We start from the raw sequence: 72,089 nt of genomic DNA, 5'->3' as shown, positions 1-72,089 counted from the left end.
ATTTCTGAGAGCTGTGACCTAGCCAGCCTGATGTGTGAACTAAAGCATTGCAATCATTTACTTCCTCCAAAAAATAAAATGATCTTATCAAAAGTTTCTTAAATTGAAAGTTTGCAATTTTACTCATTCATCATTTCCTAATCTCTGGTGTATTTTGCTCATTGGTTGGGTTTTCTACTGTCCAAAAATTACTGGTGCATGTCTCCAAATGTTTTTGAGCACAGATTTTTATCTTAACAGTTTAGTGTCATTGTCCTTAAAATTGGGGTCAAGATTTAATTTTTTACTATTCATCCAATATCTTCTATTAACATTCAGAGGAAATTCAGTATTCAGCAATAACTTATAAGCTGCTCAGAAGCCACAATTTAATGACTGCATTCTTTCTAGGGTCACTAGCTAGAGGTCTATGCTTTCTATTACAGGTTCAGGGCATTCTTGCCACATCCAGTTTTGATCTCAATTCCATTCTAAGTCCAAAACAGTTTAACAGGCCATTTTTTTAACTTTGTCTCTCCTTGATAGTCCTAAGAGAAATTTCTTAATTCCATTCTAAGTCCAAAACAGTTTAACAGGCCATTTTTTTTAACTTTGTCTCTCCTTGATAGTCCTAAGAGAAATTTTTAATTTTATCTTGTTGAAACCATTGTGATTTACAAAGTCCTTCATAGCTGGGTTTCAGATATGCAATAAATCAGGGTCAATCCCACCACCAGTGCTCCCCTCCCGCCAAAATGTTCCCCAAGTGCATCCCATACCACCCTCATTCCATGCCTTCCACCCGGCCAGTATTATAGGCCCATTTTAAGTTTAGATGATTAAAGTTTGGGTCTCTTGATTCCATTGTTGTTTCTTTGGCTTGGATATTTAGTACTGTTCATTTTTTAACACAATAAATTTACCTGAGACTGCTTGGCCCCTGGCCCCCATATTCTTTCATATTTGTGTTTTTCCTCTTCTACTCAGTTTCCTTCTCCTTGCTATATACTCTGGGGCCAAGGGTGTTACTCCCTTTTAAAACATTGTGTTTCTTCATGCAGTTATTCTAAATTCTACATATAAGTGATATTATTCTATATTTATCCTTCTTCTTATGGCTATTTCATTTAACATAATATCTTCTGGTTTTATCTATTCAGTTGTAAATTGACATTTTTATCTTAATCTCATTTCCCTCTTCCTCTCTGGGATATTGCTTCAGTTTCTACTGTGCCTCCAGGAATACCATTCTTTCTTAGCCTAGCCCAGTCCCACCCATTGCTCTGGGTATAGGTCAAATTCCTTTTCCTTGATCAGGCATCCAAGTCTCTATTACTCTCTTGCCTGTTTTATCTTTACCTCTTACTATGGGAAGCAGAGCAAAACTAATTTAGTTGTACTTCTATAATTTCATCTAAACTTATCTGAAGTTGTCTTCCCAAAGCACATGAAAATGAAGAAACACTTCTTCTTCAGTCTCACCTTTACCTGAGGAAGTAGAATAAAAATTCTGATATGGAGAACTGACTTGTAACCATTTTCAAAAGAATGGATAAAATAAGACATTTTGTGATCTTGGTTCACTTAAAGATTGTTTCTGTGGTTTTTGAGCTTTGTGCTTATAATTTCTTTCTTTTATTTACTTATTTTTTTAATTTTTGAGTCATATCTTGCAGTGCTCAGGGGTTACTACTGGCTTTTTGCTCAGGAATCACTCTTGGCAGGCTAAGAGGACCATATGGGATGCCAGGGATCAAATCTGGATCAGCCATGTGCAAGGCAAATGACCTTCCCTCTGTGCTATCACTCCAGTGTCTGTGCTGACAATTTCTATTGTAAATCAATGTATATGACTTGTGATCATGTCCCATTTTGAATTACTGCCATTTTAATAATACTATTAACACAAAATCTTTTAAGCATTTTCTTCCCACTTAAATTTAATTTTTTTTCATCTGAAATAGTTTACTAAGCTGAACAGGCTCTTTGTATTTTTGGATACACCCCAACCAGAGCTATTTATGAATAATGCCTTAGGGATCATTTTGAGATTAAGAGACTCAATTTTTTTTTGCTCCACAAGGCAAATAAGTAAAACCATAAATTAAAGTTCATAATGAAACCACCCATATGATTGAAACATTGCTAAATCATGTTCTGTGTTTTATTATATGTTTACCTCCCTGCCTTGCTTCTGCAATATTATTTTTAAGATTCTGTATAACAACCCTTTAGCCATTTATCCTTTCTAAGGGGTTCGCAAATTTTAGAAACTTCATCACAGTGCTTATCATCTTCTCTGGGGCTGGGATTGTGATCTAGTACACCAACACTGCGTTCATGCTGCAGTATGTCAAACAACATATAAATGTCAAGTATTTTTAGTCTCTGCATCATAGTTCTTACAGGATTCTAGATTCCCAGTGTGTATTTTATCCCCAGAGTACAAAAATCACAGTGAGTCATTTCATGAGGGAATGCAAGAGCTTTCCATCTGAATGATGGCTGAGTTTTCAAACTTGGTTAAACTAATGAGGCATTTATAGTTGCTATACAGTTTCCAGTTTAGGTGTATGTATTTTATTGCTAAGAACTTTCTATAAATGTACATTCAGACATTTAAAACTGTTCAATATACAAATATACTGGTTTTAAAGTTTTTGAAATGTTTAAATTTCTTTTTTAGTAGTTTTTTAAATTTATTTAAATATCTTGATTACAAATATGATTGTGATTACGTTTCAGTCATGAAAAAAACACTCCCATCACCAGTGCAACATTCCCACCACCAATGTTCCAAATCTCCCTCCTACCCACCCCACCCCCACCTGTACTCTAGACAGCCTTTCCAGTTCCCTCATTCATTCACATGATGATGGTAGTTCTCTGTGTGGTTATTTCTATAACTGCACTCACCACTCTATGTGGTGAGCTTCATGAAGTGAGCTGGAAGTTTCAGCCCTCCTCTCATTGTCTCTGAGGATTGTTAAAAAGATGACTTTTATTTTTCTTAAAACCCATAGATGAGTGAGACTATTCTGCGTCTCTCTCTCTCCCTCTGACTTATTTTACTCAGCATAATAGACACCATGTACATCCATGTATAGGAAAATTTCATGACTTCATCTCCTGACGGCTGCATAATGTTCCATTGTGTATATGTACCACAGTTTGTTAAGCCATTTGTCTGGTGAAGGGCATCTTGGTTGTTTCCAGAGCCTGGCTATTGTGAATAGTGCTGCAATAAACATAGGTGTGAGGAAGGGGTTTTTGTATTGTATTCTTGGTTTCCTAGGGTATATTCCTAGGAGTGGTATTGCTGGATCGTATGGGAGCTCAATTTCTAGTTTTTGGAGGAATCTCCATATTGCTTTCCATAGAGGTTGGACTAGACAGCATTACCACCAGCAGTGGATAAGAGTTGTTTTCTCTCCACATCCCCACCAGCACCAATTGTTCTCATTCTTTGTGATGTGTGCCAATCTCTGTGATGTGAGACGATATCTCATAGTTGTTTTGATTTGCATCTCCCTGATGATCAGTGATGAGGAACATTTTTTCATGTGCTTTTTGGCCATTTGTATTTCTTTTTTATCAAAGTGTCTGTTCATTTCTTCTCCCCATTTTTTGATGGAATTAGATTTTTTTTCTTTTAAAGTTCTGTCAGTGCCCTGTATATTTTGGATATTAGCCCTTTATCTGATGGGTATTGCGTGAATAGTTTCTCCCACATGGTGGGTGGCTCTTGTATCCTGGGCACTATTTCCTTTGAGGTGCAGAAGCTTCTCAGCTTAATGTATTCTCATCTGTTGATCTCTGCTTCCACTTGTTTGGAAAGTGCAGTTTCCTCCTTGAAGATGCCTGTAGTCTCAATGTCCTGGAGTGTTTTACCTACGTGTTGTTCTATATACCTTATGGTATCAGGTCTGATATCAGGGTCTTTAATCCATTTGTATTTTACCTTCACACATGATGTTAACTGGGGTCTATGTTCGCTCTTTTGCAAGTGGCTAACCAGTTCTGCCAGCACCACTTGTTGAAGAGGTTTTCCCTGCTCCACTTAGGATTTCTTGCTTACTTGTCAAAAATTAGGTGATTGTATATATGGGAACATTGTCTGAGAACTCAAGCCTATTCCACTGATCTGAGGGTCTGTCTTTATTCCAATACCATGCTGTTTTGATAAGTATTGCTTTGTAGTACAGTTTAAAGTTGGGGAAAGTAATGCCTCCCATACTCCTTTTCCCTAGGAGTGTTTTAGCTATTTGAGGGTGTTTATTGTTCCAGATGAACTTCTTAAGTGTTTGATTCACTTCTTTGAAAAATGTCATGGGTATCATAAGAAGGATCGCATTAAATCTGTATAATAATTTGGGGAGTATTGTCATTTTAATGATGTTAATCCTGCCAATCCATGAGCACGGTATGTGTTTCCATTTCCGTGTGTCCTCTCTTATTTCTTGGAGCAGGGCATTATAGTTTTCTTTTGTATAGGTTCTTCACGTCTTTGGTCAAGTTGACTCCAAGATATTTGAGTTTGTGTGGCACTAATGTGAATGGGATTGCCTTCTTGATGTCCATCTCTTCTGCATCATTATTGGTGTATAAAAAGGCCATTGATATCTGTGTGTTAATTTTGTAGCCTGCCACCTTGCTATATGAGTCTATTAATCCTAGAAGCTTTTTGGTAGAGTGTTTAGGGTTTTCTAAGTAGCGTATGATGTCATATGCAAACAGTCATAACTTGACTTCTTCCTTTCCTCTCTGGATTCCCTTGATATCTTTTTCTTGCCTGATCACTATAGCAAGAACTTCCAGTACTATTTTGAAGAGGAGTGGTGAGAGTGGACAGCATTATCTTGTACCAGAATTTAGAGGAAAGGCTTTTAGTATTTCTCAATTGAGGATAATATTTGCCATTGGCGTGTGGTAGATGATTTAAGTAGATTGAGAAAGGTTCCTTCCATTCCCATCTTGCTGAGAGTTTTGATCAAGAATGGGTGTTGGACCTTATCAAATGCTTTCTCTGCGTCTATTGATGTGATCATGTGATTTTTATTTTTCTTGTTGTTGATGTTGTGTATGATATTGATAGATTTACAGATGTTAAACCACTCTTACATTCCTGGGATGAATCCTACTTGGTCGTAGTGTATGATCTACTTATGATGAATTGGATGCTATTTGCCAGGATTTTGTTGAAGAACTTTACATTTGCATTCATCAGGGATATTGGTCTGTAATTTTCGTTTTCGGCTGCATCTGTCTGGTTTTGGTATCAAGGTGATGTTGCCTTCATAAAAGCTGTTTGGGAGTATTCCTGTTTTTTCAATTTCATGGAAGAGCCTGGCTAGGATTGGTAGTAGCTCCTCTTGAAAGATTTGAAAAAATTCATTAGTAAATCCATCTAGGCCATGGCTCTTCTTTTTAAGCAGATATTTGATTACAGTTTCAATTTCCTCGGTAGTGATGGGGTGTTAAGATATGTTATTTCTTCCTTATTTAATTGTGGAAGGTTATAAGTGTCCAAGAATTTATCCATTCTTCTAGGTTCTGATGTTTAGTATCATAAAGTTTGTCAGAGTAGTCTCTGATTACCCTTTGAAATCTTTGCAGTATCTGTCATGATCTCCCCCTTCTCATTTCTAATACGGATTATCAGGTTTCTCTCTTCTCTCTTTCTCTCTCCCTCTCTCTCCTTCTCCCTCCGTCTCTCTCTCTTTCTCTCTCTCTCTCTCTCTCTCTCTCTCTCTCTCTCTCTCTCTCTCTCTCTCCCTCCCTCTCTGTGAGTTTTGCCAATGGTCTCTCAATCTTTTTTATTTTTTCAAGGAACCAACTTCTGCTTTTGTTGATCTTTCAGATTGATTTTTGGTTTTCCACTTCATTGATTTCTGCTTTCAGTTTTATTTCCTTCTGTCTCCCTATTTTTGGTTCCTTTTGTTGGTCATTTTCTAATTTTATGAGCTGCGTCATCAAGTTATTCAGGTATGTCCCTTCTTCCTTCCTGATGTGTGCTTGCAAAGCTATAAATTTTCCTCTCAGGACCGCTTTTGCTGTGTCCCATAGATTCTGGCAGTTTGTGTCTTCATTATCATTTGTTTCCAGGAAAGTTTTTATTTCCTCTTTGATTTCATCACAGACCCACTGGTTGTTCAGTAGCAGGGTGTTTAATTTCCAATTGTTAAAGTTTTTCTTCTGTGTGGCTTCGCAGTTCACATCTAATTTCAGATCTTTGTGGTCAATAAAGGTAGCCTGCAAGATTTCTATCCTCTTAATTTTATGAAGGTATGTTTTATGTGTCAGCATGTGGTCTATCCTGGAGAATGACCCATGTGCATTGGAGAAGAATGTGTATCCAGGTTTTTTGGATGGAGTGTCCTGTATATATTTATATATATACTAGTCCTCTTTCTTCCATTACTCTTTTCAGGGCTAGTATGTTTTTGTTGGGTTTCAGTCTGGTTGACCTATCAAGTGTTGACATGGCTGTGTTGAGGTCTCTCACAATTATTGTGTTGTTATTGATGTCTTCTTTCAGATTTGTCAGTAATTGTGTTAGATAATTTTCTGTTCTCTCATTGGGTGCATATATGTTTAATAGTCTGATTTCTTCCTGTTGAACCTATCCATTGATTAGTACATAGTGTCCATCTTTGTCCCTTACCACTTTTCTGAGTATGAAGTTGGTGTCATCAGATATTAATATGGCCACCCAGCTTTTTTGAGGGTGTTGTTTGCTTGGATGATTTTCCTCCAGCCTTTGATTTTGAGTCTATGTTTTTTCTGACTATTCAGGTGTGTTTCTCGTAGGCAGCAGAAGGTTGGATTTATCTTTTTGACCCATTTTGCCACTCTGTGTCTTTTAATTGGTGAATTTAGTCCATTGACATTGACGGAGGTGATTGTCATAGGATTTAATGTCATATTTGTAGTTAAGTTTGCTGTGTTTGTTGGTCTTTCTTTTCTTAAAGTAGACCTTTCAGTTTTTCCATTAAGGCTGGTTTTTCAACTGTGAAGTTTCTGAGCTGTTGTTTATCCGTGAATTTATGTATCCTTTCTTCAAACCTGAACTTGAGTCGGGCAGGGTGCAGTATTCTCGGTGAGGCATCCATTTCATTCAATCTTGTCACAATATCCCACCACTGTCTTCTGGCCTTGAGAGTTTCTTGTGACATGTCTGCTGTAAATCTTAGGGATGCTCCTTTGAATGTAATTTCCCTTTTTGAACTTGCTGCTTTCAGTGTTCTATCTCTATCTGTGGGATTTGTCATTGTAACGAGGATGTGTCTTGGGATGTTTTTCTTTGGGTCTCTTTTAGCTGGTACTCTTTGGGCATGCAGGATTTGATTGCATGTAGTCTTTAACTCTGGGAGTGTCTCTTTGATAATGTCTTTGACAGTTGATTCTTCCTGGAGATCTCCTACCTGGGTCTTTGGGACTCCAATGATTCTTATTTTGTTTCTGTTGAGTTTATCAAAGACTTCTATTTTTATCTGTTCACATTCCTTGTGTACTTTTTCCATTGCCTGATCATTTGTCTTAAGGTTCTTTTCCAATTTCTTTTGCTGTGTTGAGTTTTTCTGCATCTCATCTTTCAGCATGTCAATTCTGTCCTCAGCTGCTTTTATCCTGCTGGTGAGGCCATCCAATGAGTTTTTCAGTTCAGCTACCTCGTTTTTCAGATCTGTTATTTCAGTTTGTAGTTTTCTGATTTTTGTCTTTGTGTTTTGTTCAGATCCATCTATGCTTTCTTTGAGTTCTACAAACATCTTCCATATTGCTATTCTAAACTTTTTGTCTGAGAGATTAATTGAATGGTCGAAGTTTTTTAGGTCATCCAAGCTATTGTCTTCATTCTCTGTGCATGTTGATTGCCTGCGAGGTTTCCCCATTACCCACTTGTAATGTGATTTTTTTTCTGCATGTTGTGGTCGGTTCATTTGGGAGAAAGAGTGCTGGGAGTGCTATTTTTCTGCCCCTTTTCAGCCCACTCCCAAGAGGTTTCAGAGACAGGACAGTGGAAAAACACACACAGGCAACACTCACAGTCAGAAATCACTGGGTGGCCTAGATTTTCCCAGCCTGATGCCACAAACAGGCGACCTTCCTTTCTGCAGAATAATGCGGATAGACGGTTTTCATGGTCAGACACAGTTCTTTGGCACTCCAGCCCTTGGGTGAGCCTCTAGGAGTGCTATTTTTCTGGGCCCTTTTCGGCCCACTCCGACGAGGTTTTGGAGACAGGACAGTGGAAAAACACACACAGGCAACACTCACAGTTGGGAATCACTGGGAGGGCCGAAATGTTAAAATTTCTTATAGGACAATGTATCATGAAGCTAAAACAGGCAAACGTCATTGAAACAATCCTCATTCATGCCACTAGAGGTCTCTCTGTTTATTTTAATTTAGTTTTTCCCAGAGAAAGCTAAGATGCTGTTATGAATAATTTTGAGCAAAAAATCTTGTTAAAAGTGAATAGACATCTTAGAAATAACTGTATTTTTGAGAACTTTTAATATTTGGGGGGGCACCTGAACATGGCCTAGATTCAGTACCTGTGATTGAACAGAAGTCAAATGCATGCAAAGCTAGTGGTTCTTTAACTTTTGCACTCTCTCCAGCCCATGAAGTTTTTCTAAAAATAAGTCCTATTTCATTTATCTTTATGAATTGTCCTGTCTATTTGCTTTTAAAATAATATTCTGGATGAATGATATCTAATCACCTGAGGTCTAAGTTGATTCCACATGACATATTTTCAAGGTAGGATATATCCCTGTATTGTAAACAATTATGAGTTCTTATCTCTATTAGATAAGAGCTCTTTTTTATATGTAAGATTTTCCCTTTTTTAGTGTGCCTTTGCAGGGAGAAATGGTGCTACATTATATTGTCGGTGCATTTGGGGTTGGACAGAGGGGATAAGAGAAACAGGTCACATACCCAAGAACGATAAAAAGAAAAAAAAAAGGGAATAAAAAAATGTATGTGCTCACATGTGTATATGTAGGACAGACATTTAAAAAAATAAAAATAAAAAAAAGAAATAAAATGAGTTAGTGAAGTTTTTAAAGGACCAAAGTAATGCAAAAGTCTACCTTACATTTGGGGGAAAGCAGGTAAAGAGGTGGTGTATTACAGGTCTTATGCTTATGTTGGAAGTACAGGTTTTCCCATTGTCTTTTGGGTTTTTTTTGTGGTGTGTGGGTTCCCAGGCATCTTTCTATCACACCCCCTGACCTTCTTCAGATTGGTAAAAAATTGCGGCAGGGAGGTCTTGGAAGAGTTCTTGCATTGGGGATACTTTTGGACCTAGGTCTGGTTTCAAGAAACAGTCCACGTTAGGGTTATTGAAATTGTTGTCCCCAGTTATACTTATTTTTTTCTTTTCCTTTCTTTTCTTTCTTTATGTGCTATGACATATTTCTTATTTCAAGACCATGGCGTGTTTTTTTTTTGTTTTGTTTTGTTTTTGTTTGTTTTTCGTTATTTTTATTTATTTATTTATTTTTTGTTTTTGGGCCACACCCGGTGACGCTTAGGGGTTACTCCTGGCTATGTGCTCAGAAGTCGCTTCTGGCTTGGGGGACCATATGGGATGCCAGGGTATCGAACCCTGATCCGTCCAAGACTAGCGCAGGTAAGGCAGGCACCTTACCTCTAGCGCCACCGCCCGGCCCCGTTTTTCTTTATTTTTTTTGTTTGTTTTTTGTGGTGCTTATCGATATAGCTGGAGTCCTCACTGGATATTTGACACTTCTTTTGGTACTGGTGGAGTGTTTCACCTTCTTTTTCTCCTTCATCTCTCAAATCGTTGATGAGAGCCCCTAGGATTCCGCCCATTTTCGGCTTTTTAGACTCTGACCCCAGTTTATTACTTCTCTCTCTCTCTCTCTCTCTTTTTTTTTTTTTTTTTTTTGGTTTTTGGACCACACCTGGCGGTGCTCAGGGGTTACTCCTGGCTGTCTGCTCAGAAATAGCTCCTGGCTGGCACGGGGGACCATATGGGACACCAGGATTCGAACCAACCACCTTTGGTCCTGGATCGGCTGCTTGCAAGGAAAACGCCGCTGTGCTATCTCTCCGGGCCCACTTTTCTCTTTTTCAAACAAAACCATGCATCTTGAACTAGCTAGTCCTGCCTCCAGTTAGAGGGGGAAATAAGGGAGACATCAAGACCAAACAGGTGCAAGACTACCAAGTAGTAGGTCAGATACAGAGGGGACCACATATTCTAGCCGCCCTAGGGGTGAGGGAAGAGGAAATGGGAGGGAGGACAAAAAGGGAGGTGTAGGGAGGACAATTTGGTGATGGGAATCCCCCCTGATTTTATGTAAATATGTACCTAAAATAATATTGTCAACAATATGTAAGCCACTATGATCAAAATAAAAAATTATATTAAAATATTCTTTATTTTAAAAATGTATTTTTAGATTCCTTATTATAAAAATATTATGACACTTAAATAAGTGTCATATATTTTGTATATAAACTGAAATAAAATGTTGATCCTTGTATACAAATTATCATAATAAATGATAATATTGTGGATCATTTATAGTGAACTTAACAAAATTGTATAGTTTCATTCTTTAGAGTATGATTTATAATCCTAAAAGCTCTGACTTCCTGTTTTAAAGAAACTAGTCAAGGATGCATGTCATTTATTTTATAGTTCATTCTGAAATGTGAGTCAAAAACAGTGGGGGAAAATGGTATTTTCATTTCAAGTGCTCTGCCAGTGAGTGCAAGGACTTTGGTCATATTATCTTTATCATTGCTATCCAAACTGTCTCAATTACAATGAAAAAGAAAGAATTCCTCATAGGAATTTTCATGAAGTCAGAAATTTATTAAGTTCAAATTTTGTTGTTGTTGTTGTTGTTGTTGTTGTTTTGAGCCACATTCGATGCTGTTCAGGAGTTATTCCTAGCTCTGCACTCTCAAATCACTCCTGATAGGCTCAGGGGACCAAATGGATTCCTGGGATAGAGCCTGGGTCAGTTCAGGATTGTCAACTTGCAAGGCAAAAGCCCTACCGATGTGCTATTACCCAGGCCTCCAAGTTCAATTATTTTAAAATTCTTATTTTCACTACTGGTTCAATACTTGCCAAACAATTCATCCTGTAGGTTGAATTCCACATTCAAATATCTCTTGTTGCTTTTGCAATACCCTTGAGGGCAATGCTATGAGTACTTGGACTTGTCTAGGAGAGTTTTTGTTAGAGTTTTACTACCGAAAAGCCTTGTAAGATAATTGAGTTGTATTCACAAGTGAGAGTGGAATGGTGTAGAATTAAATAATTAAAGATGGAGCTGGATGGAGGTGGATGCCATTCCAGGCCACGTGGCTCCGCAACTCCCATCCAGCTGGCGGATCCCAGGTTTAGGTGAATGGCAGAATCAGACTCATCCAGAGACAGGCATCAGGAAGCATCAACTTTATTCATGCCCTATTCACCATATGTGTGGCCTATTTCATAACCTATTAAGCGTTTGCTATTCTTAGCTTGCCCTGCCTCTTAACTCCTTTCAGCCATCTTCCCTTTGGGCTCCATGCTGGCCAAAGACCAGAAGGTGAGAGAGCGCCAGCCAAAAGCCCTAATCCCCTCTGGTGCATACCTTATCTATCTTTTCCAAGACCCCTCCCAGAAATGGGCGGGGTCTTGCAGGTAAGGTCAAGTTACCTAGGGAGAAAGGGTGGGGGATGAGGCTTCAGAATGGGAGACTATGTATTCTAGATACTAATATCAATGGCAGTAATCAGTTATCTCTTATATACCAGCAAATTTATTTATCATTATATCCTTATTTTAGAACATATCTTAAAAAAGATGTTTATTTGGTAAGAGAGGAACCTCAAACTCAAAGAGCCTTTATTAGATAAGAATTTCCAGATAAAATTATAACCAGGAGAGGTCCATTTCTGTAGGAGCAAGTGTGCAGAGATAATCTTGCATTTGTAACTAGTAAAAGTTTGAAAAAAAAAATGTTTGCTATTTGCAAGAAACCCATGTGTTTGCCAATGGGTAAGACATCTTCTTAATTTCTGGTATGTGTGGATTATAATGCTAGGAATTCAATAAGAAGAAGAGCTACAAAACTAAGATACATTTTCAGTGTTAAGAAAAATTAAGTATACACATTTAGAGAGATAGCATAAAATTCAGGTAAGAGTTTTTATAGAAAATGAACACTTATTGGAAGTGTTTGACTCATGAATAGACTTGAAAGTGAAAACTAACAGCTTTTATGCTAAATAAAGTTATCTAAGCCAAATTATATTTTTTATAAACATTCAAAATGACACTGCAAAGAGGGAAAACTGAAAAAAAAAACAAATGATGTTTTAAAAGAAAATTCTCTTGGTCATTGTGAATACCTGACCTTGTGCGTCTTGTGAATTAAAATCCAACATTTGGGAATATTTCATTACTTATAACTTCTGACTTTCCAATTTATGAAGTAATGACATGAGCTATTACAAAAGAAATTAATCCTAGACCAGAAAAATAATCTTATGCTCATCCCTTGCTAAAAATGTAACTGAGACCAAGAAGAATTCAGTCATTTTATCAGTCATATTTTTGTTTGTTTGTTTTTGGGCCACACCTGGTGATGCTCAGGGGTTACTCCTGGCTATGTGCTCAGAAATTGCTTCTTGAGAAAGGAACTCTTATTCACTGCTGGTGGAAATGCCTTCTAGTCCAACCTTTATGGAAAGCAATATGGAGATTCCTCCAAAATCTGGAAATTGAGCTCCCATACATTCTAGTTATACCACTCCTAAGGATATATCCCAGGAACACAAAAAATACAATACAAAAATTTCTTCCTCACACCTATATTCATTGCTGCACTATTTACAATAGTCAGACTCTGGAAACAATCAAGATGCCCTTCAACAAATGAATGGCTAAAGAAACTGTGGTACATATACACAATGAAATATTATGCCACCGTCAGGAGAGATGAAGTCATGAAATTTTCCTATAATGGATGTACATGGACTCTATTATGCTGAGTGAAATAAGTCAGAGAGAGAGAGAGAAAGAGAGAGAGAGAAAGAAAGAGAGAGAGAGAGAGACAGAATAGTCTCACTCAGCTATGGGTTTTAAGAAAAATAAAAGACATTTTTGCAATAATTCTCAGAGACAAAGAGAGGAGGGCTGGAAGGTCCAGCTCATGACATGAAGCTCACCACAAAGAGTGGTGAGTGCAGTTAGAGAAATAACTACACTGGAAACTATCATAACAAGGTGAATGAATGAGGAAAGTGGAAAGTCTGTTTAGAGTACAGGTGGGGGTGGGGTGGGAGGAGGGAGATATAGGACATTGGTGGTGGGAATATTGCACTGGTGAAGGGGGGTGTTCTTTACATGACTGAAACTCAACTACAATTGTATTTGTAATCAAGGTGTTTAAATAAAGATATTAATATATTAAAAATAAATTGCTCCTGGCTCGAGGGACCTTCTGGGACACCAGGGATCGAATACAGGTTCATCCTGTGTTAGGTGCATGTAAGGCATATGCCCCGTTGCTGTACTATCCCTCCAGCCCCTCAAAGTCATATTTTTAACCGGGAAAAAATTCAGGATTCTAACCTACAAGCAAAGGAATAAAGAAATGTTAGTAGAGTAAACAATTGTTGGGACTTCCATGGTCGACAAAATAAATGGACATACATGAAAACTTTTTGAATTAACGTTTAGAGGAGAATGTAGATTTGTTGTAAAGAGTTGCAATGAATCCTTTCTACAGGAGCAGTGGTAAGGGAAATGGCTAAGTTTTTACACATAGATTTAAAAGTTTCCAAGTTCATTGTAGCTTCAGTTACATATACATTAATTTTCTTTACCTATCTCCTTCCATTATAAAGATAAGTAATATACTTGTATATTCTCTTTTTGTACATATATTTGGACTCTGGTCATATGAAAGATTGTTTTATGACATGGATTTTGATGACGAGTTAAAACATACATCAGTCAGTATAGAAGAAGCATGATTCAAAAATGCAGATTGTTTTCGGGGGGAGTACACATTTAAATTGGAACGAGTTCCTTGTAACCAATAAGAAAAATGATGTTAAATGTCTTTGTCAGTAGGCTAGTTCATGCATACCAGTATTCCTCCGCCTGCATGTTAATCTTTCCTTGCAAATACATTCCCACCCATAAGTTTCTACCTTTCAAGAAATAATGTATATTATGTGTCAGATACAGGTTTAAACACCATGTATTGCCAAATATCCTGTGTTAATCCTATACCAGCATAAAAATTACTATCACTATTCCCATTGTTAGAGACAGCAAATTAAGATAAATCAGATTAGGCAAATATGTAAAAAATCTGGGAATCAAATGTCAAACCACTTCTCAATAGGACTGAGTCATTTTCAATTGGTAAACTAAAACCCACATTCAAAGTGTTCTGGCCCTTTTAAGGTTGTCACTTGGTAAATTCATACACCTTTACTTGAGATGCTGTCTTGGCTTCAATATTTCTGGACTGGATTCACTGGAATTACCTTCAGAGCCTTAAGCTCATTCTTTGTATATCCTTTACAGTGGCCAAATCTTTTTCTTGGAAGGAAAATTTTATTTGGGACATGATCAAATTCCTTTGCAGCCAAGGTGGATGACTAAAGTGGGTCTCTAAACTGGGTGATGCCATTTTTGGTTAAAAAATGAAACATGGCTCTGAGGCAATGAAACAGGTTGCTTCTCGAAATTGATTCTGAAGACACTTCCAAACTGAAGATTTAGCCTTTGGAGTGATCACTGCTCTGTCTCATTTATAGGCCAAAGCAATTCAAGTTGGAGAAAAAAGTGTCAATTCAGATAGGCATGTTCCAGCCTGTTTCTCTTCAAAGCTCAAATGTAAAATATAAAGTTCAAAATCTAAGTCATGTCTGTTGCTTAGTTCTCTCTCTCTCTCTCTCTCTCTCTCTCTCTCTCTCTCTCTCTCTCTCTCTCTCTCTCTCTCTCTCTCCTTTTTTGGATTGTGATATCCAAATATCCAAGAATCTCTGAGCTACTTTTACTAAAATAAGATGTAAAAAAAATCAGATGGGAAATATCTAAGTAGAATAAATTAGGATACTAACAAGACCAGAGGCATCTTTCTGGGTCTCCAGGACCTCATCATCTTTATTCTTTGTTCCATACCCAAAGGGTATCTTTTTCCTCTTTCTACTCAATTCTATATGAGGCCATACTTTGCCTATATCATATGTCAGAGAAGGGGTTATGCAAGAAGAGATATCATGAATTGGGCATTTTGGCACCGTATATTCTTTCCTTAATATCCAGAACATGTCTACCACAGACTGAAAGCTTGCATGCCCTTGAAATTCATATGTGGCAATCCTAACTCACAGTGTAATGGCTTTAAGAGGCGAGACTTTTAGAACATGATGACATAATAGATGGTCTTAAATGATATTAAAGACTTCATCTGAGGAATGATAGAAAGCTCTTGTCCTCTTTCTATCCAATGAAATCTACAATTAGAAGTCGGCCATCAGTGACAGCAAGAGAATGAATCTTTATCAGAATCAGATCAGAATGAACCCTAGACACAGATTCTAGTGCCCATGAGAAATAAGCCTGTGGTTTACAAACCACCCAGTTTATGGCACACAGTTATCACTGCAATATGACAAGACAATGTCCTGTGACTCTTTCAAAGCCATTCAATGGGAAGCTTCCTGTTTATGTTAACTCCTTCCTCAACTTCTTGACCTCAGGTGAGCTTTCACTTCTGTCTCTGAACTCTAACTCATGTTTCTAACTAACTGGACCCATTTTCTTGTATTCTTCAGGAACATTCACATGCATCCATTTGATTCCTCTGACAATATTGTTCCACCAAAGGTAAGGTTGCCTTTCTCCCCACATCTTTCTGTCTCAGTCAGCCCCTTTCTCTTCCTTTCACTTATTTTTTCTGTTTCTATTTTTCTTCCTTGGGGCCTCCTAGTCCACCTCAAGGATTGAGCTTTGAATAATAGTAGGATTTAATTAGACTGATTCTCTTACATTAATTTGTAAAAATAGAATTATCTAATTGCTGACTGTAAATTTTTCTTCTTCTAGTTTTCTTTAGAAATATTAAGTTGACATTATTATTTTACATTGTTTATTTCTTGGGTGTGTTTTACTTGAAAGATGAGTTATATTATTAACTATTTTAAATTCAAATATTAGACTAATTAGACTATGTTATTTTAATTAGACATTAGGTAATCTATGGCCTCATCTGAATTGACTAAAGCAAGGAGAAAATAATTGATAATATTTTAATTATATTACTATATATTATTATTAATTATATTTTTATTCATATTGTGTGTGTGGTATGCATATGTGTATTTGGGCTTACTCATGGTTCTGTACTCAGAAATCACTAATGGCAGTGCTCAAAGAACAAAAATGGTACTGAGGGTCCAGTCCCAACTGACTTCAGCCAAAATGTCTTACCCACTAAATATTTTGTTATTAGTTCAAATTGATTAAGTCAAAATAGTTTCAGGAATTGTATCTCTTTCTCTTTCAAAAAAAATGTTCTATCGTCTTTTTGAGCCACACCTGACAGTGCTTCTTTATGACCTAGCACAGGGATCACTTCCACACAGGTTCAGGGAACCATGTGTGGTGCAGGAGATTAAATCCAGCTCAGCTACTTGCAGGGCAGCACCCTTCCCTTTATGCTATGTCTACTTCTCTTAGCTCTCTCGTGTCACAAGATGATGTTTTCATTAAAATGCTCTTAAGTGGGGCCAGAGTGGTAGCACAGCAGTAGGGTGCTTGTTTTGCACGTGCTGACCCAGGACAGACATGGGTTTAATCCCTTGCATCCCATATGGTCCCCAAGCCAGGAGTGATTTCTGAAAGCAGAGCCAGGAGTAACCCCTGAGCACCACCGGGTGTGCCCCCCCCCCAAAAAAGCTATTAAATATATAATGCACTCTTCTTATGTTTAAATTTTTAGGGTAAATCATTTGATTCTTTGTCAAAATCTGACTTAAAAAGTGGTGGGAACGCCAAACTCTGCCACTCCAGCCCCTTCTTTTTCTTGTTTTGTTTTGATTTGTTTATTGACTTTATTTTCCTTCCAGTTTTTTTCTTTCTTTTTCATTCTTATGGTTATTATTTGGAGACTTTTTCTTTGCTGGGCGCAATTTTTTCTTCTCTCTTTTCTTCTTTTTTTTTTCTACTTTTTTGTTGGTAAGTGCCACCAAACTTTTTCTTCCCTTTTTCTTATCTTTTTTTATCTCCAACAACAACAGAATAAATACCCAATCTGCAACAAGCTGTAAAGTGGAGACCAGATACACTAGTATTCTGAGGGGTAAAGAAGGGAGATATGGGATACATGCTGGGAACAGGGGTGGAGAGAGGACAACACTGGTGGTGAGAATGCCACTCATTCATTGTCACAATGTACCATAAATAATTCTGTGAAAGATTTGTAATGCACTTTGGTCACAATAAAAAAAAAAGGGGGGGGTTAATCTCCTATCTCTATTGAATTCTAAATATAAATAAGGTTAATAGCCACTAATTTTTAAACAAGCAAATTTTATTTTTATTGATGCTCCCTAAGTAATTAACCATCACATATCAGATTGTTTCTTCTGGTTATTATTGATAAATTTAGTGACATATGTGATAATGAATTAAGAATATGACCATTTCTCTAACATTATCTAAACTCTAAGGAGTAAGTATAGTTCTCTGATTCAGGATTGCTAATGCCTTTTATATTATAAAATTATACCATATTCAAAAATATGAATCTTACTAGGTTGTGTTTTTTGTTTGTTTTGTTTTTGAGCACCATACAAGCTAGTGCTCAAGGGTTACTCCTGGCTCTTTGCTCAGAAATAGCTCCTGGCAGTCTCAATGAACCATATGGAATGCCAGGGATTGAAACTGGGTCAGTCTTGGGTTTGCTGCATGCAAGACAAAAGCCCTATCAGCTGTGCTATCACTCCAGCCCTATATTATTTGTTTATTAATTTGGTTGGTTGATTGGTTGGGTTGGGGGCTACAACCGACTGTGCTCAGGGGTTACTTCTGGCTCTGCACTCAGAAATCACTCCTGGCAGGCTCAGGGGACCAGATAGGATGACAGGGATTGAACTCAGGTCAATTATGTGCAAGACAAATGTCCTACACATATGCTATCTCTCCAGCCCTTTTCTTACTATGTTCTAACTGGTAATAGTTTTTATTAAAACTGAGGTTTTCAGACATGTTTATGTCTGCATAAGAGCAAAACCTTATTTAGATGTTTCACTGTTTGCATTTTAATATTTTAAATGTTTCACAGGCACATAGTTGGTATAAAAAAAACACTATTATAATTTTTATTAGAAACCACAGTGACTTTTGTTTCAAGAAAGGAAAAAGAGAGAGCATAGGCCAAGAATAAACAGGATAATCTTATCATGTCATATCTTTAATTTGAGGCATCAATATAAAATCTTGCTTAGGTCCAAACAAGGAAATCTATTATTTTTACTGTCTACTCATAAAGAATTTACAAAAAATATTACTAGTTTTTTCTGAGTATTTGAATTAGAAAATCAAGTTTAACTAACATGTAACAACTGATATTGAACTTCTAAAAAATTTTTTTTGGTGCCATACAAAATATTCCAGAACACCTTGTACTTTAATATCACATCTATAGATCTTTAAGAGAATAGGACACTGATTTCACACTCAACTGTTGAAGCTCTAATATTTTCAATTTTGTGTCCTTATTGTTTGTGATGAAGGCCTCTAGCTGACTTCCATTTATTCAAATGTTGTTTATCAAATAGATGGTGAATGTCCAACTCTCCCCACCCCTTACCCCTCAAGAATCCTTTGGAATGATTCCTGCTTTTATCATTATCCTTGGCACACCCTGAGAAAAGAGGAGATGAAAGCCAAGCCTGTTGATTCTATTGTCATTAACAACTTCAGTAAAAATGCTAAAGGTGAAAAGGTTCTGAAACATTAAGAACTGAAAAATCTGAATTTAAAGAAATAAAAAGCTAGAATAACATAATGTCTCTCACTGCAATCTGTAGCTAGGTTCTTATGTTTTTTGGTGCATTTCTCTGCTTTTTTAGGCCTCATGAAGCAGAGCCTTGTAAATGTTTAGTTTACTTTAGAGAAAAGGAAGAAAAAAAGAAAGAGAAGTAAAAGAAAGAGAAGAAAGATTAAAAACAAGAAAGGAAGAGAAGAATGAAGGAAGGAGAGAAAAAGAAACAAAGGTACATACAACCATACAACGTATCTCATACATATGGCGAAGAATTTCAGCTAGAACTCAGTTTTTTTATCTTTGCCAATTTGTTTTATATTTCAATTAATCTTTATTTATTTATTTTAATTGATTGAGCTCGTTTAGATGAAACTTAAAGTTACCAAATGTGGCCTCTCTCTGGGGATAAATTTCCATTGGCTACTCAGATTTTCTTTCACATATGACTATATCTTACATATTTGCTAAAAAGAGAAATTATGTTTATTTTTTGTTCTTAGCATTTTGTGAATCTTAATTTTGGTGCTTAAATGTTGATTAACAAGCAAGATCAGTGATACCACTTTGCTCAAAGCAAATATTTGGTTATTTTGGTTATTAAAGGAACTAAATAGCAATATCAAACCCATAAACACTAAATATACATGAATTTTATCCTATTAAAAATCTTAGCATTTGATTCTTCAGGCTCTCTGGTTCCTAGTAACAAATACTTACCAACAATTAAAGTGTTAATAACTAAATTATTTGAGATTTATTGTTTATCCTGTTTACTGATGAACAGAGGTAGAAGCCAAAGACATAAGAACTGGAAAATTTAAATGGAGTTGAACTTAAAATGTTGGTTTATAGTTGTAATTATACATATGTATACTATTTATATTTTATGTATAATATATATATATATATTTCGTGTACATATGTTTCAGTATACTTTATATACTGAAGTCCGGTATTATATTACATAATGAGCATACATTTTGATAATCTTTTTTTTTTTTTTTTTGGTTTTTGTTTTTTGGGTCACACCCGGTGATGCTCAGGGGTTACTCCTGGCTTTGCGCTCAGAAATCGCTCCTGGCTTGGGGGACCATATGGGACGCTAGGGAATTGAACCGCAGTCCATCCTAGCCTAGTGCTGGCAAGGCAAACACCTTACCTCTAGCGCCACTGCACCGGCTCCACATTTTGATAATCTTAATTAATTTCTCTATTTAACTTTAGCATCCAAAATTGGAGCAGTTAACATCATCATCTAAATAGTTACCACCTTTATTTTATGATATAGAGCTGAAAAAATGCTTAAATTTTTTAAAAATTGTTAATAGAGGCCAACAAAATTAGAAAATGCACATTATACTTACAAATTTTGGTTAGAAAGAATTACTTCTTAAAAGCCACTCAATTAGGATTTTACAACTCTTCACAACAAAAGTTTATATTATCTGATTACAAAAATAGACTAGGAATTTTTTTGTATGTGTCTGTTTTGTAGAAAATAGGAAAACATGCAAAGGAAAAAAAGTGGTTATTGGTGTTCTGTAAAAATGTTGCTATGTCATAGTGTGTGTTTTGCATGTATTACATGTATTTACAAGTTGGTTGCAAAAGACGACTTAATTAATAATGGAGAGGGTCTTGGCTAGCGAGGATGGATTCATTAGGTAAACTGGAAGCTTTGCATTGCCTCTTAATGACTATTCTATCTCAAGTAACCTGTTAAACTTAACTGTTACATTCTCTAGAAGATAGAATTGTAAGAATTTTATATTTTCTTTCTGATTATTTGCTGTCATGCACAGAAAACATAGGGAAAGGGATTTCTAAAAATGCTGGGCATCACTAATACCACTTGAAACTCAGCTTTGATTTATTATAAATATTTCTTCATGTACTTCTTTGATAACTGTATTCAGCTTTATCTGGATTCTTACGTCCATTTCTGTGAACCTTTTGTTTTGTTTTGTTTTGTTTTTGTTTTGGGGCCACACCCAGTGATGCTCAGGGGTTACCTTTGGCAATGCTCTCAGAAATCGCTCCTGACTTGGGGGCCAGCCATATGGGACCTCGTGGATCGAACCAAGGTCCGTTCAGGATAAAACCCGTGAAAGGCAAATGCCCTACTGCTGCACTATTGCTCCTGCCCTCTGTGAACCATTTTGATGATTATTTTGCCCAGATTCCTAAGAGGAAAATGCTATGTGTATTTATTTGACTATTATTTGAGAGGTATTCATTTCACTGGCTCAGTTATTGGAGCTAAGGGAATAAGAATTAATCAAATAAAATCAGATTCATGAGATCTTATGATTAAAAGCTTCTGTAAAAAGTGATAAGATGGGAAAACACAAATGATTTAGTTTGAGAGTTTTAGCAAAAGGTTCTTGGAAAGGGATATTTGGTTTGTGATCTAGATGATTAAGACTTAATTCAGTAGCCATTTGAAATCCAGGATCGAAATCGCTAACCTTTGGGAAAGCGTTGCAATAAATTGATTGTCTTTAGTGTATAATAGAATATATGATGTGTAATAGAATATATACTATTATATTGTATATAATAGAAATGTCTTTTCTATATCTAAAAGTTCTGAAATGCAGAAATTAATATTTTAATACTGTATTTAACTAAAACACTGGTTTACAAAATTATTGATAATTAAATTTTAGACATATAATATTTCAACACCTGCCACTTTAGCAGACACATTAAAAGTTCAGTGATTTTGGTTTAGATCTCATTTTTAAATGTTTGCTGAGTCTGTGCTTTGGATATATAGTTAAGCCACACTCTCATATCCCCAGTATAACTAAAGCCCAGACCCCTGTTTGCTGTGAGCCAAATTTTGTTTGCAGTTTTTAGCACCTGCAAACAAATCCTTCGTGGAGTTCGGAAAAAATTCCACGGAGGAGAAGGTGGGCACGCGGAATGGCGAATGACGGAAAATATATTGTAAAAATGAATGAAACCACGCAGATTGCATGGGGACTCGCGTTTTACAAGGAACGAAACGGAGACCCATTTATTTTTTAAGCTGGCAGCTTTTAAAAGGTAGAGGCAGGAAGGCAGATGCAAATTCTAGGCATCAAAGAGGCTGGGAGAAGAATGAAGGGACTTTGGCTTAAATTAGCATTTTAAAGAGCTGATGCTGAAGGTGAAAAGGCAGCTTGTAATTATCAGGGAAGTTGGAAGAGTGAGGAATGTTTCAGAGTTTCGGGGGAAAAGTGAAAATTACTTTGTTTTGAGCTAAGTTATGGAAAAACCTGAATTTAGGCGCCAAGGTAGCAAAAATTACAGGGAGCTATTAAGTGGGAGATTTTTGGCAGGATTAGTACTGTCCTAGAAAGAATTTACTAAGGCCTGATTTCTAATAAAGGTTTAAAATAAAGAGAGAGATAGTTATAGCCACTATTTAGAATTATTGCCAAACCCTCCACGCAAAGGGTCAAGTGATTTTGACTGCTCTAAGCGGGCCTTTTTGGCAAATAATTCCTTTTCAGGAGAACACTACACTATTTGGTGTGTGTCCTTCCTGAGTGGGGTGTGGCACCTGTTTTCTTCCATTACTTTCTTTTCACATCTTTTTTTTTTCACCTTGATTTCTTCTCTGTCCTCCTTTCTTCCTTAGTTTGAGGATCAAGGGTCATCTAGACATTGCCCCTTTACTACATTATATTTTCTTTTTTTTTTTTTTTTTTTTTTTTTTTTTTGGTTTTTGGGCCACACCCAGTAACGCTCAGGGGTTACTCCTGGCTATGCGCTCAGAAGTTGCTCCTGGCTTGGGGGACCATATGGGACACCGGGGGATCGAACTGCGGTCCGTCCAAGCTAGCGCAGGCAAGGCAGGCACCTTACCTTTAGCGCCACCGCCCGGCCCCTACATTATATTTTCTAATAGAATTATTTTATATACAAATACATGAGATTATCCTGTGTTTGTCCTTCTGGTTTACTTCACTCAAAATGCTATCTTCCAGTTCTAACCAGATTGTAGCTAATTGCATGATTTCATTTTTCCTTGCAACTGCAGAATAGAAGTTAAAATTCTTAAGCCCATCAAATCAATCCTCTTGTTTGCATTTGTCTTGACCTTGGAATGTCTTGTTCCCTTGTTTGTATAGCATCTCTTGTCCAGATACAAGTCAGAATTTGACCTGATAAGATAACAAGGTATCTTATACAAGATCATAACTAAGATGTTAGTACATCTTAAGATTTGAATTTAAATATTTTGTTTTATGGTATATCTGAAATTTAAGATATTAAGCAGTCTGAGAGCCTAATTTTTTATTTCAATAAATTTTTACTTTTTAATTGAAGAAATAATCCTGCTATACTTAAATATTTACGTTACTACCTTTACTACCTACTAATATTATTTGTTACTGAATTCTATTTCTGATTTGTCTCAACCAAAAATATGTTTATCAATAATGTTGCAAGTATCACATTTTAATTTTTTGAACAGTGCTGAAATGGTGCATTTTATATCAGATATTTTACATTGGGGTCTGTTTGGTTTAGTGCTTTTGTTTCTACTCAGGGATCACTACTAGTAGTGCTAGGGATCACAATGGAATAGCTGCATGCAAGGCAAATGCCTGACCCCTTTAGTATCTCTTCACCCCCTTGTTTTCTTATCTTTACTATAGTTTTTCTTTAAAATAACTTTAGAAGTCTATTTCATTTCAAATAATTATAATGGAAACATTAGAATTTTATCACTATAAATTTCTCATTGTCTATAGAGTGAAAAATGCTCTTGTGTCTTGGCAAATTTGGGGGTTTTTACTTTTATATATATAAATTTTTCTAAGAGTATGCTTTAGAAAATTGCTGTGCTTACTTGTTAATTTTTATTTGCATAGATATTTAACAATTTAATTTTATATACAATGAACCTGTTTTCTGGGACAGTTTTTTTTTTTTTATGATTTCTCTCTATTTCCCAAGAAATCTATTCTGCTTTATTTTGCTTAGTGCTTTTCCATTTTGAGCCTAATTTTGGCTTAGAATCATCTTCTATTTCAATTTCCTCCCCCCTACTGTTTGCCAGATACATCTTTGAACTTCTTTGAAGTAATGTCATTTTGATTAAGATAGTTCCCCTTTATTTATTGTCATTGGAGTTTATTTTTAAACACATCCTGAAGATGATTGTCTTTTAAAAAGAAAGTTTAAACAATGTATTGTCATGATAATGTGACTTCTGTCAGCTTATTTTTTATTTCTATTCTTTTCTTTATGGTTTATATACATCCTCTTACAAGAAAATACTCTTTTTATACTTGTCTTCAAGAAAGACCATTCAACTCTGTTTATCTAATTACCAAACTTAGGAAAAAATAATGTCATCTAAGATCCCAACATAATTGCCTCAACATGAGATATCACTAACTTTCAATGATGACAATTGATACACATTTTTATTGATTTATTTAAAATATTTAATTACAGCAAAATTTGAATCATGTTTTCACCAATTATTTATATTTAGCTGCAGGTTAAATACAATGTCATTTCATTCAGAGGTGCTGCACAAAATACCTCTGTCCTCCCATCAAAATGAAACTGATTAAAAAAATATACCCTTGAATTTATCTATGACTTTCATTTTACACTGATATCCACCTACAAATGTAATAGCCTTGAGATATAGAATTTGAAATCTATTGGTTACCTCTATAGGTATTACCCTGTTTTAATTTCTCCTTGCTATTCATTGCAATTATTACAATAGTTTATTATCTGAATTCTGATTCTCACTGAGACTATAATGTTAAGTCACCAAAAGTCTCTCTTTTGCTCAGTTTCCTCACTGGCTCCTTATTTCATACAGAGAAAAATCTGCCCTACTCCCTGTTGCAGGGTTATAAACTCAATCCTCTATAACTGTGTTTCTTTATCTATTCCAATTTTCAGTCTCAGAACATTCTTTCCAAGAAGTCAAACTCACTGTCACTCATGCCAGCTACCTCTTCCATCTCACTGGTTCTTTCCTCAACATCTCTTTATTCAAACGTCCCTGATGCTTGTCATAAAATTGCAATTTACCTCCTTCCTACTAAAGAAAAAACAGTTTTTTGTCCCTTAAAAGTAGAAGATAAAGCCATAAGAATTCCAAAGAAAAAGGCTTAAAAATCACTAAATTAAGAAATAAATGGTTTGGTAATTTTAGAAACTTACCCTTAAACAAAGTCAATGAGACTAATGGACAGAGGGCTGTGAGGAAAAGGTCAAATTTTTTGAATTATGAAAGACAAGTGCAAATTAAAGGAGGACCATATTAGGAGCCTCCAACATTGTGGTCAAAAGGAACAGTTGGGTGCATATGCCTTATGTGTATGTCTATATGCCTCTGTAACTTGATGTGTTTTTTAGTTAATATATGAAATGTTCCACTGCCTTTAAGAGAAAGTATAAGCCATTAATTGTCTGAGAAATTTGTTGATACACCAAAGCATCTTCTATAATTTGCTAACATTCTATCATTCCCTTTCTGCCCAATTTTTAAGGAGCTTATTCCTTTCTGAGAAGTGTTCCTCAGAACTGCATTTCTCTGTTGGGGAAGTTTTGGTCAACTTTTTTGATAGGCTGGGCCCCTCTAGTCTCAGAATGTTTCATCATTTTCTTAAAACAAACAAAGAAACAAATAATGAGATGAGAGTATTGTGCTTGTTATTTTTTGTTCCCAGGTCACATTAAGATTTATAAAGACCAATTCTCTTTATAAAGACCAAATTCATAGCCAAAGTTGAAAACTATTCTGGGCCAATTTTCGTGCAAACCCCAGCATTCAAACATCATGGTTGCATGGATGTTATTAAAATGCTAGAGAATATATATGTTTGATAATTGTCTTAAAAATGAGGTTTCTCAGTTTGCACTTGAAGTCATTTTAGCTCATTGTCTCCACATTGAGCCAGAAATTTATGCAAGGAACAGAAACGCCTCTTTTGAAGCAAGGGCCAGCCAGGCCAACCTCTCAAAATTGGAAGTGTGGTTTGAACTAGTCTCTCTTTGCTGCCAGCATTGAATAGTTTAGCTGCTCAGTTTAGGGCAAAAATAATAAAATCTTACCAGCAGAGGGCTGAAAAAATAATGTAGCTACTTAGAAAGTTGCTTGACATTCTTTTACACTGAGAATAGTGTGGATGGTGAAAAATCCAGTCTTCCAAAAAAACAAAATTCTCTATGGCCCATATTTCAGTCTTCTTGCTTACAACATGAAATCAATGTTAGTCTTAAATAAAACAAAAACCTTTTTAGTGAATTATGCAAGATCTGAAAGTGACTGATTATACTAGAAAGTATAATTTCAGGCATCTTGAGATCATTTTTCTCTAACTGTATAGTAATTGAGATAAATGACATTTCATATGTCTGTGTATGTGAGTGTGTGTTTCTGTGTATGTGTATAATATCAGGAATAGCTGCTTTGTGAGTAGGAAAATAACTCACAGGATTATTAGGAAAAGGGGCATATTGTACCCCTGAACTAAATGATAGACTCCTATCTTCAACTGACTTCAAGTATAGAACCAGGGTGTTTTTATAGCTTACAAAAACTGACTTTCACCTTTTGGTCTGATGATCCCAGTAGAGAGGAAAAAACTGTAAATACCAGTTCTTTCTCTTACCCCCTTCTGACCTATACACATGGCTTTCGAGAATCTTATATTCAATGACATTCAAAAACATCCAAGTGATTCTAAAGCCAAATTAGGAATTTCAGCCTCTGAGGCTGAAACTAGCTTTATATTTTCACATCACAAAGCTGGAAATGTCTGTGATAGACTATGTGATTTCCATTTTTTGTAAATAAGAATAATTTATTTTTTAGTTTGGGGGGACACATCTAGCTATGTTCAGGTTTTAGTTTGGGTCCAATTGTCTGGGATCACTCCAGGAGGTTCTCAGGAGACTATATGGGTGAAGATATGGATACCAGATCAGCCACATGCATGACAAGCAAGCACCTTATCTGCCGTACTTGCTCAATTACCAAATAAACTAATTCTTAAGAGGAATGGAGTTTGAACTTTTTAATCAGTGATTTAAATTTAGTTCTTTATAATTTAGTGACCCATGTGTCCAAAGGTTCTGCAGAATCTTCATATACTCTTGAGAAAAATACAGAATATTTGGAAACAATTGCTCCTCTTTGATCTAGGTAATGTGGGATTGTTCATTTTCTACTCAAAAGGTTAAGTACTTTCATATTTTACTTACATGGCATAACAAGAAATTGAAACACATTCCAAATGTATTTAAATCCATGCATCTTTTTTTATTTATCAAACTAATCAGATATCTGTAATATATCTATAAAATAAACCTGGCCGCATGCCTAATTTTTTTTTAATTTTTTATTATTAATTATGAGAACAAAAATGCAAAGAAAGAGGACAAGGTAAAGTTACACTGGAAGAACAATCACCAATAAACAGAATTCTCAGAAATGCCCTTGCTGATATCTGAACTTTGAACTTTCAGCCAAAGAACATTAAGAAAAATAAAACAGAACCCATGTACAATTACTTTGTCCCTCAAAGTCTCCAGATTGTAATACATAATATTTCTTAGTACTACACAAAGCAATCTAAAGCCATAAAATTTATGTAACTCCTTAAACATTGAAGGCAAAGTACTTCTTTAAATTTCCATGCATATGGATATTATTTTAAGTTAACCTCAAAGGTTTAAGTGGGTTGTTTTTCTTAAGGATTAGAGTCAAAGGAGCACAGTAAAAACGGTGTTAGAGTGGCAATTGTTGTTTGCATAGGCCCACCAAAATATGAGGGACATGGAAAGGAAAAGCCTTGGCCTAAATACAAGGAGACCCTACCCCTGAAGTTTCCTGGCATAAGACCAACTCTAGGCTCCAGGAAAACTAGTTTGTCCAATCCAAGTCATTGTCTGTAGTGCCAATACAGTTTTATTTTTCACACAGTCTCTGTTGTTGGTATCATGTTTCTGTATTAAAGATCCTGGAATCTGTATATCCTACATTCCAGTCAAGATGGTGGGCAGTGTCCTCTCATTTCACCTCACAATTAAAAGGCAATGCAGAGAGCCCTGTCCTGTAAGCAAGTCATTGTTGTTGTCAAGTCTTCTTAGATTTAAGGGAAGTCTCTTTTGAGCAGGTCGATGTCAGAGCAGTGGTAGGGTCTTCCCTGGTAGAGGATTGCTTCCAGATGTGTTTTAAAAACCTTGGATGTTTTGTAGATAGCTTCCCTGGTTCAGGGGTGAATGGAGGATGCCCATTCTTCTGAGGCCTGTGGCTGATCATTATATTCAGGGTGTAAGGTCCCATTGCACTACAAGATTTGTGTGTTCCAATCTCTATTAGATAAGAACAAATTTGTATGTATAGTATTTTCCATTTTAATGTGCCTATGCAAACAAGGAACAATGCCAAGTGTTATTATCGGCGCATATGGGGGCCGTAAGAACAAGTCCAACAATCCCCATGACATGGTTCAATCATAAACATTAAACTGAGGGACTCTTTCACCAAAATTCCTTATTGAACAGCTCACAAAGAGAAGAAAAGATAAAAAGTGGGTAGAATCGTCATGGTAAAAGAATACTTTGTAAGAGTTATAGCTGTCAAAGAAAATACACATAAAATATTCAAAAGACATGTGTCTATTTTATGTCCTTTGAAATAGTTGGGGGTTGTTAAATCCAATGCACGACTTTGGTCTGTGATTAGGACTGTGCAGTACTGAAGTTAAAAAGGGTAAATGTAGGGTACTGAATGGTACCCTTTAACTAAGAGTTAAGGAGTAAAAATGAGTTTTGTAGGGGTGTGCGAAAGGGCAGAATTCGTTGGGGCAGAAGGTCGGTCTTGGTGCTTAACAAGTTAAGAACTGAGGGTAGGGGCCGGAGAGATAGCATGGAGGGTAAGGAGTTTGCCTTTCATGCAGAAGGTCATCGGTTCGAATCCCGGGGTCCCATATGGTCCCCCGAGCCTGCCAGGAGCGATTTCTGAGCGTAGAGCCAGGAGTAACCCCTGAGCGGTGCCGGGTGTGACCCAAAAACCAAAAAAAAAAAAAAAAAAAAAAGAACTGAGGGTAAAGAGGGTTAATTAAGGGGAAGATAACGAATCCGGATTGGGAGATGAGGGAGTAGAAGAGGCTCTGGTGTGGGGGAGGGGCACTATATTAGAGGGGCTATATATACATTGTATAGAATAGATGAATTGTTTATGGATTAGGCTTGGCAGTCAGAGAGGATCACTGTATAGGAAGTCATGTCTACATATACACTGATTTTAGAGACCTATTTGAATGTTGTCCTCCAAACCTAGAGCATTCATTTTTTTTTCCTAGAAACAATCAAGGATTAAGAACATTTTTGGGTGAAGTTAAAAAAGTATATATATGCGCTTGCGCGCTTTTGAAAATGAATACTAGTAAGAAAGGAACCTCTGAATGGGGTCCAGTATGCATACGACATTAGTTTATTTCCCCAACCCTCCCTCCAGGTCCCGGTTTACCAGGCCTTGCCCTGTAGACCAGTCTGGCGTGAGGGAATCTCAGTTCCCTGGACTAAGTAGTCAGCCCAGGGGGCCTATGGCTAGATGTCCTGCCCAGAGCCCCCAATATACCAGTGGAAGACACCCAGAAGTCCTGGCATGAGGAGTCTTCTGAGTGCAGCCCCTGCCTCTGTAGTTTGTGTATGCATAGGGGAGGGGTTTCTCTCCCCCCCCTCCCCCCAGGGCCCGATTTACCAGGCCTGGCCCTGAAAACCAGTCTGGTATGGGGGGAATCTCAGTCCCCTGGATTCAGCCCAGGGGGCCTATGGCTAGCTGTCCTGCCCAGAGCCCCCAACATACCAGTGGAAGACACCCAGAAGTCTTCCACATGCCTAATTTTCTAAATAAAGTTTTATTAGAATAGTGCCTTACTGCTCACTTTCATATTATCTGTGTCTGTATTTATTATTATTTATTATTATCTGTGTCTGCATTTCTATTAAAATAGCAGTTAACTAGGTGTGACACATGGAAAGTACAAAGATAAAATTATCAACTATTTAGCTCTTTACAGGAAAAAATCTTGTCAACCATTAGTGTATCTTATCTACTGGTGTAATTTATCACATCTCTTTAGAACAAAATCTGATTTCAAAGGACTTAAGCTTAAGGGAACAGTTTCAGATTTAATATTTACCACCTGTCACGTTCTTTCCAGTCAGTCTCATTTCCAATAAAAAATACACTCACACATTCAAAAAGTGTTGTTTTATTATTTCTAGTAGCATATATTGTATAAATACTCTATTTTATATGCTCTTTTACAAAAGCGATAACTTAAGTTTTATCATTAGAAAGAAATGTATAAAAATAAATATGTTATCATAGGCATTTATTACAACTAGAGTCCTTCTTGGAAGGAAGACACAAACCAATACTTATGAAGTAAATAACAGTTATAGTAACATATTTTACTATATACATATGGAAAGTTGTATTCTCTTTCATGGTGGAAGAGCTAGACACATTTGCCAGGATATGACCCTTGGGCCAGTTGCTGGAGATGGACCCGCTACACCCCCTCAGAAACCTCCCCACCTTGAGCCAAGTGACCTCACTGACCCCAGACACCAGGGACTGTCCTGCATACCCCATTCTAGAGCCAGCATGACTCCCCTCTCTGAAGTGTTTTCTCCTGTTAGCTTGCTATCTTGGGACACCCATTGTTAGATTGACATGCAAAGAAAGGTTGGAGATACTGAGTTCACACTACATTGACTTTGTCCCAGTTTCTGATGGGGATGTCACTGCCTTTTCTTAGTGTTGACTGACTAGACTTTTACAATTTCATGCTATTGTCTCTATGTTAAAATGAACTCGCAAAGGCACAAAAAATAGCCCAAACAGACAAAGCTGAGTCACTTGAGTTGGCTAAACCCTACTCTCTTCTCTCCTGTCAGGTTATCCTGAGTTTTGTGGAAGGTGGTAAAGCACCTTTTCTGAAACTGCAGTGGCCAGTCATGAGCCTAAGTGTGCTCTTCTTTCTCTATTGTTAGTGAGGTAAAGTAAGCCCCGTTTTAAGACTAAAAAATCTCCCTTGCCTTTTTCATTTCCCAACCCCTATACTATTAAAAAATTAAAAAAAAAAAAAAAGTATTTAACTGGTACCAGAAAACAGGGATAATAGCATTACTTAAATCTATTTCTGACCATGATTCTTATTTTTTTAAACTTGTCCTAGATGTAACAAAGAAATAGTAATGCCCAGGGGGGCCTTATCATGCTATATCATTACTCAGAGATTAATAATCACCATCCATCCCCTACCCTATCACAGGTGTGACAGGTGCTGATGACTTAACATCTTTTCAAGCTACCTCTACATCCCCCCTTGTCAATACACCTCAAGTGTTCACTGACAGGGTTCACTGGACGCCCCCAGACTTGTTGAGTTTAGTGTCGCAGCCCTTCCCTTGCCCCGTCACTGCCTAACTGCATTCTGCCATGGTGCAAAAGTCTATGTAATGTTTGGGCTTCTTTAGAGGGTCACAACTCTCAGGGGACAATATCCCCCCATCGTGGGACAGACACTTCAAGGTTCTCTTTTTGTAACCCTTCCCGCAAGTTTTGGAACAAGGAGACCATTCCCCAAGCTGCCATCGTGGACAAGGCAGGTCGGCGCAAGGCCGTGTGCTGGCTGGTTTCACTTCCTTGGCACACTCAGAAGCTGGCTGCCCATTAAGGTCTCGACACTCCACCAGTCTTCTCTGCCAACCCTGACCACAAGACTTGGAACACTCGCCCCACTCCTCAATGACCCACTCAGAGAAAGTGGGGATGGCGTTGAACGGTTCCTGCTTCTTCTTCTTGACGAAATAGGTGTACTTAATCTTAGGTCGGAGGGCATGGCCCACCGTCAGGACCTGGATGGTGAGGGGCTCTTTGAGTGGACTAAAGCTGCGAATTCTTTCTAAGGCCGCAGAGGAGCCGCTGTATCTCAAGACGGTACCTTTGTAGGTAATGTCTTGCTCCAGTGTGGACAAGGTGAAGTCGCCATTCAAGATGTAGGTGCCATCTGCAGCCCGGATAGCCAGATAGCTCCCGTTATTTCTGGTTCCCCGCTGGTTCCGCTGTTTCACTTCAATATTAGTGGCTCCGGATGGAATTGTGACAATGTCATGATAGCCAGGTCTGCAGGCAAGAGAAAGCATTAGAAACATCTCTCATTCACTGGGTCATTGTAAGGTTTAGCTTGAGCTTATGAGGACTGTCTACACTCTGAGTTTTAAACTGGTCTCTCCTTTATGGAAGGGGGCATACCTGGAGGCACTCGGGTTACTCCTGGCTCTACGCTCAGAAATCGCTGGCTCTGGAAATCATATGGGATACTGGGGATTGAACCTGTGTCAGTCCAGGGTCAGCCGCATGCAAAGCAAATGCCCTACCACTGTGCTACCACTCCAGTCTCTAAACTGATCTCTTAAAAGTCACCAAATGGCCAGGTCTTTGACAGTGAACAAAATTTGAGCACTTACTTTGTGCTAATAACGGAGCCTGATATTTTCTTGCACGTCGATCCATTTCCTCCACAAATACCACATTTATCAAATTTCTTTTTGGAGTCAATGATGCGATCACAACCAGCTTTGACACACTGTCCTTGCACACAGACAGAGGTGGAATCGGGGCTGCATGGAGTGCCATCGATCACCTGAAAAAAGGGACACATGCTCGCTGTCACATACCACCAGGAAACAGTTAAAGTGAGGATACCTATGAATAAAGTCTTCTTGGTAGCATTCTCTTCTTTTTTGTCATAATTAAAACACTCTGCATCACATACTACTGAAGTCCTTTCCATACAATGTCTAATAATTTGGAAAAGAATTTAAAAAAGTGAAACTTCTCACTTTTAGCTAAGGCCAATGAAAGCAGAGCATTTTGTCAACTTGTTCTACCTTGCCAGAAAAAAAACAGTTGCTTTATAAATTACTGGCTGCATCATTAGTTGGGGTGTGTTTTGAAAACTCAGCAATCCTAGCTCAGAAATAAATGTACCCCCCTCAGCAAAACAATGCTGTAATGTAAGCCCTCAAATATCAAGGGGTATTACTGCTCAAACTTCTATTTTAATCAGTGCCTGTCTCCCTAGAATAAAGTCTTTGGATTATGCCTAATGTTAACAAAGGGCTCAGACATCATGGATAGCACTACAAGGAAAAAGAGTTAAACTTTTGATGTAATCTTAACAAGAAGCACCTGCAAGGGTCCTCAAAAGCTAGATTTTTGTTTGTTTGTTTGTTTTTGGGCCACGCCCGGCAGTGCTCAGGGGTTACTCCTGGCTGTCTGCTCAGAAATAGCTCCTGGCAGGCACGGGGGACCATATGGGACACCGGGATTCGAACCAACCACCTTTGGTCCTGGATAGGCTGCTTGCAAGGCAAACACCGCTGTGCTATCTCTCCGGGCCCTCAAAAGCTAGATTTAAGATTAACTCTGAGCTTCAATGGGTATCCCCCTCCCCCAACTTATTTAGCCCACCTGAATGATAAGAACTGCCCACACCTGGAATTGTGAGTAGAGGAGTCTGCATGGGTGGAGAGAGGGAATAATAAGGAGTTAGAAAAGTGTGGCAGAAGCCAGAATAGCGAGATTCAACAGAGAAATTCAGCTTCAGATTCAGCATCAAATTCAGCAGCATCAAAGACACAGCAGCAATAGCATCAGCAAAGGGAGTTAGTCAGCAAGAAAACCTGGAGAAGCAGCTGAAAGGAAGACAGAGGCTGAAGAGCCAGAATGAGTAGAGAAGTGGCTGCTAGAAAAAGGCTTAGCATGGAAGCCATGTGAGGAAATGTATATGGCAGATAGGACTGTGAAATAAAGCTGACAAACTCTTGGAACTTCATCTGACTACTTTGTGAATTTCTCCGCTGTCACCCCACAACCTTCAAACCCTCCAGGCCATAGGGGTTGCTGGAGCTGGGCAGAGCCAAGAAAGGCCTCACCATCCCCACACCAATTCTAGGACTCTTTAATTTATATTAATACAACAACTGACACTTGAACCCTGGACTGACTTGAGCCCTGGACCCAAGAAGATTTCAACAATGGTGAGGGCTTTGGCCTTATGGTGGCTTGTCACAGCTTTCTTAAACTGGACTGAGAATGAAGAGCTCAGAATACATCTAGTATCTGTTCTGAACATGGTGGAGGTGCCTTCAGGTGGGAAACATATATTAGAAATGAAGGGGGAGAGCTGAAAATTTGGAGCTCCCCATCAGATTGCTGGGCACCCAACTTTTTCTCCTACCAAAGGTAGGTCCTTTTCCGAGGACCAGAGCCTTCCAAACTGCAAATAGAGGTCACTGATTGGAAAAAAGCCGGAAAGAAATCTCCTTGGGAAAGGACTGGTAGCAGGCAGGAGAGTGGATTCCCTGCAACCCAGACGACCTTGGCAGCCTATCACAGAAGGTGAAGATTGAGAAGATGTAGGATCCAAGGCCAGCTGAAGACAAACAAAGAAGAAGCTGTTTTTTAGAACTTCCAGTAACTTTGGTTCAAGTTAAATCTCTTGACTCTATTTGCATCGATCATTGTCTTGCTGGTTAAATTGTGTTTTATTTGTATGGATCTTATTTTGGTCTAAGCCCCATTGCAAACAAAACATTTTGTATCTAACTTTAGTGCTTTAATATTTGTTTGAACTAACTAATCTAAAATGCTTGTTAGAGTTTTGAAAGTTCTCAGCTATCCTGATGTTATATTGTGTATCTTACATAGCTTATTTCCAACTGTATTATCTGCAGAAAATTTCTTGTGATTTTGTTTATAGCTTATGAAAAGAAACTTGGATGTTCTAGATTGAATCTAGATCTATCAATAGTGCTTCTGTAACAATACAAAAAAAGGTGGAGGATATGGGTATCCCCTCCCTCAACTTCTTATTTATCCCGCCTGAATGATCAGAACTACCCACACCTGGAATGGGTGGATAGAGGAGTCTTCATGGGAGGAGAGAGGGATTAAGAAGAAGAGTTAGAAAAGTGGGGCAGAAGCGAGAATCAATAGATTAAGCATCAAATTCAGCAGCATCAAAGAAGCGGCAGCAGTAGCATCAGCAAAGGGAGCTAGTCAGCAAGGTAGTCTGGAAAAGCAGCTGAAAGGTAGACAGAGGCAGAGAGAACCAGAGAAGGAGCAGAGAAGTGGCTTCTTGGAAAGGCTTAGCATAGAAGCCATGTGAGGAAATGTACATGGCGGTTAGGACCATAAAATAAAGCAAGCTGACTCCTGGAACTTCATCCGACAGCTTTGTGAAATTTCTTTGCTGTCACCCTGCAACCTTCAGACTTGCCAGGCCATAGGGACTGAGATAGGCTGAGTTTTCATGAAAAAGCAGGAATGTAAAAGGCTCAAAATTACCTTGGGCTGAACGAAGAAGAAGCCAATGCCTTTGGCCTGGCAGGTCAGCTTGCATCTGTCCTTTGGGGAGACACCAGCATATTTGGGGGTCAACTCCAACGGTGGCCCACTCCCAAAGGTTGTTTTGGAGAATTCATTGTGTGCCTCACACTGCTCTTCTCTAAAGGTTTTTCCTAGAAAGAGAAGGCAAGATGTTCCCATCATCGTCCCATCCTCCAGTGCCCGATGTGGGGCCCATCAGTCTCTTTGGCTCGGGTCCCACTTACCGTTGTTATCAGGGCAGTCTTCGATGTTGCAGGATCGATAGCGCATGCGTTTGCCTTCGCAGTATTTGCCTCCGTTCTTGGGTACTGGGTGGTCACACTCACGCACTGTATACTGAACTCCACCCCCACACGTTCTCGAACAGTCTCCCCAGGGCCCCCACGACCCCCAACTTCCATGCACAGGAGTCTACAATGGGGACAAAAAGTCATGAGTGTTAGAATTCTCCAAGGAAGCTTTCTAGGAAATAAAAGAGAAAAATCTGGGGCAAAGCATCCATGATCAAAATAATCTTATCATGGGGTTAGAGTGCTAATACAGCATGTAAGATGCTTGCCTTGCACACAGCCGAACCAGGATCGATCCCCAGAAGGATCCCATATGAGTCCCTGAGCCTGCTAAGAGTGATCCCTGAACACAGAAAAGGAGTAAGTCCAGTGCTGGGGTGGCCCCACCCTCCTTCCCCTTCAAATCTATCTTGGGTTCTTGAAAAGGGATCTCAGATGGCAGATGTGGACAATACTGTTATTCAGTATTTCAGCATCACTCGGTTCTTTGCACTTCTCACATGGAAAACTATGTGTGTGACATGAAAGCTGCCAGGGGAAATCTCACCTCAAATCGTTTCATGTCAGTCTTGTTCACACAGTTGCCATTGAGGCACCATTTCCCGTCTCCACAGCTGGTGCCATCTGCCCAAGGGAAGTGTTTGGTCTGGCAGACCAGCAACCCGCCAGAAGTGCCTGTGCACCACAGGGTTGTGCACACACTTTCTGCATCTGGGCAGTGCTTGGACTCATCTCCAAATGTAAACTGGCACTGCCGGTTGGCATCATACAAAGTCCCAGGAAGATCAGAAGGAAACTGCATGGGATTTTGGGGCTTGTCCATCAAACATTCACCTGCCAATAAAAATGCCAACTGGTATTAATAAATAGCAGATGAAAGCATACAGATCCATTTAAGAAAACATTTATCAGAGCTTACACACACACACACATTTATCAGAACTTATTTATCAGGCCTTATATAAGTAAAATTTTACGTCTACAAAATTTCAACTTGAAATTTGAAAACTGCAGAAATTTAGGGAAAAAGTTATAAAGATTTTAGATGAATATCTCTTCCTCCCTAAAAACAAAAGTGGGTGTGGCAGAGCAATAGCACAGCAGGTAGGGCATTTGCTTGGCACACGGCCAACCTCGAACTGACAGGTTTGATCGCTGGCACCCAATGGTCCCCTGGGCCAGCCAGGAGTGATTTTTTATTTCTGAGCTAAGAGCCAGGAGTAACCCCTGAGTGCCACTGGGGTTGGCCTAAAAACAAGTAAACAAATAACCAAAAAAAAAAAAAGTTCTTCGATGAAAGTATTTGTGTCCTCACAATAACAGAACACTCTGGTTCTGCTCAAAAATTGAACAAAAGTACTTTGGCTGTCACTACATCTGATAAGATCTGAAAATGGCTGAGTATGATAATGGGAGTAATTCTGAAGGTTGGAAAAGAGGAAGTGGGAAAAAATAGCAGATGACTGAGAATTTTTACAGAGAAAGGATGTCCTGTGTGCACGAGAGGCAGGAGCATCTTACCATGGCCGTTATCCATAAAGGAGGTGATCATAGCAGCGCTACAAGGAGACCAAGGCTGGTTCCGGTCCAGATTGGAAAGCATTGAGGCCATCATGTGTGCGTCAGGGTTCACTCCATTGATGTTGGCACACTGCTTGGCATCATCGTGGGGCATGTTAAACACGTGGCCTAAGAAAGGTTAAAAAATGTGGATTCAATGAGAGAGTCTCAGCATTCTTTGTTGTTTTCCCCCACCCCCCAAGTCTCTAGGTGATCTCTCTGAAGGAAGTAATATATTCAAGAAACATGTCTGCTTTTTAAAGGGCATGAAGCAGGAACATTTCCAATTGTTTATAGCTATTCTCTAGTTTTTTGGGTAGTACTTCCAAGCTCAGGGGTTCTAGAAGTTCCTTCCCATGATTCAGCAGCCAGTAGGACTGGTGGGTTGGGGACCACCAGTGTTTCCCTGGGCAATACTGGGGAGATTTGAGGCTCATGTCTCTAGGGCCATTCCTGGTGATGTGCTAGAAATAATGTGTCATCAGGACACGCCAGTGATGCTCATGTCTCTAGGGCCATTCCTGGTGATGTGCTAGAAATAATGTGTCATCAGGACACCCCAGTGATGCTCATGTCTCTAGGGCCATTCCTGGTGATGTGCTAGAAATAATGTGTCATCAGAATTAGAACTGAGATTGGGTATGTGGCCTAACCTCTGTCTTATCTAAGGCCCAGATCCTCTCTTTTTCTTGAGTGAAGGGATAAGAATTTGAACCACATCTGATGGTGCATGATGGCTTACTTCTAGTTCTGCTCAGGGTTCACTTTTGGTGGTACTTGGGGAACCAGGTAGTGCTGGGACTCAAACCACATTTGTCCATATGCAAGGCAAGTACTATTGAATAATCTGTCTAGCCCCAGTTAATTATTTTCTAAGCTGACCATGTTTGTAATAACTGAAATTATTCCCAACTTCTCCCAGGAATCTGTGGCACCTACAAAATATACTTGCAGACTGTTCTAAAATTAGTAATTGCCAGTTTGTATTCAAGTATTGGGTCTTAACTATAAACCTGAAGGATCTTACCTAATTCATGTGCTGTGGTGAAGGCAGCCTGTAAACCATCATCTTCAATAACTGAGCAGCTCCGAGTGGGATCACACACAGTACCTACATCAGCCATGCCCAGAGTGTCACATGTCTGGGCTCCACACAGGTCCTGCAAAAAGCAAAGGGATATGTTCTTATTCGCAGAGAGTCACTGGAAATATTAAAATCATAAGGGAAAGAGGATTTCTTCCGGCCAATCATGCCAATTCAAAACCACAGCACAAAATCCAGGGATGAAATCCAACCCCCTCAAAAGATGCTAGAATGACAGGTCCTCCTCTCACCTGTCTGGTAAACAGAATAGTCGTGTCATAGTGCTCGGGGTCCCGATCACTGGGAGGGTTGTGCTGTTTCTGCCAGTTGCAAAAGTTGCGCAGGGTGAGGGCAGCGTTGGAAGTGACTTCAGGCCCCTTTTGTTCTTCATAGATGACCAGGATCTTCACCACCACCAGGCTGATGGAATTGCGGATGCTGGGGTGTTTGTACAACCTGGCAGCTACAGAGAATAAGGTGAGAAGGTAGTGCCTGAGGCCACTGCCGTGGAACTCTGCCATCGACTGGTCGGCCACCAGCATGGTTTCCACATAGCGGGGACTGGATACAAATCGCTTCTTCCTGATGCTTCCGGTTCCTGGAAAGAGAAAAAGAAGAAGTTTGTTCAGGGGGGTCAGTTAGTCTAGGAGGAGTTTTCTTCTCAAAGCATCTAAGGAAAGCCTAACAAATAAAAATTATGATATTTTAGATATTATATAATATAGTATATAGTATATCGATATATAATATATAATAGTGTAAGACTTTTAAAATAAATTAAAAAAAATGGTTCTTGTCTTCTTCGAAATCCTGCAAACCCAAGACAGGCCGGGCCTTCTGCACACCCAGTTGTAGTAAAACCTTGGATCTGGAGAACAGGCAGGACTGCCTGAGTCATGCTTTTGCAGGCCAGGCACAGCTTAATTCCTGAATGAGATCATGGGACTCCACGTGGAAGGCCCAGGGCGGGGATGGGGCCTGGGCCAAGGGGCGGGACGTGCGGCAATCTCAGCCTGCACCGCCAGTTTCTGTCTCATTCCGGGGGTCCCAGGGGGTCCCGGGTGCAGCTCCCGCCAAATCAGGGCACCAGGACCACCCACTACGCCCAGGAGCCAACTGCTACCTTTCTCCCTGTGTCTCCCAGTTTCTCTCCTCCTCACCTGCAATAAAGGGCCCTACTCAGCCATATCTGACTTTTGAGAAAATGAACCAGGACAGTCCCCAAACTTGGAGGGGGGTACTTTTGTTTGTTTTAAAGAGCAGAGGAACTTTTTGGGGAGAAAAAGGGAGACTCCAACAAAGGCATTTAGGATCACTTTGAAGGGCAGATGGAACCCAAGCGAGAGAATGGGAAGGACCGGGAAAGGGAGTTCTGCAAAAACGCACATGATTCTGGAAATGCAGGGCAGGAAGCCGGGGCGGTGGTGACTCAGGTTCAACTGCGCAGCGGGGCAGGACGGCCGCGAGAGGGAGCGCGGGCCGGGAGCGCACGGAGAGGCGGGGCCCTAGTGGAGCTGGGGCACAGACCTCCCAAGCAGGTTCTACACCCCCCAAAAAAACCTCCAGCTTGTTAGAGTCAGCCTCTAAAAGCCGGCAAGGGGGGCCGAGGCTAGCCAGCCACCGTCTAGGATCCCTGAGGGGGTGGTGGCACATGCGGATGGAACCGCAGCTCCTAGCGTCACCACCATCACCCGAGTCCACCCAGCACTGAACAGGCAGGGGGAAACGGTTGGGGGTGGGGGTTTCCAAAACTCAAGAGCAAATTACAACCCCACTAAAGAATGCGGGTTCGATCGTGCGATTTAGAAACTTAAACGCAGAAGAAAAGAAAGAAAGAAGACGCGCAATTGCTCCCACTAGAATTTTGTGCAAGGATTATGTGTGTGGGTGTGTAAGTGTGCCGGGGGGTTACCAAGCCTCCCTGAGCCTTAGTCAGCAGAAAAGCGCTCCTCTGTACTCTGGGTCATTCATTACACGGGCACACATGTAACTGCAGAAGAGGGATCATGCTAAGAGCTAAGAATCTCAACCCCCTTTCAAACCCCATCCAGTGTGCGCCCAGGACACTGCGTTCAGGTCCGTGGCACGCACAAAGACCACAAAGAGGGTTGGAGAGGGGGCCTGAATAGGGTGAAAGGAAATCAGAGTCAACTCTAGTGCGGCTGATACCTGTGGCTTGCCCGGCGTGCGCTGGTGCCCGATTTCTGGGTGCCCACCGAATCTTGGGGTCCTGGCCTTTCTGCCCGGCGGCCCCCGGGAGCTCGATCTCTTCGTCCACGACCCCGCACTTGGCACCACCGCCATCCAGGCGCTTCCGACGCAGGAGATGGAAGCGGGGGTACTCCTCGGGGCTGGCGGTGGTGGTGGTGGTCCCGGTGGCGGGAACCAGGCGCACGCTAGGAGCTGCAGGCGCGGGCTGGATGGAGTACTCGTCGCCTTGCAGGAAGAAAGCGCCGCGCACGCCTTCGCAGAGGCTGAGAGCCGCGGCCGAATTGGGGTCTCCGTTCACCGTGCCCGAGTAGAAACAGCGTCTCAGGTCCCCGGCCAGGTCGAGATCCGACACGTTGGACCCGGGTCTGCGCCCCACGGTTTGGAGCTTGAAGCCGGGCGCCAGGAAGCCGAGATCGAGCTGCAGTTCTAAGCGCAATTGGAGACCGAAGGCGTCCAGGTGGAGACGCGTGATCCCGGAGTCTGGGGATCTCTCGAGCGTCGGGAGCACCAACTCTTCCTCCTCTTCCACGGGGCTCCCTTGCACCGCGGGCCCCAGCAGCGGCAGCAGCCAGGCGGCCGCCGTTACCAACAGCAGCGTGGACGTCTGTTCCAACGCACCCATCTCGCCGCCCGCCGTGCGCCTTCGGGACGCACCAGGGAGGTTTGCTCTTTGCACCCGAGCTCGGTGCAATAGGGGGGCTATTGTTTTGGAGCAGAGCACAGAACCCCGCTCGGGATAGATAGTTCAAGTCTAGCAATTGCTCTGATGCTGGCAAAAAGGGTCGCAGGGGCTCCCAGGGTCCCTCGGAAGGGCGCGCGGGAAGTTTCTTCCAGTTGCAAGAACCGCGCGGCAGACTCTGGCAGGAGTGGAATTGGCTGCTGCGGGGGGACTCCAACCGCCCTCTGGAGGAGTTTCGGGATGGCAGGGAGCTGCGGGGTAACGCTAAGAAACCCGTGCCAGACCGTCAGCCCCTCCTCGGCCACTGCCTGGACCGGACCCGGACCGCCGAGCAGCAAGCAGCTCGCTCTGCGCTAAGCTCTCGGTCCTCAGGGACCGCCCAAGAATTTTTGCCAAAAGGGTCCAAGAACCTGGAGCCGCTTTGCAGCGAGTGCAAGAACTGGGGGACCAGGGTTGCCCTTTTATAGCCACCTCCCTTTACTCCGCGGCGCTCCTCCCTCCCTCCCGGCCTCCTATCCTGCCTGAAGTCACCGCCTCCCCTACGCTAGGGCAGCCGACTTTGGGCGAGGGTGGAGGGAGAGAGGGGGCGGCCCCCTTGAGCTGGCTCCGGTCCCGGGGACTCGTCAATCTGGGGGCGGAAAACGCAGAAGGGGCGTTGTGACCAGCACTTTGTGCGTCCGGACCTGCAGCGGGGAGAAAGTTTTCTCCTTTGCACCAGGTGCTATGCCCCATCCCGCTGCACAATCCAGCAGGCTTCCCGACTACTCTCCTTCCCGCCACCGTGCTGCAGCTTGCTCCGATGGAAATCCGATGGGGTGGAGAGGAGAGCCCCCTTCTCCAAGATCCACTGTCCCCCCAAGCTGTCCCTGTGCGTCGCCAACTCCCACAATCTCCTCCTCTCCACTCTGGGAACCGAGCCAGGGCTGCCCTTTCTAGAAAAATACCCACCTCCCCTTCTCCCAGACTAGCCTGCCCGTTTGCTGCAACTGTTCTGGGGGAGGAATGGGGTGGGGAAGCCTGGTGCCTGGGACCTAGGGGCAGAAGGAGACACTGACCTACCAGGCTCTAGCATGGACCCATTGACCCAGCTCCTTCCTTCCTCTGGCATGACCGCCTTCCCCGCCCCCGCCCGGTTGTAGAGACTTTTTGGGGGCGATTTGGGTTCACACTTCCGGAATAGGTAATCTGGAAGGCGGCTCAGTTTCCTAAGAGAGACTCCCTTGCCTGGGAATTGCGCTTTCTCTTCTGGGTCCGAGAAATAACTCACTCACCACCTACCTTCCTGCTAGGCTACTTGCTTCCACTTAAAAGCAGCTGCAGGACTTATTTAGGCCAGGCTGGTGGAAAAGGTCTAAGAACCCCCAACTTTTTTTGCCCCATCTACAGATCGCAGAGATAGGTGGCTGGGATTTAGAAAAGTGAATCCCCTAGCCCCATTCTCTCTCTCTCTTTTTTTTAACAGGGAAGGGGAGCAAAAAATAATTTAAAAGGGCTGCAACTTGTGTTTGCAAAGCTGAGTCGTTTCCCCATTCCTAGGCCCCTAAGCAAATATGCTGCAACAATCCTATCGAAAAAGAGGGAGGGACTCCGTGACACAGAGGAAGGAAATGTTTCCTCGTGCTTGCACTGGCGAAAAGTCACCGGGACAATAGATCCCGGGGCGTTCTTGGCGCACTCCCACTTGTTCTTTTCTCTTTTCTCCCCACCTCGCTGCTCCCGTCCAGGGTCCACCCCCTTTTGATTTTTTGGGGGTCCTCATCATTCCTCCCCTAAGACATTCAGTCAGGCCCAGAGCGTCTGCTTCAGCCCTCAGGCACTTTTTTCTTTCCACACTTTGCTGCTAACTAAAAATAATTATAATAATAATAATAAATCAAAACACAAACTTTTTTCTTTTTTCTCACTTGGAGTTCCAGATAGTCTGCTGGAACACAGAGCAAAACAAAAGATAGAGCTTTGCTTTTCACTCTTTAGGACAGCTCGAGTGAGAGCACTACAATGAACAAATAAAAAGCAAAAATACAAAAACTAGGATCCTCAACACTTTTCTCTTGAAAAGGCTGAATGATGGCACCTGGTCCTCAAACCCTTAAGGGATGCTTTCTTAAATGCCATTGCTTGGTCTGGGGTCCCAATCGGAATTCAAGCTGGGGAAGCGAATCAGGAATGACTTGTTCCAGAGCAGCAGGTGGGATCTCAATGACAAGTTTTTCCTTTCTTTTGCTTTACCACTTTGTCCAGGTCTTAACATTGCTATCCGGTGTTTCTAGTGACTTTTTTCTACCTTGTTTCCCTTCTCTCATTCTATTTCCCCTTCAGACTTGAATGAACCTGCACATCATAAGCAGCCGCAAGCAGTCCTACTTTTTTCCCTGCGTTTTCTTCTTTTCTCTTTAAAGGAGTAAATTAAACTTGCTTAGCATTGCACTTATTTTCCACACATTTCTACTTTTCAGTTGGGTTTATAGACCCCCCAATTTCTTTTAAACCTTCCTTAAAATTTGAACGTCTATGTGTTAGTTGGAGAAAATAAGGGACATTTGAGAACATTTGTGAGCAATATATCTACATGGTATCAGGAAAACATGACTTGGAAACCATCCGTTCATTTCCCAGACTTTTGCTTATAAAAGGACTGAAAAAAAATACAATGACCAACAGCTGAAATGGAGATTTTATATATTTGACTTGGGCTGGGAGATGATAAACTTACCAGATCAGTAAGGAAAAAATAAGACTTTTTTGAACTGAAAAAAAAAATTCAGAAAAATCAGGAGAATATGTGCGTGTGGGGGGAGGGGAGGAGAATAATGTAATCCTCTTTTAATTGGTCAATTTTCCTACATAACTTTAGGATTTTAAATGTATTAAATTGATCTTGGCCTTTATTTCTTGTCCGTGTTTTTCTTGCTGGAAGTAGCTGTAACTACAGGCATATACTGCTCATCTTGAATGGCTTTACATTTATTATAACTTTTGCAAATTTCATATTGTGTATCCTCCTAGAGCTGAAAAAACAGCGCTGAAGACAAACGGATGGCCAGGAACATGACTTTTTTATTCACTTGGGTTTTTCTCCAAATTTCTGTTCTTTTGCATAATGGCTCCAATCTGTTGTGCACCTGTAGTTCTGGGAAATGAGTCTTTTATAATCGCTTCAACAGAGGCCTGGATGTAGGAGTTGCCAGTTACTAAACTTGAAAAGCTTCATGCTCACAAGAACATTTAATCTACTTAAGAAAAAAAGAGAACATCACACTTAGGATGTGTGGTACTATGCAAATATGAAATCATGACATATAAAATTATTAGCATTGTTTGGAATTGAAAACATGTTTTCTGTCAAAAGTAAGACTAAAATTTGTGGACGGCATTGTGACCTTAAGTGTGGGGTTATTGGAAATGACACACCCCACCAAAACGTCTATTCTGTGATTGGAAAGGGCATCTCTCCAAGTTCCTATAGCATTATTGATTTTCTTTCCATAGAATACAGATGTGCTCATATCAGTACAAATCTTGATCTGTCTTAAGTTGTAGATTATGAAGTTCATATTTGTAGAGATGGCCTAACAGCAGGTAAAATATTTTATTTTAGATGTTATTGAAAGGAACAGTTTAGTCATTTAAAGGTTTTGTGCAGGACTGGACAAGGCAAATGGCTTTGTAGGTATGAGATCCTCTGTTTGAACTCTAGTTCCCCATACTCGCCAGCACACTTCATTCATTTAAAGTGAAAGAAACATCACTTTTTACATATGCCTTATACTATCTGTTTCATTAAAAACACAGGCAAAGTATTTTATATTCTCAAGAAGTCTAAAGTCAACTGAGTAAGTATTCAAAGTATCTAGTAAATGAAGAAATCTGGTACTTTACTCATTGCTTTATTTAGGTATCGTCTAATGCAAGGGTTAATGTACATATTCCAAAAGCATGTAAAGCTTCAGACCATAAGATTTACCAATTATAAATGGAAAAACTATTTATGATTAGTGCTAATTTCTGGTACTTGTAGTCTAAAATAATTTTGGACAAATAGATACTTTATTTGATCTTATATGAGAACATAGAAAACATCTACTTTAAGCAGGTGGAACCCAGAAATATAATACTGAAAACCCTGTAAATGACATTGAGAGTGAAAAACACTATGACCCCAATGTCACACATTTGCAAGAATCCGGAGAATAGCTTGTCCAATTCTTTTCCCTGTTTGACAGATGAAGAACAATTGATTTCAAAGACATAAGGAAGCTTGTGTTAGAGGTTTTAGCCAAAATGTCTCTGATTTGTAATTCCTCTTGAAGGTAGTCATTTTTTAGTAGGTAAGAATCTTTTCAGAATTGTTCTTGATGTTATTTTCAATTGTTACATTTCACTCAAATTCTAAAGTGTTTAAACAAAATTCCACCTTAAGAGACACATAGCACCTACTGTCGTGTTTTCCTTCCACCAGGTGGCGCCCATCTACAATAAATGATCTTTATTCAAGGTGGGGTGTGTGTGTGTGTGTGTGTGTGTGTGTGTGTGTGTGTGTGTGTGTGTTATTTGCTTGTTTTTGATTGGTCAAAAATTAGCAACGTTTTTAATCCTTTTTTGTCATTTTAAATTTCAATAAAATTTTGTATTGTGAAAAATATGTTTTATATATTTAAAGGTTACATACCTTAGCGATGCAATGTTTTAGTCTACTATCTTTTCATTGCGCAGATCAATTGTTTTCGACCCAAACCCAAAATTAAAAAATAAATTATCTCTGATAATAAAAAAAGTGAAATTGGCTCTGATAATTAAGAGTGTGTTAGGTTTTCTAATTTTTATTTTAGGTCTACACCGTATGATGCTCAGGGTTTATTCCCCTTCTTAGCTCAGGGACAACTCCTGGTAGTGTTCAAGGGATTATATGCAATCCTGGAAAGAAAATCTGCCATGCAATGCAAGTGCTTAAAACCCTGTTCTCTCTGTCTTGCCCCAATACATAGTTACATATAAAAGCTTTATGTGATTCAAATGACAAGATTTAAACATTGCAATTCACTAAAGAAAATTATAAAATCATTATGCATTTAGTTATTAAGTGCCCAAAGCATGGATATTATAAATTAATTATTGAATACCAAAAATAAAATTTATAGTATGTTTGGCTCTCTCAATTGGAGAGACAATTCATTTTTATGGTTATAGATCTTATTCTAGTGAGAAAATATTCTGCCACCAGGGGGTGGCAAAAGACAAAATTTAGATTGCTCTTGCTTGACAACTTACTGTGCATACTTTCCTACCCCCACTTCAGTGATTTCCAAATGCCCAGTGAATTCAAATCTCTTTTTTAGCATGTTTTATCACTTTTCAAGAATCTGTATTACTACTATATTTCACTTTTATTTTTTATATGTTTATTATTTTTTATTTACACAACTTTATTACATACATGATTGTGTTTGGGTTTCAGTCATGTAAAAAACACCACCCATCACCAGTGCAACATTTCCATTACCAATGTCCCAAATCTCCCTCCTCCCCACCCAACCCCCGCCAGTACTCTAGACAGGCTTCCTATTTCCCTCGTACATTCTCATTATTAGGATAGTTCAAAACGTAGTTATTTCTCTAAATAAACTCATCCCTGTTTGTGGTGAGCTTCATGAGGTGAGCTGTTACGTCCAGCTCTTTTCCTTTTCTGTCTGAAAGTTGTTATTGAAAGAATGTCTTTCATTTTTCTTAAAACCCATAGATGAGTGAGACCATTCTGTGTATTTCTCTCTCTCTCTCTGACTTATTTCACTCAGCATAATAGATTCCATGTACATCCATGTACAGGAAAATTTCATGACTTCATTTCTCCTGACAGCTGCATAATATTTTATTGTGTATATGTACCACAGTTTCTTTAGCCATTCATCTGCTAAAGGGTATCTTGGCTGTTTCCAGAGTCTTGCTATGGTAATTAGTGCTGCAAAGAATATAGATGTAAGGAAGGGGTTTTTGTATTGTATATTTGTGTTCCTAGGGTATATTCCTAGGAGTGGTATAGCTGGGTCATATGTGAGCTCGATTTTCAGTTTTTGGAGGAATCTCCATATTGCTTTCCATAAAGTTTGAACTAGACGGCATTCCCACCAGGAGTGGATAAGAGTTCCTTTCTCTCCAAATTCCCGCCAACACTGCTTGTTCTCATTCTTTGTGATGTGTGCCAATCTCTGTGGTGTGAGGTGGTATCTCATTGTTGTTTTGATTTGCATCTCCCTGATAATCAGTGATATGGAGCATTTTTTCATGTGTCTTTTGGCCATTTGTATTTCTTCTTTCTCAAAGTGTCTGTCCATTTCTTCTCCCTATTTTTTGATGGGATTAGATTTTTTTTCTTGTAAATTTCTGTCAGTGCCTTGTATATTTTGGAGATTAGCCCCTTATCTGATGGGTATTGGGTAGTTTCTCCCACTCAGTGGGAGGCTCTTGTATCCTGGGCGCTATTACTTTTGAGGTGCAGAAGCTTCTCAGCTTAATATATTCCAATCTGTTAATCTCTGCTTTCACTTCTTGAAGAGTGCAGTTTCCTCTTTGAAGATGCCTTTAGTCTCAATGTCCTGGGGTGTTTTACCTACATGTTGTTCTATGTATCTTATGGTTTTGGGTCTGGTATCGAAGTCTTTCATCCATTTGGATTTAACCTTCGTACATGATGTTAGTTGGGGGTCTAAGTTCGATTTTTTGCAAGTGGCTAGCCAGTTGTGCCAACACCACTTGTTGAAGAGGCTTTCTTTGCTCCGTTTAGGATTTCTTGCTCCTTTATCAAAAATTAGGTGATTGTATGTCTGGGGAACATTCTCTGAGTATTCAAGCTTATTTGCTGAAATGAGGGCCTGTCTTTATTCCAATACCATGCTGTTTTGATAACTATTGCTTTGTACTACAGTTTAACGTTGGGGAAAGTAATTCCTCCCATATTCTTTTCTCCAATGATTGCTTTAGCTATTCTAGGGTGTTTATTGTTCCAAATGAATTTCAAAAGTGCCTGATCCACTTCTTTGAAGAATGTCATGGGTATCTTTAAAGGGATCACATTAAATCTGTACAACGCTTTGGGAGTATTGCCATTTTTATGATGTTAATCCTGCCAATCCATGAGCACGGTATGTGCTTCCATTTCTGCGTGTCCTCTCTTATTTCTTGGAGTGGAGTTTTATAGTTTTTTTTTGTATAGGTCCTTCACATTTTTAGTCAAGTTGATTCCAAAATATTTGAGTTTGTGTGACACTATTGTTAATAGAGATGTTTTCTTAATGTCCATTTTTTTCTTATTACTATTGGTGTATAGAAAGGCCATTGATTTTGTAGCCTGTCATCTTGCTATATGAGTCTCTTGTTTCTAGAAGGTTTTTCCTAGAGACCTTAGGGTTTTCTAGGTAGAGTATTATGTCATCTGCAAACAGCGAGAGCTTGACTTCTTCCTTTCCTATCTGGACTCCCTTGATATCTTTTTCTTGCCTAATTGCTATAGCGAGTACTTCCAGTGCTATGTTGAATAGGCTTGGTGAGAGAGAATTTAGAGGAAAGAGAATTTAAAGGAAAGTTTTTCTTCATTGAGGACGATATTTGCCTCTAGCTTGTGGAAGATGGCCTTAACTATATTGAGAAAGGTTCCTTCCATTCCCACCTTGCTGAGAGTTTTGATCAAGAATGGGTGTTGAACCTTATCAAATGCTTTCTCTGCATCCATTGATATGATCATGTGATTTTTATTTTTCTTGTTGTTGATGTTGTGTATTATGTTGATATATTTACAGATGGTAAACCAGCCTTGCATTCCTGGGATGAAACCTACTTGATCGTAGTGAATGATCTTCTTAATGAGGCATTGAATTCTATGTGCCAAGATTTTGTTGAGAATCTTTGCATCTGTATTCATCAGCAATATTGGTCTGTAATTTTCTTTTTTTGGTAGCATCTCTGTCTGGTTTAGGTATCAAGGTGATGTTAGTTTCATAAAAGCTATTTGGAAGTGTTCCTGTTTTTTGATTTCATGAAAGAGTCTTGTCAGGATTGGTAGAAGTTCCTCTTGAAAGGTTTGAAAGAATTCATTAGTAAATCCATCTGGGCCTGGGCTTTTTTATTTGGGCAGACATTAGATTACTATCTTAATTTCCTCCATAGTGATGGGTGTGTTTAGATATGATACATCCTCTTCATTCAACCTGGAAGATTATAAGAGTCCAAAAATTTATCCATTTCTTTCAGGTTTTCATTTTTAATGGCATAGAGTTTCTCAAAGTAGTTTCTGATTACACTTTGGATCTCTAATATATCAGTAGTGATCACTCCTTTTTCATTCCTAATACGAGTTATCAAGTTTCTCTATCTCTCTTTTTTTTATTAGTTTTGCCAGTGGTCTATCAATCTTGTTTATTTTTTCAAAGAACCAACTTCTGCTTTCGTTGATTTTTCGGATTGTTTTTTGGGTGTCCACTTCGTTGATTTCTGCTCTCAGTTTTGTTATTTCCTTCTGTCGCCCTATTTTTGGGTCCCTTTGTTGAGTACTTTCTAATTCTATGAGCTGCGTAATTAAGCTATTCATGTATGCCCCTTCTTTCCTGATGTGTGCTTGCAAAGCTATAAATTTTCCTCTCAGTACCGCTTTTGCAGTGCCCCATAGGTTCTGATAGTTTGTGTCTCCATTGTCATTTGTTTTTAGGAAGGTTTTGATTTCCTCTTTGATTTCATCTCAGACCCACTGGTTATTCAGTATTAGGCTGTTTAACTTTCAGGTATTAAATATTTTTTTTGTGTCCCTCTGTAGTTCACATATAATTTCAGGGTCTTGTGGTCAGCAAAGGTAGCCTGCAAAATTTCTATCCTCTTGATATTATGTGCTAGCATGTAGTCTATCCTGGAGAATGTCCCATGCACATTAGAGAAGAATGTGTATCCAGACTTCTGGGGGTGGAGTGTCTTGTATATATCTACTAGGCCTCTTTCTTCCATTTCTCTGTTCAGGTCTAGTATATTCTTGTTGGGTTTCAGTCTGATTGACCTGTCAAGTGTTGACAATGCCGTGTTGAGGTCTCCCACAATTATTGGGTTGTTATTGATATTATTTTTTAGATTTGTCAACAATTTTATTAAATATTTTGCTGGCCCCTCATTCGGTGCATATATGTTTCGGAGAGTGATTTCTTCCTGCTGTACATATCCCTTGATTAATACAAAATGTCCATCTTTGTCCCTTACAACTTTCCTAAGTATAAAGTTTGCATCATCTGATATTAGTATGGCCACTCCTGCTTTTTCATGGGTGTTGTTTGCTTGGATGATTTTTCTCCAGCCTTTTATCTTGAGTCTATGTTTGTTCTGACTATTCAGGTGTGTTTCTTGTAGGCAGAAGAATGTTGGATTAAGTTTTTGATCCATTTAGCCACTCTGTGTCTCAAGTGGTGCATTTAGTTTATTGTCATTGAGAGAAAGAATTGTCCTGGGAGTTGGTGCCATCTTTATATCAGAGTTTGGTGTGTCTGTTGGTCAGTCTTGTCTTAATTTAGGCCATTCATATTTTCTTTTAAGAATGGTTTTAAGTTTGTAAACTTTCTGAGCTGTTGTTTTTCTGTGAAACTATGTATTGTTCCTTCAGACCTGAAAGTGAGTTTTGATGTGATCAGTATTCTAGGCGAAGCATTTATTTAATTGAATTTTGTCACTATGTCCCATCACTGCCTTCTGGCCTTGCTTGTTTCCGGTGACAAATCTGCAGTAAATCTCAAGAATGGTCCCTTGAATGTAATTTCTCTTTTCGATCTTGCTGCTTTCAGAATTCTGTCTTTATCTGTGGGATTCGTCATTGTGACTATGATGTGTCTTGGGGTGTTTTTTCTGGGGTCTCTTGTAGTTGGTACTCTTCGGGCATGCAGGATTTGATCTCATGTATTCATTAGCTCTGGTAGTTTCTCTTTAATGATGTTCTTGACCATTGATTCTTCCTGGAGATTTTCTTCCTGGATCTCTGGGACTCCGATGATTCTTAAGTTGTTTCTATTGATCTTACCATAGACTTCTATTTTAATCTGTTCCCATTCTTTGAGTAATTTTTCCATTGTTTTATCATTTTCTTTAAGGCTTTTTCCCAATTTCTTCTGCTGTATGGAATTTTTATTCATCTCATCTTCCAGTGTACTAATTCTATTATCAGCTGCTGTTAATCCCTGGGAAAGCTCAACCATGTTTTTCTTCAATTCGTCTACTGAGTTTTCAGACCTGTTATTTGAGTTGAGATTTCAGTTTGGAGTTTTCTGATTTCTATCTTCATATTCTCTTGATTCTTATTAGTGTTCTCTTCTATACTTTCTTTGAGTTCTTTGAACATCTTCCATATTGCGACTCTAGACTTCTTATCTAAGAGACTGACTAGTTGGTTGGTCATGTTCAAGTCATCAGAGTTGCTATCGTCATTCTCTATGTCTGGTGCTGGCCTGTCACACTTGTATTGTGGGTTTTTCTATGTGCTGTGGCTGTATTCATTGGCTAAATGATGTGCATGGCCGGGAAGCAAAGCGGAGCTGCCATGCTCCTCTGGCTCCACCCTTTCTGGGTTTGTAAACTTACCTCCAGGGAAGGCTCCAGAGGAAGGCGAGCCATCCTCAGATGAGCCGCACACAGAATGAAATCAGGCTGAAAATGGAGCACAGCACAGAAGACAGGTAGATAGGGGTGCTGGAATTTGAGTTCCAGCAGAGTTCAGTGGTTTTCTCTTTCTGGGCTTGTAAGCTCAGCTCCAGGGAAGACTCCATGGAAGGCAAGCCATTCTCAGATGAGCCACACACAGGATGAAATTAGGCCAATAATGGAGCACAGCACAGAAGACAGGCAGATAGGGGTGCTGGCATCTGAGTTCCAGCAGAGTGCAGCGGTTTCCCCTTTCTGGGCGTGTAAGCTCAGCTCCATGGAAGGCGAGCCTTCCACAGATGAGCCACACACAGGATGAAATCAGGCCGAAAATGGAGCACAGCACAGAAGTCAGGCAGATAGGGGTGCTGGCATCTGAGTTCGAGCTGAGTGCAGCAGCTTCCTCTTTCTGGGCTTGTAAACTCACCTCAGGGAAGGTTTCAGGGAAGGCAAGCCATCGCAGATGAGCCACACAAAGGATGAAATCAGGCCAAAAATGGAGCACAGCACAGAAGAAAGGCAGATAGGGGTGCTGGCATCTGAGTTCCAGCAGAGTTTAGCCTCCAGCACAGTTCTTTTTGTAATTTTTTCTTCTTGTTTCAATGGTGTTCTTTCCTTAGAAAGAGCACACGGCCGCATAGCGAAGTGGAGTGGCCATGCTCTGCTTGAGCCTCTTTTTGGCCCACTCCCAGGAGGTTCAAGCGACAGGACAGGAGACAGACACACACAGGCAGCACTCACAATTTCTCACGGTCGGGCCCCACTGGGCAGGCATAGTTTTGTAGATTTTCCCAGCCTGATGTCACAAACAGGGGACCTGACTTCTTCAAAGTACTGCTTATAGCTGGTTTTCATGTTGTGAAGCAGTTCCTTGGTGTGCCCACCCTTGAATAAGCCTCTGGGAGAGCGAGGTTTCTGGAGCCTCTTTTTGGCCCACTCCCAGGAGTTTCAAGCGACAGGACCGGAGACAAACACACACAGGCAGCACTCACAATTTCTCACAGTCAGGCCCCACTGGGCAGGACCACTTTTAATAAACTCTGAAATTGTAAGTAGACATTTTTTGTCAGTAGGCGGCACCTGAGACCAAAAAATAAGAAATTTTAACTATTTCAAAAATTTCCTCCGTCCAGATTGCAATGAAACCAAGGATAGGATAGAAAAAGAAACTTCTTTATTTTGTCTCCTTTCCCTTTTTACATCAATTTGACACAGGCTACAAGTTATTGTTTTGGAAGTGACTTTTGTCAGTGAAAATGAACAATACTTCAAGTCTTCTTCTTTAAATGATTTTTAATGCCACTTGGTATAGTGTGTATACATCATTAAATGTATTAAATTATTAAATAACTATTCATATGCTAAATGACTAAATGATTAAATTACTAAATTTTGCTATCATTATAGGGTATTTAGGGTGGTTGAATCAAAACACTGACAAAATAATATATGTTCAGAATTTAATATTTGTGTTTTCTCATCTTTATCATTACTGGTAAACTGTGCAATAAACTATACTTTCAAAATGTACTGAAATCAAAGTATAAAGATATTCAGGGCTTGAAACAATGACCAATTTTCTCCCCGGTGGTTCTTAGATCATCTGCAAACTGAGTAGAGAATTGTTTTGGTGCACCAGGGAATGCGTTGACAGTAGGCTAGTGAGTACATTGATGCAATGATTATTTTGAGAAACTAGGCCTATGAATACCACCTTGAGCAACAGTTTGTCAAGAACTTTTAAATTGGAATTCAGTAGAGTAGCACCAAGTCCAAGTGTGGGAAATCTTTCTATCACTCCATTTTTACCTTCAGATGCAGGAGGCATATCCTTATTGGAATTCAGGAGTCTGAACACATCCTTCCTGTGTGGCTTTGGGTGGAGTATGATGGGTCTGATGGACAATATAAATCCTGTGAACCATGTGATCTGGCCATGATAGAGGACAGTTTGGACTTGTATTTTTGCCATTAGCTGACTGAAGCCGAAGTGTCTATGTTATATGGACAGGGAGAGTTGTTATAAAGGCCCAAATGGTCCTTGACAGCAAAACTGCTCTCTACCCCTACCTAGAAAATGGATTGTCTCTGAGCTTTAGTCTCTCATATGTGTGAAGTAGAGCTAAGACCATTCTTTGAATTGGAATTATTGTTGAGTACAAAAAAGACTTGGTACTCATAAATTCCCAAGGCCAAATCTGTGCTTTCCATAGGGAGACACATGTTTTAAAGTGTCTGAATGTGTAGACATAGAATTCTTCTTTGGCACTTGTCTACCTCATTTCCACTGAATAGTAGAAACAGAGATGATATTTAGCTTGGCATATGCTGATTATAATTCTTTTAAATGTCTTCTTTACTCAACAAGATCCTTTCATTGTACACTGGGACAGGAAAGTTGAGAACCAGGGTGCAATTACTTTGAGACTGTGAATGGTGCAAAGCAATAAAAGGGAAGTCAAAGATCCTTGAGATGGGCGATGATTAAAAAGCAGAATAAGAACGGGCAGTTGACTGGGTTGAAGAGCATGTTCTGAATACTGAATAGTTAAGAACTGAGGGTAAAAAAGGTTAATGGGGGAAATAACAGACCATGGGTGAGAGAGTGAAGGGTTAAAAAAAGATTTGTAATGTGGTAAGCAGAGGGGGCAAGGAGGGGTTATACATAATAGGGGACAGGACAATATACACCATACATAATGTATACATAATGTAAACATACATTATGTATATTACAGATAAACATTGAGGTGGCGAACACATGTACTCACCCACATAAATAGACACTGAGGATGGATCTATGGGTTACAGTTCAAAAGCTGAACCAGGGGCCAGAGAGATGGCATAGAGGTAAGGCATTTGCCTTGCATGCAGAAAGTTGGAGGTCCAAATCTCGGCATCCCATATGGTCCCCATGCGCCTGCCAGGAGCGATTTCTGAGCATAGAGCCAGGAGTAACTCCTGAGTGCTGCTGGGTGTGACCCAAAAACCAAAAACCAAAAAAGAAAAAAAAAGAAAAGAAAAGAAAAGCTGACCCAGGTGGAATGGGTCAGAACGCTTAAAATATATAAAGTCCACATGTCAGAAGTAAAGGTTTTCCATTTTATAGGCCAATTAAGATTGTGTATAGAGCACTCTTAAAAAATCCTAACTTTCAAATCTAGAAAACTAAGCAATATGGTAATGAGCACTATAAGAGGAGTCTACATCATAAAAATCATCTAGAGGGTCTTGAGCATCCAGTTTCCTTTTCTAAAAGCAAACTAAAATCCTGAGCATTATGGTAAAATGGTAAATTACCTAAAATTGAAACCAAATTACAATAACATAATGAATGAGCTCTGTAGCAGGGGTTTATGACATGCAGTTGCATTTTCCATTGTTATCTGTGGACATGATATTAGATTATATTAGTAGGCATAATCAAGTAGAAAATAAATAGATTAAAAATTTTGTCATGACACACACTATCTAATGAGCACTGCCTTCTGAGTCTATTACAGTATAGCATTGCAATAAAACTATTGAAACTAGGACAACCAACTTATATCTCCAAGTACCACTATGGACTATAAGATCAAGGAGATACATAGTAAAATTAAGACATTAAAACTTTTTTATAGTGAGCACTGAGTGGGAATCCATGGCTTCCAAATGCAACTTGCACCAGTTTCTGTAAATGCATTAGAATATTATGGGGCCTTGAACACTTGCCATAGTACTTGGCTGAGGCATCAGAAGATTGGACATTGGCAATTACCCCTAACCTTAGATACCATGTATGGAACCAGTATGATTTTCTACACCAGCACTAGGAATTGGACTTCTACCAGGGCAGGCCCCACTGCTTCCTGGCATCAACTTGCTCCAGAGTGGGCTCATAATACACCCTGACAACTTGGTAACAGCAACACCTTGCTTTCAGGGTACGTTTCTCTGAATTGCTACCTAATATTGAGATGAAAGCAGAAGAGATACTTTGTGTCACCCTGACTTTGACATAGGATCTGTACAAAAGCCAGTATTTCTACCTACAAAAACCTGACCATGAAGACTGTAATTGTGAATAACTTTTACTGAGCCAAAAGAGAAAGTCTTTGGGGATTAGACAACTTAGTGTACACAGAGCCTGTTGTTGGTCTTATGCCAGGATGCTTCATGGGGAAGGTCTCCCTGTTTTTAGGCCAATAGTTTTTCCTTTCTATTTCCCCATCTTTTGCAGTGCCTATGCAAAAACAAATAAAACAAAACAAACAAAAACCCTGCCACACACATTTTATAGTATATTTTATTTCTTATCTTCTAAATTGGGGCTCCTGCCTTTTTCATAGAAACTTGGGACACAGTCACTCTATTTTCCCACATATTCCTTCATTTTTCTGTAAAATAATAAGAAAAGAATAAAGAAAGGCTGGGAACCAGGGGCCAAGTGGTCTTGGATGCATTGGTGGGGAAATAAATAAGGAAAGAAATAAATATTTAAGCCAAAGTCAACGATAATAGAATCAAAGGATCTAAAGTTTAAGAATCTAAACTTAAATTGTTCTATTATACTGGCAGGCTAGGAGACAAAGGATGGTGGTTTAGGATGCATCTTGTACACTCCCCCCCATGCTATTTGTGTACAAAATTTGATCAGAAATCAGCTTATTCCAGGAGACAGATTAGTCTGAATCCCCATGAGAGTTATTCTATTATTCTCTTGGCCCTAATTTTATTAGTTATGGCTAATCTGAACACTTCTGGAGCAAATAGAAGTCCCTTCTCATAGAATCTATGTTTCACAAGCTCTCTCTTCTGGAGCCTCTTGAAGTTGTGAATGATATCCTGGAAAGCTCAGGACAGTTAAAAGTCTGGGTTCTTAAGACATAATACAGGATGTGTGGATGTTTTATGTCTTGCATGTAGCCAACCGAGGTTGGATCCTCCTCACCACGTAACTGCCCAACATTTTCAGACTTTGCCCTAGACACTCAGGTGAAGTATAACTGAGGAGATCACTAAGCACAACAGGGCCTACCTTTTGAGGCCTCCCTGTCTCTTACACCACAGTAGCACTCCAGCCTCATCCCTCACATTGACCTTCCTGCTCAATTGTCTGAGTACTGCCCAGAGTGGCTTCCAGAACCCTGTGAGCACAACTTAGGAATTTCAACAAACTTCCAAGGTTTTATGGTAGTCTTGGACCAGAATGAGACTCAGAGGTGTCTCTGAGGAAAGAGGTGTCTCTTCTTGCCCTATGAGAGTATGGAGTCCACTGCAGATATCTCTGCAGAGGAGCTGCATATAATCAAATTCCACTTGAGCCTAGCAATGATGGCTTTATTGCTGGAGGCGGCAGCATCAGTGGGATTTCAATGAATCCACTTCAGAGAGAGTGGGTTGCAAGGGTGGTGAAATATGAAACAATGAAACTACACACAGAGTATTTGGGGTCAACACATCTTCTGGCAGGAGTGTGACAAGTTTGATCTTTAAGCAAGCGTCTTTATATGGGACAAAGCCAGTCATAGGTATAGAGAAGAATGTTTACAATCACAAAGCAAAATTTAACAGTAAACAATACTTAAGCTATGGGTGTGAGTCAAAGGATTCTGAGTTAAAAGGAGAAGGCAACTCTTTGCAAGCTTACTTCAAATGCAAAATCAGAGATTATTAGGAAGTAGAAAATATTTAGAAACATGGTCTTCACTGAGCTGGGCTCTATTGTTTTAGAGGTCAAGAAAAGGAAGGAGCCAACCCCCCTAAGGTGTGACTCCCTTTTTCTGAGAAGAGTCAATAGCTCAGGATCTGTATTCTGGCTACAACCTTGATTACCAGAAACTGAAGCTGCAAGGACATATTTGAAAAAAAGAAAAAAATATTGTCTTTCTTTTTAGGTGCTATTATCCAAAAAAGTGGTTCTCTTAATAATCTTTGGTACTGGAATTTCTGAGCCAAATTAATTGAATGAAGCCATAATTTTGCCTGAGATTTTACAAAGGAGAGATAGCCAAATAATGACAGAAAATGTAATACCAAGCATGGACTTATCTCTTTGGGAATATCTATGCAGGGGAAAAGGTGTCCACAGGAACCCCATTGGAGTTTTGTCAGTTATCCACACCAGGAAAATCTGGGGATACATCTGATGTGTCTCCTGAGTGCCCTAATTTTATGTATGCTGTGGCACTTCATAATGCAGCAGTTTATTTATTCTTGCTAAACTAGTGCTCTTTTTTCCATACCTGGCTTACCTTCCCCTTCTGCTTCCTATCCTTCATACTTTATACAAGCCTCATTATCAGGTTCAGTTCTCTGAATTAAACTTGGGCCCCACTAATCCTAAAACAATGAGGATCAGAAGATTCTTACTCCTCACTGCTAGACAGTGCTCAGTGCTAAGGTTTCCTTTGCTGCAGCAGTGGATGGCAGAGCCTGGCAGACTGTGGCATTACCATGGTTAATGCTCTCTCAGTAGATTACAGTGACAGTGGGTGTGTCTCTGTGTGTATGTTGGGGGAGGCTGTGCAGTAACCATGGCACTTACACATTACTAGGGAAAGGAAATTAAAATGTGGGTGTGCTTGGGAACCGGGATGTTTTGCAGTGGTAAAACACATACCTGTGTGCTGAATGCATGAAACCTGAGCTGTATCCCTGGCACCACTCATTTGCTCGTACGCGCGCACACACACACACACACACACACACACACACACACACACACACACACATGAGTCTCCTTGGATAATTTCTAACAGTTGCTTCATAACAGGAACTAGAAATTATGGCTTTACCCTATTTGATAAAGAAAATTTTTATTGGCACAAACTCATAGTCAATTGCTTACTTATTATTTATGTTTGTTTTTGTATTACTGGGCGGAAGAGAGATGTTGCAGAAGAAACTCCAAGGTTCACAAATCTGAAGTATTTAATATCTGTCCCATTACAAAGGTGTTTTAATCTATATTTGAAAAGTCTTGAAAACAAATGATAGTTCCCCCTCTAATTCTTAATTTCAAGGCGTGCCACAAAATTTATTTTATCTTATTACCTAGAGAATATACAGATAATCTGGACATGTGTAAACTCATAATTGGAACCCTAAAAGTAGTATCCTTAAAAAGAAAAGTTAGGTACCATGAGACAGGGTATGGAGTTATTTAGGTGGAGACACATGAGATTCTCCAACCCTAAGATTCTTCTGGATTCCTAGATCAACAGATAGAGATATTACATTTTGCTAAAGCCCAAATGAAGTTTTCTGCAGAAATGTTTGTTTTGCAAAAGAATGATCACTTGCTTTCCTCCACAGCTGTCCTGTCCTTCATTCCTAATCTCCCATGAAAACTTCAAAAATTCCTCTATAATGTTCTTGAAAAAAACATTAGTCATGCCAATTATTTTCCTCCAGCCCTGTAATTTCTAAATTTTAGAAACAAAGGGAACAGTGCCAAAGCACAATAGTATCATCAAAATATATTTGGATAAGGGAGAACCATGGCAGTGTAAAAGAGATATAAACCTAGTGTGAAATTTTTGTCATAATATTAAACGTTTTATTGCAAAATTACACAGTCACTTAATTTTAGAGTGAATGATGTGCCCTGTTGGGTATATACATTTCTTTAGTAGAAAATTCTGGGAATTTGAAAGTCACAGCAAAATTAAAAGCATTACAGTTGTTTCATGAAGCTTGGTGGCAATGTTCAATTGAAGCTAATACCAACGGAGAAGAGTATGCTCAGGTGAGTGAGATTCCCAAAGGAGTATTCTAAATTTCTAAGTATTTCCATCTTGATGTAGGAATTTGAGGGTCTTGAAAGCCACTCATGTCTTGAAAGCAATCATTTTGGTATTTTAGTTCTCTGCTTACTGTTTACTCTGGGTTATCACAGAGAATGAGTCAAAAATTCACACAAGGAGGCAAACAATAGAATCTCCAAACAGGGAGCTGCATATGATCCACAGAGCATAACATGTGAGATCCCTGAGAACAAAAATAGGATTAAACCTTGCTTGCCATTGAGAATGCCCTACTCACCAAAAAAGCAAATACATTTTTGGGAAAAGTTGTCAATCTCTGGAATCTTTTTGGTTCCTTCCTTCCTCCCTTCCTCCCTTCCTTCTTTCCTCCCTCCTTCCTTCCTTCCTTCCTTCCTTCCTTCCTTCCTTCCTTCCTTCCTTCCTTCCTTCCTTCCTTCCTTCCTTCCTTCCTTCCTTCCTTCCTTCCTTCCTTCCTTCCTCTTTCTTTCTTTCTTTCTTTCTTTCTTTCTTTCTTTCTTTCTTTCTTTCTTTCTTTCTTTCTTTCTTTCTTTCTTTCTTTCTTTCTTTCTTTCTTTCTTTCTTTCTTTCTTTCTTTCTTTCTTTCTTTCTTTCTTTCTTTCTTTCTTTCTTTCTTTCTTTCTTTCTTTCTTTTTCTTTCTTTATTTCTCTTCTTTCTTTCTCTTCTTTCTTCCATTCTTGAGGTTTTCTTTTTCTGTTTTTGGAGTCCACACCCAGCTGTGCACTCCAGTCTATACTCAGAAATAGCTTCTGGCTTGGGGACCATATGGAATACTGGAGATCAAACTTGAGTCCATCCTGGGTCAGCTGCATGCAAGGCAAATGTCCTATCACTATGCTACCACAGCAGCCCTGAAATTTTTTTTAATATGTAAAACATACAGGTTAATGATTTCCAGCTTGGATATTCTATAACAGTTCATGACCCTCACTTTTTAATTTATCTATTAAACTAACCAGGCTGAAGGTATTATTCGAACCATTTTTCAATTTTGTTTTATTTCTAATATCCTATCATTTTCTCTTTAAGTATATTATATCCTCATAGAAACTAGAAAAATGTTAATTTTGTCAGATTTCTAGAAGAGTTTGAGAAGGGCAGGTAATAGGTAGTCTTTGAAAACTTGCTATCACTCACAGATAAATGCATCTGAGCATTGGCTTTCATTTTGTGGGACACTCCTTATTACTATTTAAATCTCATTTCTTGTACTGGCCAATTCTGATTTTATATTTTCTTTGTTCAGATTCAGTCTTGGGAGATTATAAGGCTTTAAAAACTTAACAATTTTTCTTTTTCACAACTTACTTTGGGTTTCATTTATTCTTTTTCTAGTTTCTTCAGACAGGTGGAGATTAGATTATTGATTTTTCTTATTTTTTGATGTAAGTCTGTTTTGCTATGAACTCCCCTTTTGTTTCCAACATGGGTCAGTCAGATCACCATTCCTTAGGCAACCTGGTGGTCTCCCACCCCTGGGGTGTCACTAGATTGCTGCCGAACTTAGTTTGGACACCTAATTGGCACAGTACACAATGTCCCAGTACAAAAGAGATCCTTTGGCCAAAGCTTTCAGAGTAGCTAGAACTGCAGGCATGTATTGCCACACACAAAGAACACTTTTTTTTTTTTGTCTTTTCTATACTTAATACAATCTAATGGCTTACGTATGTTCAGTTTTTTTCAAGATACTTTTTGTTTGTTTTTGTACCTCACCCAGTTGTACTCTGTTCTAAGAGATCACTCTTAGAGGACTTGAGGAATCATATGGAATATTGGAAATTAAACTCAGGTTGGCTGCATGCAAGGCAAGCAATCTACCTTCTGTTTATGCGCTTTTATATATTCAAGGAATTTCTCCTTGAATATAAATTTAATATCTTGGTATTAGTCTCCAAATATTAGTATTTAATCGCATTAAATATTTAATAGTATTTAATAATACTAATATTAATATTGAATATTATTATTAAATATTTAAAATTTAGTATAGTGCTATTTGGTCTCCAAATATTTGAGTTATTTCAGCTTATTTATTTATTTATTTATTTATTTTTATTCAGAATTCTTTTTTATGAACAGGTGCTCTCATCAATGTTAACAAAGATGATATGAAGATGAATAAATAAATATTTTATCCACTTCCTAGTAAGTTACAAAGATGAAAGGTAAACTTCCACGGGCTCAATCCAGAATTATTTTTTTTTACTTTTCTTGATTTTTTTTTTTAGTTTTTTTTTTTTTTATTCAGTCACCATAAGATTGAGTTACAAAGTTGTTGATGGTTTCAGTCATGCAATGTTCCAACACCCATCCCCTTCACTGTGTATTTCTCATCACCAAAGTCCTTCCATTTCCATTCTGGCCCACCCCCTTCAGATTGGATTGTCTTTAGGCAGACACTTTTCTCTCCCTTCCCCACTCCCTCTTTCTTCCCCTTCTCTTCTTTAATTTATTTTCATTTTAGGCACCAAATAGGTGTCAGGCACATTACTTTATCTCCTTTCAGCAGCCAGTTCTTGGCCAGAGTCATCACTTTCAACTATCATTGTCACAGTGGTCCCCTCTCTCTCCTAACTGCAGGCTCCACCCCCTTTTGTTGTAAGCTCCCTACCATAAACCAATCCTCCAGGGTCTTGTTCTGTTGTCATTTAGGTATTATTATCATACTATAGTGTGTGTATGCATATGTGTATTTTATGAATGCAATTATTATTTGTCTATCATTATCCCTCTTACTTATTTCAGTCTGCATAACATTCTTCACATTTATTTATGTATAAGCAAATTTCATGACTTCATTTTCTTCCTAATGGCTGCACAGCTTTCCATGGCATACATATATCATAGTTTCTTTATCCACTCATCTGTTCTTAGGCACTTGGGTTATATCCAGGTTCTGGCTATTGTAAATAATGCTGCAATGAAAATAGGAGTAAAAATTACTTCCCTGGATTGTTTCTGTATCCATAGGGTATATATTCCCAAGAGCAGTATTGCTGGATCAAATGGAGTTCAATTTTTTTTAAATAAATGTCCATATAGTTTTCCCAAAAGACTGGAACAGTAGACATTCCCACCAGCAGTCCTTTTCTCTCATTTCCTTTTTTTTTTTTTTTTTTTTTGTGCTTTTTGGGTCTCACCCGACAGTGCTCAGGGGTTACTCCTGGCTCCATGCTCAGAAATTGCTCCTGGCAGGCACGGGGGACCATATGGGACATCGGGATTCGAACCAATGACCTTCTGCATGAAAGGCAAATGCCTTACCTTCATGCTATCTCTCTGGCCCCGAGAAAACCACATTTCAAACATAGTGTATTTTCCGGCGTATAAGACGAACCTTCAACCCATGAAAACTTCCTAAAAGTCGGGATTTGTTTTATATGACGGTATACAGCATGCTGAAACTTATTCCAGCTTCAGGGATGCGTTATCTGCCCCCCTGGTACTTTTAAGAAGTCACTTACTTTTAAGACTTTTAGGAAGTTTTTGAGAGGTTGAAGGGTCATCTTATAAGCCGGAAAATACAGTAAATTCCAAAAGAAAAATTTCAGAGTCAGGGTGTGAAGAGTCCTGATTTCCTGAAGCTTCTATTACTGGTTTGGTGGGATAAAGCCTGAAAGTGTTTGCCATTCTGAAGGAAACTCCATGATTTCTGCTTCCCAACCTGGTCAAATGCCTCAGCCAATGTACGATACTTGATTGAGAGAAGAGCCATGTGTGAGGCTCCATGGCTGGGGCAGTAACTATTTTGTGAGTTGTTCGATATCTCTGTGACTTCATCTGTGAAATGGGTGGGGCAGAATTCACTCACATGTACATCAGACAAAATAGCTCAATATGGAAATCGCCTCTGGATTTCATCCTCGACAGTGTGACCTTAAATTAGTCATTTCATCTCCCTGGTTCTAAATGAATGTACATGAGTCCCTGCAAATCCCCATCACCCCAGATAGCGAGGCGGACAGGAAAGGCTTCCAAGATTTCGGTGGGCCCCTGGGTGGGCACGGTGGCTGGATCAGAGAGGGGATGAAGGCCAGCGACCGGGTGCAGACCGTGCAGAGAAAACCGTACAGCTCCCCCAAAGCACTTGCCAGTACCTTATTTACTTATTGTTTTTTTTTGGGGGGGGGTCGCATGTGGCAGTGCTTAGGGGTTACTCCTGGCTCTGTGCTTAGAAATACCTAATAGCAGGCTCAGGGTACCATATATGATGTTGGGAATAGAACTCAGTTCAGTCATGTGTAAGGCAAACATTCTACCCTTATGCTATTGCTCTGGCCTATTTCAGTTTTTTAAGCCTAATTTATGCCTCGGTATTATTATTTATAAATATACTTGATATGCTTTTAATTTTCATGACTATTCACACTCATTTTGTGTTCCAGCAATATTTTCTATTCTGGAAAATGTTCCTTGTGCATTGGAGAGTGTTTTTAGCCTTTGTGCGTTGAAGAGTTCTGAAAATGTACATTTTTCCAGCTATTCTAACAATTCATTTAGGATGCTCTTTCCTTGGTGACTTTCCACCTGGTTGTGAGAGGTGGGTATTAAAGTATCATACTACCACTGAGTTATTCTTGACTTCAAACCTCTGTACTGTGAAAGACACTATACTAAAACATAAAGACATTCTACTAAATGGTACAAAAATATTTGCACATCAAAGATCTAGTTCCAAAGTATATAAAGAATTCAATAAATTCAACTGAAAAACATCAAAAATGGCAAGAAGAGCCAAAATCTTCTCCAAATACATCATGCAGATGATCAGCAAGCACCTGAAAAAATGCTCAGCATACTGATTAACATTAAAGTACAAATCAAAAAGACAATGAAAATATAAAAATATACATTTTAACTCAGTCAAGTGAATATTTGCTTTCCAATTATTGAGATATGTTTCCTGGAACTCATCAACATCATCTCTATTACTTATTGAGCTCTTACTATACACTTATTCTGATATGCATTTTTCACTTTTAACACAACTTTGCCAAAATAAAAATCACCCAATTTCTTAGTGGAAGTTTCAACCCAGAAAGGGTAACGATATGGCAGAACTTACTTTCAATGAGTACATACACTCTTTGCCTGGAAGAATGTAACATGTGCTCAAACTTACAGAGCAGCTGACATTCATTCAAACACAAGGCAACTGCACAAGCTATATATATTTCTCTTTCAAAATTAGAGATCAAATAAAAAAAAGCAGATGAAACCAAAAGGAAGATTATAAGAGATTTGCAGAAGTACACATGGTGAACACAAGGATATATTTCAGAACATCTGAGTAGCAACTGATCAAGAAGACATATGTGCATAAAGTTGAGAATCATTATACTGAATGAGAAGTCTGAAATCAATATACTTTTCCAATTTTGGAAAATTTTGGAATTGAAGTAAATGAATATCTTGAGAGTTCATTGACTAAGCCATGATGTATAAAGCAAAGCTTTATATACTTTTAAGAGAATAGTGAAAAATTTAATGAGTTTTATTTCTAACTAGGGTATCATGCCTTAGCAGCTGTAATCTCTGTATATGACATCTGAGAGAAATATTGAAACTGACTGTCCATCCTTTTCTAACTTAGGCTCAATTCTTACTGAGGTTTTGGAATAGATTTGATGATTTTAGGAACAATGGAAAATTCATATCATGAGAACAAAAATAATAAAATAGAGTTTTCTCATCAACTATATGCCAAACCACAAATATCTTTTTATTTAATAGTCACATAAAAAGCTACATGTACAATTGAGAAAAAAGATCATCTAAAATGATAAAATTAATTCTTAGACATGAATTTCTTTATATTTAGGACTTTAGTTGAATTACTTTTTTTCTCCATATACATTTACATCTGACTTTATGTTAAAGAAATATTATTTACCTTCCTAATTTACAGAAATATTATGTACTGCACACGACTGTTCAAAGCTATAAGTTGTTCACTGCAGATATAAAATCCATGTTGAAATTTCTTACCAGTTTAAATAACCTTTCCAGTTATAGAGTTTCACATATGGGATTTGCCAGCCTTCTTTCTCCTTCTTTCAGTTCCATTCTTGTTTCTTCATTTGTTTCTTTATTCTATTGTATTTTGTGTCATGTACAACAAAAACAATATGACCTTTATAGTGTATTCTGAAATTTCCACTCTTACCAAGATTAAGATTAATCCAAGAATTGTACTGAAATGTTTATACAAATGATTTAAATTTTTGCTCTTTGGAATAATTAGGACTATGCAAGAGATGAAAACAAAGAAGAGAAAAAGGACGAAGAAGCTATTAATCTTGCTTCAGGATATGAGGCAGATGAAAGTAATGGTGACTTAACAAAAGAGGAGTTGTTAAATATGATTTTCTTTTCAATGTCTCAAAACTTCATGAGTATATTTTTCCCGTAAACATTACTATCATTTTTTCTTCTTATTCCAAGAAAATCACAGAAAAATTCTCTATATGGAATGGGTTATAGTATTCTGAAAAAGACTGTTAATTTTTTTCCATTGGTTTAGCACACTTTACTATATACATATCAGTTTTGACATCCTTTACTATAGCCTTCTTTAATCTCCATATATATATATATATGCTAAAATTTTATCTTAAAATTCTAACACTATATCAGAAAAAATCCAAGATGGTTTTATTAAAGACTTGGATGTAAGACTCAAAACCATAAGTTATAAGAAGAAAATAGGTCCTATGCTTCTTGACCTCAAAGTTTTATGTACATAATAATATGTATGGAGATTCTAAAGCCAAACAGAAAACATTTAAAAAAAACACCACATCTGGGGCCAGAGTGGTGGCACGAGTCATAAAGTGTCTTTACATAAAGCCTTTCACACTAGTCTAGGACAGACCACGGTTTGATCCCCAGGCATCCCATATGGTCCCCCAAGTCGAGAAGCGATTTCTGCGTGCATAGCCAGGAGTACATAACCCTTGAGCATCACCAGGTGTGTCCCCAAAACAAAACAAAACAAAACAAAGAAATAAACCAAAAAAACCCACATTAATCTAAAAAGCTTTTGCTATAAAACATTTTCATCAAAACAGGAAAATATAGGCCATAGAAATAGTATAGTGATTAGGGCTTTTGCCTTGCATGCACCTTACCTGACTTCGATCCCTGACATCCTATATGGTTCCCTGAGCCTGATAGGAGTAATTTCTGAGCACAGACTCAGAAGTAATCTCTGAATGTAGTTGTGGGGCAAACACAAAACAAACAAAATAAAGAAACATTATTAAATGGAATAATTTAATTTACACATCCTACATAAAACAATGTGATCATATTTAAAATATCTGTAAATTTCTAAACTAAAATCCAAAGCAAAACCAACTATACAGAATTTAAAAATTGGAATAAAATCTATAGAAGCTTAACAGATTGCAAAAGGCATATGAAAGTATGTTCTTGGACTCTGCTGGGCCCCTTAAGCTCGGCAGACATTTTAAGGCTTCCCCCGACTTGTTTTAACCTGGGAACTTTGATATTTGGCATTCATCCCCTGATTACCTACCTCGGTTGAGTTGAGTCTCTCCAGGCCAGAGTTATGGATAAAGCTGACTCTGCTGGGCCCCTTAAGCACACCTCTTAAGGGGTTGAAGCAGAGGAGCCTTGTCTTTACGACCACACACTCCCCCTAGCCAATGAATACCACCACAACATGTAGAAAAACCCACAATACAAGCGTGACAATGGGGGAACTATGCAGACCAATACATCAGGCACAGAGAATGAAGATGGCAACTCTGATGACCCAACCACCTAGTTAGTCTTTCAGATATGAGTGTAGAGAAGAAATATGGAGGATGCTCACAGAACTCAAAGAAAGTATAGAACAGAACACTAATAAGAATCAAGAGAATATGAAGATAGAAATCAGAAAACTCCAAACTGAAATATCAGGTCAAATAACAGGTCTACAAAACTCAGTAGACGAATTGAAGAACAAAATGAATGAGCTTTCCACAGGTTAACAGCACTGAGGATAGAATTAGTGCACTGGAAGATGAGATGCAGAACAACTCCATACAGCAGAAGAGTTTGGAAAAAAGCCTAAAGCAAATTATAAGACAATGGAAAAGTCACTCCAATAATATGAACAGATAAAAATAGAAGTCTTTGATAAGCTCAACAAAAACAACTTAAGAATCATTGGAGTTCCGGAGACCCAAGAAGAACATGTCCAGAAAGAATCCACAGTCAAGTACATAATCACAAATAAACTATCAGAGCTAAAGAATACATGTGACCAAATCCTGCATGCCTGAAGAGTACCAGCAAAAAGAGACCCCAGACCAAACACCCCAAGACACATCCTAGTCACAATGATGAATCCCACAGATAGAGATAGAATACTGAAAGCAGCAAGATTAAAAAGGAAAATTATATTCAAGGGAGCATCCTTGAAATTTACAGCAGACCTGTCACTAAAAATACTCAAGACCAGAAGGCAGTGGTGGGATATAGTGACAAAATTCAATGAAATAAATACTTCGCCAAGAATACTGCACCCAGAAAAACTCACTTTCAGATTTGAAGAAAGTATACATGGCTTCACAGATAAACAATAGCTCAAAAACTTTACAGACTCAAAACCAGCCTTAAAAGAAAAACTGAATGTGTGAGACCATTCTGCGTTTTTCTCTCTCTCTCTGACTTATTTCACTCAGCATAATAGATTCCGTGTACATCCATGTATAGGAAAATTTCATGACTTCATCTCTCCTGACAGCTGCATAATATTCCATTGTGTATATGTACCACAGTTTCTTACACATTTATGGGTTTTAAGAAAAATGAAAGACATTCTTGCAATAATAACTTTCAGACACAAAAGAGAAAAGAGCTGGAAGTTCCAGCTCACCTCAGGAAGCTCATCACAAAGAGTGATGAGTTTAGTTGGATAAATAACTACATTTTGAACTGTCCTAATAATGAGAATGTATGAGGAAAATTGAGAACCTGTTTAGAGTACAGGTGGGGGTCGGGTGGGGAGGAGGGAGACTTGGGACATTGGTGATGGGAATGTTGCACTGGTGATGGGTGGTGTTAAGAAAAAAAAATATTGTTATTCAATAATGGAATACAATGTATATATAAAAAAAGAAAAACTGAAACATCTACTTTAAAGACAAGACAGACCAACAAACACAGCAAACTTGTACACAAAGATGGCAATAAATCTCATGATAATTATCTCTCTCAATGACAATGGACTAAATGCATCAGTTAAGAGACACAGTGTGGCGAAATGGATCAAAAAACTGAAGCCAACCTTCTGCTGCCTACAAGAAACACACCTGAATAGTCAGAATAAACAGAGACTCAAAATCAAAGGCTGGAGGAAAATCATTCAAGCAAACAACACCCTTAAAAAAGCTGGAGTGGCCAGATGACACAAACTTTATACTCAGAAAAGTTGTAAGGGACAAAGATGGACATTATGTACTAACCAAGGGATATGTAGAGCAGGAAAAAAATCACTCTCCTAAACATATATGCACCCAATGAGGGATCAGCAAAGTATTTAAAACAATTGTTGACAAATATGAAAAAGGATATCAATAATAACACAATAACTTGGGAAACCTCAATACGGCCTGTCAACTCTTGATAGGTCAACGAGATTGACACCCAACAAAAATATACTAGACCTGAAAAGAGAAATGGAAGAAAGAGGCCTAGTAGATATATATATATAGGACACTTCATCCTCAGAAACATGGATACACATTCTTTTTTATGTACATAGGTCATTCTCCAGGATAGAGCACATGCTGGTACATAAAACATAACTTCATAGAATCAAGAATATAGAAATTTTGCAGGCTACCTTTGCTGACAACAAGGCTCTGAAGTTAGATTGAAATATAAAGGGACACAAAAGAAAAACATTAACAGTTAGAAATTAAACAGTCTACTACTGAACAACCAGTGGGTTCGAGATGAAACCAAAGAGGAGATCAAAACTTTCCTGGAAACAAATGACAACTAAAAGACAAACAATCAGAACCTATGGGATACAGTACTGAGAGGAAAATTTATAGCTTTGCAAGCAGACATCAGGAAGGAAGAAGGAGCATACATAAATAGCTTAATGACACAGTTTATAGAATTAGGAAATAATCAACAAAAGGAACCAAAAATAGGGAGACAGAAGAAAATAACAAAGATGAGAACAGAAATCAATAAAATGGAAACCCAAAAAACAATCTTAAAGATCATTGAAAGCAGAAGTAGGTTCTTTGAAAAAATAAACAAGATTGATAGACCATTGGCAAAACTCACAAAGAAAAAGAGGGAGAGAAACTTGATAAGGCATATAACAAATGAAAATGGGGAGATCACTACAGATACTGCAGATTCAAACAGTATTCAGAGACTACTTTCAGAAATTCTATGCCATTAAATTTGAGCACCTGGAAGAAATGGATAAATTTGTGGACTTTTATTTTGTTGAATAAACAAGATTTAGCATTAACACCCCCATCACTATTGAGGAAATTAAAACTGTAATCAAAAATTTGCCCAAAAACAAAAGCCCAGTCCCTGATGGATTCACGAATGAATTCTTTCAAATATTCCAGGAGGAACTACTATCAATCCTGGCCAGGCTCTTTTATGAAATTGAAAAAACAGGAACACTTCCAAATAGCTTTTATGAAGCCAACATCACCTTAATACCAAAACCAGATAGAGATGCTGCCAAAAAAGAAGATTAAGACCAATATCCCTGATGAACACAGATGCAAAAATCCTCAACAAAATCCTGGCAAGCAGGATCCAATGCCTCATCAAGAAGATTATTCACTATGATCAAGTAGGTTTCAGCCCAGGAATGCAAGGATAGTTTAACATTCATAAATCTATCAACATAATACATAACATCAACAACAAGAAAAATAAAAATCACATGGTAATATCCATATCAGTAGATGCAAAAAAAGCATTTGATAAGTTCCAACATCCATTCTTGATTAAAAATTCTCAGCAAGATGGGAATGAAAGGAACCTTTCTCAATATAGTTAAGGCCATCTACTACAAGCCTATGGCAAATATCCTCAATGGAGAAAAACTAAAAGCTTTCCTTCTAAATTTTGGTACAAGACAAGTCTGTCCTCTCTCACCGCTCCTATTCAACATAGTACTGGAAGTCCTTGCTATAGCGTTTAGGCAAGAAAAAGAAATCAAGGGAATCCAGATAGAAAAGGAAGAAGTCAAGCTCTCACTGTTTGTAGATGACATGATACTTTACTTAGAAAACCCTAAATACTCTACCAAAAAGCTTCTAGAAATAATAAATTCATATAGCAAAGTGGCAGGTTACAAAATCAACACACAGAAATCAATGACCTTTTTATACAACGATAATGATAGGGAAGAAATGGACATTAAGAGAACAATACCATTCACATTAATGCCACACAAACTCAAATATCTTGGAGTCAACCTGACTAAAGATATGAAGGATTTATACAAAGAAAACTATAAACCACTGCTCCAAGAAATAAGAGAGGACACATGGAAAATGAAGCACATATCCCGCTCATGCATTGGATGGATCATTAAAATGGCAATACTTCCAAAAGTATTGTACAGATTTAATGCAATTCCTCTAAAGATATCCCTGCCATTCTTCAAAGAAGTGGATCAAACACTTCTAAAATTCATTTGGAACAATAAAAACCCTTGAATAGCTAAAGCACTCCTTGGGAAAAGGAATATGGGAGGCATTACTTTCCCCAACTTTAAGCTGTATTACAAAGCAATAGTTATCAAAACAGCATGGTATTGGAATAAAGACAGACCCTCAGATCAGCGGAATAGGCTTGAGTACTCAGAGAATGTTCCCAGACATATAACCACCTAGTTTTTTATAAAGGAGCAAGAAATCCAAAATGAAGCAAGGAAAGCCTCTTCAACAAGTGGTTTAGGCACAACTGGTTAGCCACTTGCAAAAAGGCTAACTCAAACCCCCAGCTAACACCATGTATGAAGGTAAAATACAAATGGATAAAAGATTTTGATATCAGATCTTAAACTATAAGCTATATAAAAACAACATGTAGGTAAATTACTCCATGACATTGAGACTAAAGGCATCTTTAAGGAGGAAACAGCACTCTTCAAACAAGTAGAAGGAGAGATAAACAGATGGGACTATATTAAGCTGAGAAGCTTCTGCACCTCAAAGGAGATAGTGCCCAGAATAAAAAAGCTGCTTACTGAATGGGAGAAATTACTCACCCAATACCCATCAGATAAAGGACTAATTTCCAAAATATACAAGATATTGACAGAACTATACAATAAAAAATATTTAACCCCATCAAA

The 72,089-nt window shown here is 38.8% G+C and overlaps 1 protein-coding gene across 1 annotated transcript; it reads right to left on the bottom strand.

The window, feature by feature from the left end:
• Positions 1-30,263: 30,263 nt before the first annotated feature.
• On the bottom strand, positions 30,264-41,434 carry ADAMTS1 (ADAM metallopeptidase with thrombospondin type 1 motif 1). The gene is made up of 9 exons (XM_049785757.1): positions 40,579-41,434; positions 38,661-39,007; positions 38,353-38,485; positions 37,287-37,454; positions 36,313-36,599; positions 35,700-35,886; positions 35,434-35,606; positions 32,550-32,725; positions 30,264-32,205 (listed from the first exon to the last, which is right to left on the bottom strand). Exons 1-9 carry the CDS (start codon positions 41,240-41,242, stop codon positions 31,503-31,505), a joined length of 2,838 nt encoding a protein of 945 aa, XP_049641714.1. The 5' UTR covers positions 41,243-41,434; the 3' UTR covers positions 30,264-31,502.
• Between the last annotated feature and the right edge of the window lie 30,655 nt (positions 41,435-72,089).

The sequence above is a fragment of the Suncus etruscus genome, chromosome 13, assembly GCF_024139225.1.
Source record: "Suncus etruscus isolate mSunEtr1 chromosome 13, mSunEtr1.pri.cur, whole genome shotgun sequence".
Lineage (NCBI taxonomy): Eukaryota > Metazoa > Chordata > Mammalia > Eulipotyphla > Soricidae > Suncus > Suncus etruscus.
The sequence above is the reverse complement of the archived record's forward strand: the minus strand, read 5'-3'. Positions and strand labels throughout refer to the sequence as shown.

What these genes read in the sequence shown, in the direction of transcription:
- ADAMTS1 (XM_049785757.1), bottom strand. Translation starts at nt 41,242, where the DNA reads ATGGGTGCGTTGGAACAGACGTCCACGCTGCTGTTGGTAACGGCGGCC. An exon ending in GCACGCCGGGCAAGCCACAG is followed by an intron (nt 39,008 to 40,578) that starts GTATCAGCCGCA and finishes TTCTCTTTCCAG; the next exon opens with GAACCGGAAGCATCAGGAAG. An exon ending in CACCACAGCACATGAATTAG is followed by an intron (nt 37,455 to 38,352) that starts GTAAGATCCTTC and finishes AACCTTTCTTAG; the next exon opens with GCCACGTGTTTAACATGCCC.